The sequence below is a fragment of the Borostomias antarcticus genome (genome assembly GCF_949987555.1).
Source record: "Borostomias antarcticus genome assembly, chromosome: 4".
In the NCBI taxonomy this organism is placed as follows: Eukaryota; Metazoa; Chordata; class Actinopteri; order Stomiiformes; family Stomiidae; genus Borostomias; species Borostomias antarcticus.
The window spans coordinates 5,308,129-5,369,076 of NC_140237.1; the positions used below are offsets into that span (position 1 = coordinate 5,308,129).

At 46.1% G+C, this 60,948-nt stretch overlaps 1 protein-coding gene and 1 long non-coding RNA gene across 2 annotated transcripts; one reads left to right on the forward strand and one right to left on the reverse strand.

Moving 5' to 3' along the window:
* Positions 1-2,533: 2,533 nt before the first annotated feature.
* Positions 2,534-3,636, reverse strand: LOC311308276. The gene is made up of 4 exons (XR_014630426.1): positions 3,589-3,636; positions 3,355-3,467; positions 3,157-3,227; positions 2,534-2,626 (listed from the first exon to the last, which is right to left on the reverse strand). It is a non-coding gene; the product is annotated as an uncharacterized lncRNA (long non-coding RNA).
* Positions 3,637-36,215: 32,579 nt separating this feature from the next.
* LOC311308229 (uncharacterized protein) lies at positions 36,216-44,657 on the forward strand. Its single transcript, XM_084437168.1, has 11 exons — positions 36,216-39,971; positions 40,068-40,180; positions 40,269-40,391; positions 40,490-40,558; positions 40,704-41,319; positions 41,619-42,717; positions 42,863-42,955; positions 43,051-43,265; positions 43,353-43,498; positions 43,596-43,690; positions 43,817-44,657. The coding sequence occupies exons 6-9, from the start codon at positions 42,678-42,680 to the stop codon at positions 43,467-43,469; spliced, it is 465 nt and encodes a 154-aa protein (XP_084293294.1). The 5' UTR covers positions 36,216-39,971; positions 40,068-40,180; positions 40,269-40,391; positions 40,490-40,558; positions 40,704-41,319; positions 41,619-42,677; the 3' UTR covers positions 43,470-43,498; positions 43,596-43,690; positions 43,817-44,657.
* Positions 44,658-60,948: the final 16,291 nt, after the last annotated feature.

Consider the following 60,948-nt stretch of genomic DNA (forward strand, 5'->3'; position numbering starts at 1 on the left):
AAAACAGTAACACGCAGCAGAAGGGAAGGACTCTGGATGATTGGTGCAAGGAGAATCTCACGATAATAATTATATCCAAAATCTACATCCGGCGAGTCAGACTAGTCTCTTATTATTATTACAGGGTTGAGTTGGACATAGTCTAACTCAACAGATGTAGGTCTTGAAGATGAACCCTACATCCGGCGAGTCAGACTAGTCTCTTATTATTATTACAGGGTTGAGTTGGACATAGTCTAACTCAACAGATGTAGGTCTTGAAGATGAGCCATGTCATTGGCGATCAGCGGCCACCACTGCAGGCCTGCTTGGTTCTTTCGGTAGATGATTTTAAGGACAGGCGATAGAAAGAATATGTTTACAAAATTTGCTGCCTGACAGCTTGGCGTCTGCATCAATCATCAACTATCAGACGCTAAAGAAATGAATCCGTTGTAATTAATGACAGCGGCGTGGTGTTCGATGCCTGCGTCCGACGTTCATTTCTTGATTTTTGATGGACACAATGGGGCCAAGGGGTAATAGGGACGTTCCTACATGTTTGTCTACTTCTTATGGAAGAATTGTTATATTTCAAGCATGGTCTATTGTCTGCATTGAGCTGACAACTGTCATTGCATCCAGGGCTTAGCTCCACCCTAGACGATTGTGATTGGTTTAAAGCATGCCCCCCACCCTCCCATCTCAGATGGTAATAGTAATGAGTGCAGTGTGACTTACTGATAAGGGTAGACTATCCAACAAGTTGAACCAACAAGTTGCTCTGTGAAGAGAGATTAACAATTAGTAAATACACAATATGTAGCCCAGAGGTTTTCAAAGTGTAAGGCTATATAAATTACTAGACATTAGATCAATAAACTGGTGAAGTCTGATGTCATTATGTGTTTAACAGAAACTTCCAGACTGCAGTTAAAAGTTAAAACACATCATTAAAGCCATCTAGAAAAATGCATTTCCAAAATGACGACATCACCTCACCACTCTCCAGGTCCTACCCACAACTATATAATCAAAATATATCTCACACAATGGTTGACTTACCTGAGTCACTATCAAATCTATGGAGAAAAAGAAAAGAGGGAACAAAAAAGTACACCAGTTAGTACGATTAGTACATTGAAATGCCAAATCTAATCCATGAATATCTTATTTTATAATTAGGTAGTGTTTTATTCTGTCCACGAGGAGGCGCTAGCCTTTATGTTCATTGTGGTTCTATGGGAAGCTATAATAAACTTCATAGTTTAGCCCTAATGTGCATGCATATAGGACTGCACGTGTATCGACCCACACTGTCTCACACATGCATGCACGCACACACACACACACACACACACAGGTCACACTAATCCCAAATAGCTAGGATAAATTCAACGTGCATACCAAACAGCAGTTTGAGTTTGGGCCTCATTCAGGAGGCTAGACCGTTAACTAGCTAACAGAGCAAACTGACGGTGCCAAGATTATCAAGATAGCTAATCCTGTCCAATTTAGGTGTTCGCCAACGTCTCTTGCTTCATGAATATGGAGGTTTACAATAACATTTCGTGATTTATTCTTGTTAAACCTGTCGCTATGTCAATAAACATCAAATGTTGGACTTAAATATTCTCATTCACCCTACAGCTCGCTAGCTAACGTTCGTGCTATCATTTGCTTTAGCATTACTAGCTAGCGTTCAAACACTGGTCGACAAAAACATTTTTAACTTAAGCAGAATTAACTGGAAAAAGTGCGTTAACTGTATTTTAGTAATACTTTGCATAGTAATAACATTGACATGGTTTAGCTATGATATATTAGCTAGCCAACTGTCTTAACATTGCTAACGTCAACTTACCTTCGATTCAAAGGTGACGGAATGAGCTGTTGCCAGGGCCCCTTGACAACACAGCGTGCACACGCGCGTCTCTGTACTTCATTCAAATCTGGTCTAAACAAGGTTAGTCCACATTTTATATTCAACTGTTGCAGCAGTAGACACCTGGATATGTATATTGAACTTGATGTCTTCCGTTCTCCGTTATGGTGAATGGTGCACAGCATATGAAATTGTGCATTGTGCACAATATGTAACTACAGTATAGCATGGTGCAAAGACACCATTATGCACAGGCAATATTGACCTCAGGCTATTGCAAACCCTGCATGAGATGGATTCAGACGGTGAAGATCCTGGTCTTGAAATGCTTAGTGTAAAGTGATTTTGAAAACTCACGTCTTTATTCTCTCCCAAAACGTTTTTGCCATTAACAAATGAGAACATATAGATAGATAGGAATCCTGTGTGGGGAAATTGGGTGTTTTAGCAGCAGAAAAGTACAGCAGCAGTGCAGGGGGAAAATGTGTCAAAATCAAACTAGGCTACTGTACTTGAAGAGGACATCACAGCTGAATAATGCCAAAGACAACTCAAACACAAGTCTCAATAGGTTTGTAACTTTAATGCGCACTGGCACACACACAGCCCAGGGCCGCAATCATCTCCATGGCGTAAGACAGGACCATGTGACTGGAGCTGACTGGAGCACCGGCCGGTCTGCTTCCTCCCTTATGTGCAGGTCTGGTTTGACCGGGACCAGCCTTCAGCCACACACTGGGTCTATGGAGACCTCCTCATAGACTGGAGGGAGGGAGGAAGGTGAGAGACAGAAAAATATTTTGAAATAAGAACACAAACACACAGACATACAAAATACACACACTAACACAAAGACAACCCCTTCCAAACACTCTAATAAGGCTGTCGTATGCCAAGCTCATACTACAGGATATTTGGGCTGATTCATCCCCGATTCACCACTGCCGACAATCGGAGGAGAAATCTGGTCAGGAACGTTGGTCATTACTGATGTTCGACACAGATTATCTTGTGAAATGTGAGGGGTTTATAGGCCAAATCTTAAACCTCCCGATCGGCTCACAGACCCAGATGTGTGATTATATGCCTTATTCACAAATCTTGTGGTGGGTGCATGTTTGAGATTCACAAGAAGAATATCTGTTAAGATTTCCTTGTGTAATGCAACCCGATTTAGAAATTGATTTTTAAAATCCTGTAGTGTGAGCCCAGGATTACTGTGATGAATCGAGAGTCAGACATGCAGATCAGACCATCATGGACGTAATGAGGATATGCCAGCCAGGACCTACATGCACACATGGCATCTTCAGATCCCTCTCTCAGTTCAGCTGCAGGTACAGTAAGACTCCAGATCAAAATACTGCAGGTGAAGAGGGAGAGAGAAAGAGCGGGCATTAAAGGAAGAAGTGTGACTTGTTCTGTGTATGAGTGAATGTGGGTTGTGCGCCTTTACATGTATGTGTATTTGTACATTTCACTGTTCTCACCTGTATGTATCTGCAGTCATGCCCTTGTCTCAGCAGCTGCATGTCTGAATGTGATTTGGACATTTCAGGGACTTTGATGGCCGTCTCTTCCAAACCATCCTCACCATTCAGTCCTGAGAGAGAGAGAGAGAGAGAGAGAGAAGACCACCAAGCTTGTACACCTATCTCATATCAACCCTAGCCCACCTCGGCTCACACCTTGTTTGTGTGTGTGTGCCAGCATGACTCACTCACTCTGATACAGTGATCAGAAATCAGCAGTCTCTTTTTAATCAAAACCGGTAGAACAGGTCTCACTAACAGCCTATAGACAAGCTGCAACACGAACAGATGAGCCTTCAGAGAGACAGAGAAAGAGAGAAAGAAAGAAAGAAAGAAAGAAAGAAAGAAAGAAAGAAAGAAAGAAAGAAAGAAAGAAAGAAAGAAAGAAAGAAAGAAAGAAAGAAAGAGGTTAATCTAGGCATTTAACCTGCATTATAAACACTAGTGTGGCGGTGTGTGGGATATTCACACAGCAGCAGTAAGCCGTTAAGTGCTGAATTTCACATATTGCTATAATCACAGCAAAACATAAACGCATCATATAGCAGAGTGGGAGGTGTGTCTCTTTGGGGTGACGGGTCCACAGCTCCTCCTTCACAGACTACACAGCCACCCTTCAAGAAGAGTGTGTGTGTGTGTGTGTGTGTGTGTGCATACGGGTCCTCCCCCTCATAATGTGCAGGTATATTTATTATTAAAGATTTTGAGTCGCTTTCTGAACTCACCCTCGTCGTCGTCGTCATCATCCTCTTCATCTTCCTCTTCCGACTCTTCCATGGCTTGACCATTCCTGCCCTGTAGCTGAAGGGGCATGCACTGTCCAGCTCTTCTTCTGAGTCTGTAAAGCACAGCAGTTGCAGAGTAAGGTATAAAGAGTAACGCTCTGCTTCTCTGTCCCTCTGCTACTCACTTTCTCAGAGTGACAGTCTCAATCATCAAACTCTGATAGGCAGAGGCCTGACAGCAGGCTGTTAGTTCATGCAGTAGTCCTCTCTCCTCCTCTACGCTTGAGCTATAGGACAGGCTTGAGTAACAGAAGGAGGCTGAGAGTCACAGGTTCGACCTCAAGGTCTGTCTCACCTCTCCCCCATTTGCTGTCCTGGCTTACCTGTGTGGTTGAGACTGTGTGTGTGGAGTTACCTGCATGCGGTTCATGGACTCTCTGAGCTGGTCCAGCTGGTGGGCAGAGCCAAGCGCCTTAAAGCGGATGTTGTCAGCTTCATGTCCTTCTCCCTGAGCTCATTGGTCTCTGCTTTCTTATCCAAACAGTCTGACAGCCTGTGTAGACAGACAGACAGACACACACAAAGTTAGAACATACTCATCATGTAGATACACTATCAAACATGAATACACCAGCTTTTAGAGGGAGAGTGAATGAAAAGAGCTGTGAATTGCAAGTCAGTCACTAAGAGAGAAGCACAGGTTGTGTTTGAGAGATGACAAATTCCTGGTATGTGTAAACCATATACCTGGCTAATAAACTGATCTTGTATCTTGAAGATTCAGTCACGTTGTAAAAGGCAGCAGGTGAAAACAACACTACTGGAGAAGTAGAGCAATACAGAGTGAAAATAGTGAAGAGGAGAGGAAGCAGAAGAGAAAATAAATGAAAAGGAACCACCTGCGGAACCGAACCGAGGGATCTGCATGGGAGCCTTTTGTGTCTGCAGAGGTTTTACGACTGTACACCGATCTGTGGTGATAACGTAGTATATATATATTAAGTATAGTAATAGTAACAAAACAAAAAAAATATTAAGATTTTAATATTTTAAAATGTTTGATCCAGAGTGAAGCGTCCAATGAAAGTCAAGTTTGCTTGATGAAAAGGTATATAAGGCACTGACACAGTGAACTGTCATCGTTTCCCTTGAAGAGAAGTGCCATAACTAGCTAGTTAACATTCTTCTGTTAAGTATCTAGTTACAAACCATATGACATCTTAATGTCTGGGCCCAAAACATATGACAATCAAATACACTATATGGACGAAGGTATTGGGGCCACCTAGACATTACACCTACAGGAGATTTTATGACATCCCATTCTAAATTCATAAGCATTAATATGGAGTTGGTCCCCCCTTTGCAGCTATAACAGCTTCCACTCTTTTTAAAGTGCGTCTGGGAATTTTTGCCCATTCATCCAGAAGAGCATTTGTGACGTCAGACACTGATGTTGAACGAGAGGGCCTAGCTCGCAATCTCCATTCTAGTTCATCCCAAAGGTGTTCGATGGGGTTGAAGTCAGGGCTCTGAACGGGCCAGTCAAGTTCTTCTGCACCAACCTCACCTAACCAAGCCTTTATGGACCTTGCTTTGTGTCCATATTATTGTCTATGAATTTAGAATGGGATGTCATAAAGGCACCTCTAGGTCTAATGTATAGGTGTCCCAACTTTTGTCAATATAGTGTACATTCTGTGAACTATGAGAATACCAGAACTTGCCATTGGAGACTCTGCTTGCCAGGGATATGAGACATCCCCTTCGTTGCCTTGAGCCAGATGCACCGCGAACCGAGGGATCTACATAGGAGCCACTTCTGTCCACAGGACAGAGGTTTTAGGGTTGCACACCTCATTGAAAAATACAAATCACATTACCAATATTTTCAGCACACCCGCTTCATACCCATACACACAGGTTTTAGGGTTGTACACCGCACATGGATCTGAGGAGGTCAAAGGGTATGCTTTCAGTATTGTGGGTTTGACATTGAAATATCACACCATTCAGAGAGATCCAATTACCTGCACACCAAATGGAGTGTCCGATAACTTCAAAGCTATATAGCCAAATAACCATCAACAGTACATCAGCCCATTCCCAGCAGCCCTTCTCACCCTGCCAACACGTTGATTTTGCCGCCCACCACCGCCACACCTGGCTGGATGTGGTGCTCCTTCATGGTTGTAAACTAGCCTGCAGAACCGAACCGAGGGATCTGCATGGGAGCCTTTTGTGTCTACACAGAGGTTTTGCGGCTGTACACCGATCTGTGGTGATAGCACCATTGTCATACTGTATACGACCTGGATCAGCTGTAGTCACAAGGAGATCAAATGGGGCCCTTATCCTCCCTTCCCTATGTGGGAATTCAGAGATACATCATTCAGGAACTCCACCTTCGGTGCACAGACTTTTGTCCTGATCCCCTTGCAGGCAGGGTCCTGACACCACTGAAGAGAGAAGTCTGCCATGCTGGGACCGGGCGCTGCAGGGGTCGAAGAGAGCATCCATTCAGTAAGGTGGCCCATTAATAACCAGGCTCCTGTGGCCCCCCAGGTCATCCTGTTGGATGGATGGATCACACACACACACACACACACACACACACACACAGACACACACACACACACACACACACACACACACACACACGGTCAACATCCTTCTAACTATGATCAGCCAAGGTGATGAGGCTTCAGTAAGTAACTTTTTTTTAACCTTTATTGAATAAAGCAGATTGTTAGCTTGTTATTCCAGCCAGCCAACCAGTTAGTCAGTCAGTCAGTCAAGTCAGCCAACAAACTGATGTACAGTAGGATCAGTATTTGTGATCCTACACACCACACATTTACATTATGCTCATTAGCTAGGCAACCTCTGATGGCCACAGGATTGCCAAAGGTGAAACAAATAAATAATAAGTACACAATATTTTACGTATAGTAATAGTAAGAGTTAACGTTACTTAACTTTTGGTATAATTACAGCAACTATATATGCAATTATTAGTGTGAGGGAGATTATTATTACTTGATCTGCGTCGAAACTAATTTATACGAGTATTTCACGGTAACGTTGGCTAACTAGCTTCTCGTTAGCTAACCTGAAGTGAAGCTACACAGCGCGGCTGGCTAGCTAATCTTTGAACAGACTAACACATAACCAAATGAACGACTTCATAATGCGTTTGAATGTCAAAATTAACGGGCACTTATTTATAGTCAATTAAACCTTCTTCACCACGAGACAAAGCTGCAATTTACTTGTTACTGTGCGGCCAACGTCTTACAGAGGAAAGTGGTAATCCAGAGCACCAAGTCCCTCCCCTTCCTGTGGAAAGAATTACAAATATAATAATCCAAACCGAGAACGTAATTTGCAGTTGGTTTGTATACTTAATCTACAAACATAATATAATCAAATAATGATATGTATCTCACCTAAATCCCTTATCCTTCCGGTTTACCTCATGGGACCTTATTCTGAAAAAAAAAAAAGTCAATGTCGAAATATATGATTATTTGATCCAGGTTGAATTGTGCCAAATCATAAATATGTGATGTGGGTCAATTAAAAATATAATTATGCAAGCCAAAAAAGTCGTAGTTTGTCAACTGTTTAAGTAAGCTAGAATTGTTGGTTTACAGTTCATCATACAAAAATACATACAAATCATACAAGCACCCCCCTAGACATGGTAAAGGCTAGTTGCCACACAGTCACAAAGGTGACACTGATGGAGGAACACCGGGGGAAGATGGAGGTTTTTACTCTTTCATTATCATACCCATTTGTAACTTACAGTATGTAAATGTTTGAATTTAAATATGATACGCATTTGCTCTTCAGCACAGCCACTGATATCTGTAGAAATCGGTGTCTTTGTCATGTGAATAGATTTGCTATTGTAGACTATTCTGGTTTGCTTTATGCATAACTCTTACCTCATAGCTCTTACCTCTTTTTTCCATGTGTATTCCTTGCATGTCATTAGGCAGGGAGGACCTACATCCTGAAAAATTATGGCCTGTCAGATGGAAGGGAGGGGACCTGAAGATGCCTGATTATTAGAAGGGAGACGCTGGTATTTCGAACTACCCCTATCCAGGTGCCCCCTCATGTGGCACAGGAGGCTGCCCACATAATCAATCCTCCATCACCCACCCTGGACATCAAAAGTCGAGAGACTGGACGGCTCATGTCCTTGGAGGGGCGAGTAGTCGAGGTTAGTTCAAATTCTGAGTTTGAGGGGTGGGACTCAATACTTGTTGCACACTTGGACATTTAAGAATGGAGTTCCAGGCATGCATGGATTGTTATGTCTTCTTTATCTCTGCAAAATACAAAACGTGGCACACATCATTCACGCAGCAGTCTCGCATTCTCTACGCTGCATCTGGGAGAACTGAACGTCCGCTCGTGCGCGATACAGAAATATTGCTGAACATACCCAACCTAGAATGTTCACTAAACAATATAATGTCACATCTAGAGCACGGACTTCACAGTATCCGCTAAATAATCAAAGGGATTCTCTACACACACACACACTGATAACATTCTACACACATTCATCATTGATCCATTACTGGCTAACGTGACATTAACCACTCAGCTAGCTAACGTTACATTGCTAATCTGTATTGCTAGGCGGAGCTCCGTACTTTTATGCAACTAGCAAAACTCCGGTAGATTACAACATAACGAACGTCTACATTGCAGATCCTCCATACATTACATATTCATCATACAGGGGCGTTGCATACATTTTGTCACATTATCTCACCTGCAAAATACAAAACGTGGCACACATCATTCACGCAGCAGTCTCGCATTCTCTACGCTGCCTCTGGGAGAACTGAACGTCCGCACGCACTGACGTCCTGACCTGTACCCAAGGCCCACTGCTGCCCTCTACTGTGCCCTTGGGAGCATAACTCGTTCTAGCCATAATTAATCTATTGAAATCACAAGTGATGAATGCACATGAATATCTCAATTGCAAGTGAATAAAACAATACAGTATCGCAGTACATAAACAATGCAAAAACAAAACAAGTTGATGGGGGGTGCCTCAGAATGTCCCTAACTTGACTATAGTCCCACATACTTCATAAATGGCTTTTCAAATTCTGACCCAAAGACATGAATATACAAACACTTCATTCTGGCTTACTAGAAGTCTCTACAACTACTGGTAATAGACCAGTTGGAGTAGGCGGGATGGTATATATGCTAATAAGATACAATTTGTAATATTTTTGTCCATGCCTGAATATAGACCTGTGTATTTAACACTGGTTAATTTATTTTAGGCCCAATCTTAATGCATTATATATTTTCCTGCTATTGTTGTAGATCTCTTCCATCCGGAAGTGTTGTGAGAGATCGGGAGACTAGGTGACTATGTTTTTAGAACAAAATCTGACTTTATTATATGTAGACTACTGCATGTGCACAGCATGAACAACAGCAAGAAGAGCCACTACTATAAATATCTGTCTATTTTGAAGTGGCGTGAGGGCGAGAATCTGCCCCCTCGGGTCAGAGCCGGTCGTGGACAGTGTAGGCCGCACCGGGTGACCCACCTGCCTTCACCAGTGAAGGCCGTGTGTCTCTAGCCACCTCAGAGGCTGTGTTGTGAGGTCGGTGGCGTGGTGGCGAGACTCCGCCCCCTCGGGTCAGAGCCGGTTGGGGGCAGTGCAATGATATCCGGGCAATCGCCATGCACCCACCTGTGAAGATCATGTGTCTCTAGCCCACTCAAGGGCTGAGTTGTGGTGTCCGTGGCGTGGTGGCGAGACTCTGCCCCCTCGAGTCAGAGACAGTTGTGGACACTGTAGGCCATGCCGGGCTACCCAGCTGCCTTCACCAGTGAAGACCGTGTGTCTCTAGCCACCAAAGAGGCTGTGTTGTGAGGTCCGTGGCGTGATGGCGAGACTCCACCCCCTCGGGTCAGAGCCAGTCGAGTGCAGTGCACTGAAATCCAGGCAATCTCCCTGCACCCACCAGTGAAGACCGTGTGTCTGTAGCTCACTCAGGGTCTTAGTTGTGGTGTCTGTGGCGTGGATAGTGGCGTGGTGGCGAGACTCTGCCCCCTCGGGTCAGAGCCGGTTGTGGACAGTGTAGGCCGCACCGGGCTACCCACCTGCCTTCACCAGTGAAGACCGTGTGTCTCTAGCCACCTCAGAGGCTGTGTTGTGAGGTCCGAGGCTTGGTAGTGGCGTGGTGGCGAGACTCTGCCCCCTCGGGTCAGAGCCGGTCGGGGACAGTGCACTGAAATCCGGGCAATCTCTCTGCACCCACCAGTGAAGACTGTCTGTCTGTAGCTCACTCAGGGGCTGAGATGTGGGGACAGTGGCGTGGATAGTGGCGTGGTGGCGAGACTCCGCCCCCTTGGGTCATAGCCGGTCTTGGACAGTGTGGGCCGTGCAATTTTCTAGTTATTATTATTATTCCACTTCCGTACGTTTTTTGGCTCTCTGTAGCTCCTTCATACTTTGAGCTACAGAAACCATTCAACTATCAAAATGTTCAGCTTGTTAAGGTCTTTATGGCATATATTTCAGATTCATGAAACTTCAACCTGAAGACCGTGTGTCTCTAGCCACCTCAGAGGCTGTGTTGTGAGGTCCGAGGCGTGGTAGTGGCGTGGTGGCGAGACTCCGCCCCCTCGGGTCAGAGCCGGTTGTGGACAGTGTAGACCGCACCGGGTTACCCACCTGCCTTCACCAGTGAAGACCGTGTGTCTCTAGCTGCCTCAGAGGCTGTGTTGTGAGGTGCGTGGCGTATTAGTGGCATGATGGCGAGACTCCGCCCCCTTGGGTCCGAGCCGGTCTTGGACAGTGTACGCTGCTCTGGGCCTCCCACCTGCCCCCACCGGCAATGACCCTGTGTCCTTAGCCCACTCAGAGTCTTAGGTGTGGTGTCTGTGGCGTGGATAGTGGCGTGGTGGCGAGACTCCGCCCCCTTGGGTCATAGCTGGTCGTGGACAGTGTAGGACGTGCCGGGCTACCCACCTGCCTTCACCAGGGAAGACCGTGTGTCTCTAGTCACCTCAGAGGCTGTGTTGTGAGGTCGGTGGCGTGATGGCGAGACTCCGCCCCCTCCGGACAGAGCAGGTCGGGGGCAGTGCACTGACATCCGGGCAATCTCCATGCACCCTACAGTGAAGACCGTGTGTCTGTAGCTCACTCAGGGGCTGAGATGTGGGGACAGTGGCGTGGATAGTGGCATGGTGACGAGACTCCGCCCCATCGGGTCAGAGCCGGTCGAGGACAGTCTACTGCTCCCCGGGCCACACACATGCACCCAACTGTGAAAACTGCGTCTTTAGCCAACTCAGGGTCTGAGACGTGGGGACGGTGGCGTAGATAGTGGGGTGGTGGCGAGACTCCGCCCCCTCAGGTCAGAGGTTGTGGGGGGCAGGTCAGTGATTGCCAGGCCATCCCCATGCACCCCTCATTGGAGACCATGTGTCTATAGCCCACTCCGGGGCCGAGCAGTAGCTGTAGAGGTGTTGTATGGAAGTTGAGGTTAGAAGAAGTAGCAGTGAAAAGCAGTAGGTGTTTGTTATAAGTACTGCTAGTACTACACTCAAAAATAGATTAGACCACTCATCATAACTCATAGTTTTATTGAGTTCAATAGCTGAAAGAGGAGAAAATATATGAATATGAGTTTGCAGCCTGAAAAAGAGTGTAATTCTAAATATGTCTTTGAATATAAGGAAGGAAGGAAGGAAGGAAGGATGGATGGATGGAAGAAAGGAAGGATGGAAGGAAGGAAGGATGGAAGGAAGGAATATGAATGCTACCACAGTAGTCATAAAAGGGTGCCTGTACAGAGAGCCTGCGCGTGTCCCCAAATTCAAATCTCAACTGACACTGAGCATCCTCTCATTCACTTCAATGGAAAGGTATGCCGGCTTCAGACAGCTCTCTCTCAAAAAGTATAAAGGCTGCAGCTTAGCTATTGACACCGTGGGAATCCTGAGAACTTGGTGAACATTTCTATGTATAATTGTCCGTGTATCTTAAAAACTGTAGGCATGGCGACGAGTTAGAAAAAGGGTAAAATTGCAAAATGAGCAGCTCAAAAGTCAGAGTGTGGGCCCATACGTTTCAATGGAGAGCGCAGTTGCCAAACAAATCGTCATACAGCGAAAACTATAAGTCACACGGCTCAGATACTTACATTGTACGAATCAGCACAGTTGTGTGAACGTTTTGATGTATAAAATGTGTATGAGCTGTTAAAACTGTAGGTGCGACAGCAGTTTACAAAACGTGTAGATGTTTTCAAAACACAGGCTGCCACACTCTAAATACTGAACATTCCACACATCCACTTCAATGTTAAAAAAGGTCCAAAACAAACTTAAATTACATAAAAACTATAAGGAATTTTAAAAATCTGTTGAATGCGTTAAATGTGCTAAAGGTCCTGAACATTTTAAACTTCGAAGGAGGTTTCTAGCACAAAAAATGAAGGAGGAGATAGGTTTCAAAGCTGACAAGAGGTTTAAAGGTCTGCCATAGACTTCCATTGTAATTTTTTTTTGAGAAAAGCTGAATATTTTGAAAAGTATAAAATATATAAATAATCGGAAAGATATCCCATAAAGACCTTAACAAGCTGAACATTTTGATAGTTGAATGGTTTCTGTAGCTCAAAGTATGAAGGAGTTGAAGGCTGAAGAAGGTTTCAAAACTCCCCCATAGACTTCCATTCAAAAAAATTGTTGAAAAAGTTGAATATTTTAAAAAGTATAAAAGGTATAAAAAATCTGAAAGTATTCCGCGCATGTCCTTAACAAGCTGAACATTTTGATACTTGAATGGTTTAAGTGGCTCAAAGTATGAAGGAGCTACAGAGAGCCAAAAAACGTACGGAAGAAGAAGTAAAAAAAATAAAGAACTGGATAACAATAGTGTGAATGCTCTAAAGCATTCACACTAATAATGAAACCATAGGGTGTTTTGAACTCAGCATGAGCCAGGGAATCCATTGCTACCATAATTTTGAAGATTAGACATACAGTTCAAAAGTTACTGGCATAAACGCAACTCCAACTTTGACACGCTGGTGGCGCTAGAGTGCACTAGATGTCAACATGAGGCTTGGTGACAGATGTCATGGATATGTCCCGGATGAGTGTGCCAAATGTGGTTTTGATGGATTAAAACATTACTGAGATATGATCCCTGTTCCTGTTTTGCAGCTTTTCTGCCAATTTTGATTGGCTGTCACGAGCGAACGCAATGGATAATCAAAAATCCCTGTACATCCTTTGTAGACATTGGTGTATAGATGACATCCACCGATGTCCGTGCAGATTGGTGAAAGTTCCTAGGAGGAGATACATTTTAAGGGTTTTGCACATCATTCAAAATGGCGGAGGAGCCAAGATGGCCACAATGACGTCTTAGAGTGCGTTGAATCCGGCTTGAGCCAAGGAATTGAAGGACACCTGAAGTTTGAAAATTGGACTTGCTGAAGAAAAGCTGCATGCATAAATGCACCTCCAACTTTGACACGTTGGTGGCGCTAGAGAGGGTGAGGTGTGGACATGAGACTTGGTGAGGAGGGTCAGGGCACTGTCCCGAATGAGTGTGCCATTTTTCATAACTTTCTACCATAAGCTTCTATGGGCTGCCATAGACTACAATGGCAGAGGAATAATAATAAATATAGCTGCAAGCAGCGATGTGGGGGCCAAGCGGGACGCACGACCAGCGCATCAAAGACAACAAGCAAAACATGTCAAAAGCCAGACATGGCTGAACAGGATTCGATCTCTGTACCTGCTGCTTGCAAGGCCGACACGCTAACCACTGTGCTACGCAGGATGTTGCGAAAGTGAACCACCCTAGTCCACAAGGCATGTGAGCCTTCCCTAACCCCGTGAGTCTGAGTCCTGAGCACTTAATTAATATCACCTGGCAGGGTTGCTTCCTCTCGGTAGAGTGAGAGGGGGGGGTGTCGTTGTTTAAATTGGCACACAGCGAAAAGTATACATAGCATAGCTCAACTATTTACTTCTTCAGAATCCAGACAATCACGCGAACATTTCCATGTATAAAATGTCCTTCGGTCTTCAGCAGTGTAGGAGAGGTGAAGAGTTAGAAACAGTTAGAGATTCTAGAGCGAAGAGAGATTTTCTAGAGCGTGGCTCCATTGATTTCAATGGAGGGGGGGAGTCATTATTCGAACTGTCCCAGAGTGAAAAATATACATCGAAGAGCTTAGCTTTTTTGATTTTATGAATCCCAAGAGTCGTGTGAACGTTTTGATATATAAAATGTGTATGAGCTGTGAGAATTAGAAGAGGGATGGCAGTTTAGAAAATGTGTGACTTTTTCCAAAAACCTCTGAAACTGGTGAAATTGTGCAGAGGACAAAAAGTGTTTCTTTCATTCTGCAATCAAACAAATTAAGTAATAATGAAACCATGGGGTGTTTTGAACTCGGCATGAGCCAGGGAATCCATTGCTTCCATCATTTTGAAGATTGGACATACAGTTCAAAAGTTACTGTCATAAACGCAACTCCAACTTTGACACGCTGGTGGCGCTAGAGTGCATGAGATGTCAACGTAAGGCTTGGTGACAGATGTCATGGGTGTGTCCCGGATGAGTGTGCCAAATGTGGTTTTGATAGATTAAAACATTACTGAGATATGACCCCAGTTCCTGTTTTGCAGCTTTTCGGCCAATTTTGATTGGCTGTCACGAGAGAACGCAATGGACAATCAAAAATCCCTGTAAGACTTTTGTGGACATCGGTCTATAGATTGTGCATACTGCGTGTGGTGCAGATTGGTGAAAAAACCTAGGAGGAGATACATTTTGAGTGTTTTACACTAAATCCAATATGGCGGGAAATCCAATATGGTGGAAAATGATGTCATAGGGTGCGTTGAACTTGGCTTGAGTAAAGGAATCCAACGCTGCCTCGTTTTTGAAAATCAGGCTTACAGGTCAAAAGTTGCATGCACAAATGCACCTCCAACTTTGACAGGTTGGTGGCGCTAGAGCGTTCAAGCTGTGGACATGGGTCTTGGTGAGAAGACTTTGGGGACTGTCATGAATGAGTGTGCCAATTTTCCCAACTTTTTACCATACGGTTCTATGGGCTGCCATAGACTCCAATGGCAGAAGAATAAATAATAATAATAATAAATAATAAGAAAAGGTACAAGAACAATGGGTGCCAGCGCTTAGCGCTTCGCTGCTTGGCCCCCAATAACTAGGGCTGCGAGCAGCAGTGAGCGGGCCCTCGCACCCCACGCGGGTCGGGGTGTGGCGCCGTTAAAGGGTGTGCTATTTCGGTGTCCAGTACTGACAGAAACTTCCTGTCACCAGTAGGTGGCGCTCTAAGCGTGACTCAATACCGACGCATAGATGTGTTCAGGACAGTACCTTGATAAAGCGTGAGAAATGTTGTGTAAATCGGACAAAGTATGTAGGAGTTATGAGGACTTCCTGTAAGCAGTAGGTGGTGCTGTAGGTATGACGCAATACAAACCTACAGATGTGTTCAAGATGCGACCTTCATCAAGCATGAGCAATTTGGAGTAAATCGGATAATGTATGTAGGAGTTATGAGTACTTCCTGTTTCACCAGTAGGTGGCGCTGTAAGTGTAACTCAATACCGACGCATAGATGTGTTCAGAAGGTGACCTTCATGAAGCGTCAGCAATTTGGTGCAAATCGGATGATGTATGCAGGAGTTATGAGGACTTCCTGTTTCACCAATAGGTGGCGCTATAAGTATGACGCAATACTGACACATAGATGTGTTCAGGACAGAACCGTCATGAAGCGTGAGATATATCGGACAAATTGGATAATGTATGGAGGAGTAATGAGGACTTCCTGTTTCACCAATAGGTGGCGCTATAAGTATGACGCAATACTGACACATAGATGTGTTCAGGACAGAACCGTCATGAAGCGTGAGATATATCGGACAAATTGGATAATGTATGGAGGAGTAATGAGGACTTCCTGTTTCACCAATAGGTGGCGCTATAAGTATGACGCAATACTGACACATAGATGTGTTCAGGACAGAACCGTCATGAAGCGTGAGATATATCGGACAAATTGGATAATGTATGGAGGAGTTATGAGGACTTCCTGTTTCACCAATAGGTGGCGCTATAAGTATGACGCAATACTGACACATAGATGTGTTCAGGACAGAACCGTCATGAAGCGTGATATATATCGGACAAATTGGATAATGTATGGAGGAGTTATGAGGACTTCCTGTTTCACCAATAGGTGGCGCTATAAGTATGACGCAATACTGACACATAGATGTGTTCAGGACAGAACCATCATGAAGCGTGAGATATATCGGACAAATCGGATAATGTATGGAGGAGTTATGAGGACTTCCTGTTTCACCAATAGGTGGCGCTATAAGTATGACGCAATACTGACACATAGATGTGTTCAGGACAGAACCGTCATGAAGCGTGAGATATATCGGACAAATTGGATAATGTATGGAGGAGTTATGAGGACTTCGTGTTTTATGGCGAAATGTCAAACTTTGGCGGGGCGCCACGGCAAGGGTGTTTGGTAAAAACTCAATTTTTTTGATAACTTTTGATCACAAAGGTCTTAAGATGAAGCTGACCCGATATGAAGTTGATCGGATGAAATCTGTAGGAGGAGTTCGTCGAAGTACGAGGCATGGAAATGGTCAAAACAAGGACAAAATGGCACATTAAAAGCAAAATGGCGGCCTTCCTGTTGCATGTTGGGTATAGCTCCAAGAGACATTTTAGTGCGTCTCGATGAACTACATATGCCCTCCGAATTTCGTTCGCCTACATCAAACTGAAAGGTGGGGCTCGCCATTTTAGATTTTCCAGGGGGCGCTCTTGAGCCGTTTTGCCACGCCCATTTCCGTCACCCATGAATTATCAAATTTTTCACCGGGACTGACGTATCTGCAAAGTTTCATCCGTTTTCATCGATGTTTAGGCCGCCAAAAAGGCATTTGTTTTGGAAGAAGGAGAAGGTAGAATAATAATAATAACTAGGGCTGCGAGCAGCAGTGAGCGGGCCCTCGCACCCCACGCGTGTCGGGGTGTGGCGCCGTTAAAGGCTGTGCTATTTCGGTGTGCAGTACTGCGAGAAACTTCCTGTCACCAGTAGGTGGCGCTCTAGGCGTGACTCAATACCGAAGCATAGATGTGTTCAGGACGGTACCTTGATGAAGCGTGAGAAATGTTGAGTAAATCGGATAACGTATGTAGGAGTTATGAGGACTTCCTGTTTCACCAGTAGGTGGCGCTGTAAGTGTGACTCAATACCGACACATAGATGGGTTCAGAAGGCCACCTTCATGAAGCGTCAGCAATTTGGTGCAAATCGGATGATGTATGCAGGAGTTATGAGGACTTCCTGTTTCACCAATAGGTGGCGCTATACGTATGACGCAATACTGACACATAGATGTGTTCAGGACAGAACCGTCATGAAGCGTGAGCTATATCGGACAAATTGGATAATGTATGGAGGAGTTATGGGGACTTCCTGTTTCACCAATAGGTGGCGCTATAAGTATGACGCAATACTGACACATAGATGTGTTCAGGACAGAACCGTCATGAAGCGTGAGATATATCGGACGAATTGGATAATGTATGGAGGAGTTATGAGGACTTCCTGTTTCACCAATAGGTGGCGCTATAAGTATGACGCAATACTGACACATAGATGTGTTCAGGACAGAACCGTCATGAAGCGTGAGATATATCGGACAAATCGGATAATGTATGGAGGAGTTATGAGGACTTCCTGTTTCACCAATAGGTGGCGCTATAAGTATGACGCAATACTGACACATAGATGTGTTCAGGACAGAACCGTCATGAAGCGTGAGATATATCGGACAAATCGGATAATGTATGGAGGAGTTATGAGGACTTCCTGTTTCACCAATAGGTGGCGCTATAAGTATGACGCAATACTGACACATAGATGTGTTCAGGACAGAACCGTCATGAAGCGTGAGATATATCGGACAAATCGGATAATGTATGGAGGAGTTATGAGGACTTCCTGTTTCACCAATAGGTGGCGCTATAAGTATGATGCAATACTGACACATAGATGTGTTCAGGACAGAACTGTCATGAAGCGTGAGACATATCGGACAAATCGGATAATGTATGGAGGAGTTATGAGGACGTACTGTTTCACCAATAGGTGGCGCTATAAGTATGACGCAATACTGACACATAGATGTGTTCAGGACAGAACTGTCATGAAGCGTTAGATATATCGGACAAATTGGATAATGTATGGAGGAGTTATGAGGACGTACTGTTTCACCAATAGGTGACGCTATAAGTATGACGCAATACTGACATATAGATGTGTTCAGGACAGAACTGTCATGAAGCGTGAGACATATCGGACAAATCGGATAATGTATGGAGGAGTTATGAGGACGTACTGTTTCACCAATAGGTGGCGCTATAAGTATGACGCAATACTGACACATAGATGTGTTCAGGACAGAACCGTCATGAAGCGTGAGATATATCGGACAAATCCGATAATGTATGGAGGAGTTATGAGGACATCGTGTTTTATGGCGAAATGTCAAACTTTGGCGGGGCGCCACGGCAAGGGTGTTTGGTGAAAACTCAATTTTTTTGATAACTTTTGATCACAAAGGTCTTAAGATGAAGCTGACCCGATATGAAGTTGATCGGATGAAATCTGTAGGAGGAGTTCGTCGAAGTACGAGGCATGGAAATGGTCAAAACAAGGACAAAATGGCACATTAAGAGCAAAATGGCGGACTTCCTGTTGCATGTTGGGTATAGCTCCAAGAGACATTTAAGTGTGGCTCGATGAAATACATATGCCCTCCGAATTTCGTTCGCCTACATCAAACTGAAAGGTGGGGCTCGCCATTTTAAATTTTCCAGGGGGCGCTCTTGAGCCGTTTTGCCACGCCTATTTCCGGCACCCATGAATTATCAAATTTTTCACCGGGACTGACGTATCTGCAAAGTTTCATCCGTTTTCATCGATGTTTAGGCCGCCAAAAAGGCATTTGTTTGGGGAGAAGAACAAGAATAATAATAATCCTTCGAAATACAATAGGGCCTCGCACCGCCAGTGCTCGGGCCCTAATAATAATCCTTCGAATTTCAATAGGGCCTCGCACCGCCAGTGCTCGGGCCCTAACTAGTGCTGCGAGCAGCAGTGAGCGGGCCCTCGCACCCCACGCGGGTCGGGGTGTGGCACCGTTAAAGGGTGTGCTATTTCGGTGTCCAGTACTGACAGAAACTTCCTGTCACCAGTAGGTGGCGCTCTAAGCGTGACTCAATACCGACGCATAGATGTGTTCAGGACAGTACCTTGATGAAGCGTGAGAAATGTTGTGTAAATCGGACAATGTATGTAGGAGTTATGATGACTTCCTGTAAGCAGTAGGTGGCGCTATTTGTATGACCCAATGCTCACGCAGAGATGTGTTCAGGATGCGACCTTCATCAAGCGTGAGCAATTTGGAGTAAATCGGATAACGTATGTAGGAGTTATGAGTACTTCCTGTTTCACCAGTAGGTGGCGCTGTAAGAGTGACTCAATCCGGACGCATAGATGTGTTCAGAATGCGACCTTCATGAATCGTCAGCAATTTGGTGCAAATCGGATAATGTATGTAGGAGTTATGAGGACTTCCTTTTTCACCAATAGGTGGCGCTATAAGTATGACGCAGTACTGACACATAGATGTGTTCAGGACTGAACCGTCATGAAGCGTGAGATATATCGGACAGATTGGATAATGTATGTAGGAGTTATGAGGACTTCCTGTTTCACAGATAGGTGGCGCTATAAGTATGACGCAATACTGACACATAGATGTGTTCAGGACGCAAACATGATGAAGCGTGAGATATATCGGACAAATCGGATAATGTATGGAGGAGTTATGAGGACTTCGTGTTTTATGGCGAAATGTCAAACTTTGGCGGGGCGCCACGGCAAGGGTGTTTGGTGAAAACTAAATTTTTTTGATAACTTTTGATCACAAAGGTCTTAAGATGAAGCTGACCCGATATGAAGTTGATCGGATGAAATCTGTAGGAGGAGTTCGTCGAAGTACGAGGCATGGAAATGGTCAAAACAAGGACAAAATGGCACATTAAGAGCAAAATGGCGGCCTTCCTGTTGCATGTTGGGTATAGCTCCAAGAGACATTTTAGTGCGACTCGATGAACTACATATGCCCTCCGAATTTCGTTCGCCTACATCAAACTGAAAGGTGGGGCTCGCCATTTTAGATTTTCCAGGGGGCGCTCTTGAGCCGTTTTGCCACGCCCATTTCCGTCACCCATGAATTATCAAATTTTTCACCGGGACTGACGTATCTGCAAAGTTTCATCCGTTTTCATCGATGTTTAGGCCGCCTAAAAGGCATTTGTTTGGAGTAAAGAAGGAGAAGGTAGAAGGTAGAAGGTAGAACTAGTGCTGCGAGCAGCAGTGAGCGGGCCCTCGCACCCCACGCGTGTTGGGGTGCTGCACCGTTAAAGGCTGTGCTATTTCGGTGTGCAGTACTGAGTGAAACTTCCTGTCACCAGTAGGTGGCGCTCTAGGTGTGACTCAATACCGAAGCAGAGATGTGTTCAGGACGGTACCTTGATGAAGCGTGAGAAATGTTGAGTAAATCGGATAACGTATGTAGGAGTTATGAGGACTTCCTGTTTCACCAGTAGGTGGCGCTGTAAGTGTGACTCAATACCGACACATAGATGGGTTCAGAAGGCCACCTTCATGAAGCGTCATCAATTTGGTGCAAATCGGATGATGTATGCAGGAGTTATGAGGACTTCCTGTTTCACCAATAGGTGGCGCTATACGTATGACGCAATACTGACACATAGATGTGTTCAGGACAGAACCGTCATGAAGCGTGAGATATATCGGACAAATCGGATAATGTATGGAGGAGTTATGGGGACTTCCTGTTTCACCAATAGGTGGCGCTATAAGTATGACGCAATACTGACACATAGATGTGTTCAGGACAGAACCGTCATGAAGCGTGAGATATATCGGACAAATCGGATAATGTATGGAGGAGTTATGAGGACTTCCTGTTTCACCAATAGGTGGCGCTATAAGTATGACGCAATACTGACACATAGATGTGTTCAGGACAGAACCGTCATGAAGCGTGAGATATATCGGACAAATCGGATAATGTATGGAGGAGTTATGGGGACTTCCTGTTTCACCAATAGGTGGCGCTATAAGTATGACGCAATACTGACACATAGATGTGTTCAGGACAGAACCGTCATGAAGCGTGAGATATATCGGACAAATTGGATAATGTATGGAGGAGTTATGAGGACTTCCTGTTTCACCAATAGGTGGCGCTATAAGTATGACGCAATACTGACACATAGATGTGTTCAGGACAGAACCGTCATGAAGCGTGAGATATATCGGACAAATTGGATAATGTATGGAGGAGTTATGAGGACTTCCTGTTTCACCAATAGGTGGCGCTATAAGTATGACGCAATACTGACACATAGATGTGTTCAGGACAGAACCGTCATGAAGCGTGAGATATATCGGACAAATTGGATAATGTATGGAGGAGTTATGAGGACTTCCTGTTTCACCAATAGGTGGCGCTATAAGTATGACGCAATACTGACACATAGATGTGTTCAGGACAGAACCGTCATGAAGCGTGAGATATATCGGACAAATTGGATAATGTATGGAGTAGTTATGAGGACTTCGTGTTTTATGGCGAAATGTCAAACTTTGGCAGGGCGCCACGGCAAGGGTGTTTGGTGAAAACTCAATTTTTTTGATAACTTTTGATCACAAAGGTCTTAAGATGAAGCTGACCCGATATGAAGTTGATCGGATGAAATCTGTAGGAGGAGTTCGTCGAAGTACGAGGCATGGAAATGGTCAAAACAAGGACAAAATGGCACATTAAGAGCAAAATGGCGGACTTCCTGTTGCATGTTGGGTATAGCTCCAAGAGACATTTAAGTGTGGCTCGATGAAATACATATGCCCACCGAATTTCGTTAGCCTACATCAAACTGAAAGGTGGGGCTCGCCATTTTAAACTTTCCAGGGGGCGCTCTTGAGCCGTTTTTCCACGCCCATTTCCGTCACCCATGAATTATCAAATTTTTCACCGGGACTGACGTATCTGCAAAGTTTCATCCGTTTTCATCGATGTTCAGGCCGCCTAAAAGGCATTTGTTTGGAGTAAAGGAGAAGAAGGAGAAGGAGAACTAGGGCTGCGAGCAGCAGTGAGCGGGCCCTCGCACCCCATGCGTGTCGGGGTGTGGCGCCGTTAAAGGGTGTGCTATTTCGGTGTCCTGTGCTGAGAGAAACTGAAACTTCCTGTCACCAGTAGGTGGTGCTCTAGGCGTGACTCAATACCGAAGCATAGATGTGTTCAGGACGGTACCTTGATAAAACGTGAGACATGTTGAGTAAATCGGATAATGTATGTAGGAGTTATGATGACTTTCTGCTTGACCTGTAGGCGGCGCTATAAGTATGACTTAATACTGACCTACAGATGTGTTTAGGACATGACCTTCATCAAGCATGAGCAATTTGGTGTAAATCGGATAACGTATGTAGGAGTTATGAGTACTTCCTGTTTCACCAGTAGGTGGCGCTGTAAGTGTGACTCAATACCGAAGCATAGATGTGTTCAGAATGCGACCTTCATGAAGCATCAGCAATTTGGTGCAAATCGGATAATGTATGTAGGAGTTATGAGGACATACTGTTTCACCAATAGGTGGCGCTATAAGTATGACGCAATACTGACACATAGATGTGTTCAGGACAGAACCGTCATGAAGCGTGAGATATATCGGACAAATTGGATAATGTATGGAGGAGTTATGAGGACTTCCTGTTTCACCAATAGGTGGCGCTATAAGTATGACGCAATACTGACACATAGATGTGTTCAGGACAGAACCGTCATGAAGCGTGAGATATATCGGACAAATTGGATAATGTATGGAGGAGTTATGAGGACTTCCTGTTTCACCAATAGGTGGCGCTATAAGTATGACGCAATACTGACACATAGATGTGTTCAGGACAGAACCGTCATGAAGCGTGAGATATATCGGACAAATTGGATAATGTATGGAGGAGTTATGAGGACTTCCTGTTTCACCAATAGGTGGCGCTATAAGTATGACGCAATACTGACACATAGATGTGTTCAGGACAGAACCGTCATGAAGCGTGAGATATATCGGACAAATTGGATAATGTATGTAGTAGTTATGAGGACTTCCTGTTTCACCAATAGGTGGCGCTATAAGTATGACGCAATACTGACACATAGATGTGTTCAGGACAGAACCGTCATGAAGCGTGAGATATATCGGACAAATTGGATAATGTATGGAGGAGTTATGAGTACTTCCTGTTTCACCAATAGGTGGCGCTATAAGTATGACGCAATACTGACACATAGATGTGTTCAGGACAGAACCGTCATGAAGCGTGAGATATATCGGACAAATTGGATAATGTATGGAGGAGTTATGAGGACTTCCTGTTTCACCAATAGGTGGCGCTATAAGTATGACGCAATACTGACACATAGATGTGTTCAGGACAGAACCGTCATGAAGCGTGAGATATATCGGACAAATTGGATAATGTATGGAGGAGTTATGAGGACTTCCTGTTTCACCAATAGGTGGCGCTATAAGTATGACGCAATACTGACACATAGATGTGTTCAGGACAGAACCGTCATGAAGCGTGAGATATATCGGACAAATTGGATAATGTATGGAGGAGTTATGAGGACTTCCTGTTTCACCAATAGGTGGCGCTATAAGTATGACGCAATACTGACACATAGATGTGTTCAGGACAGAACCGTCATGAAGCGTGAGATATATCGGACAAATTGGATAATGTATGGAGGAGTTATGAGGACTTCCTGTTTCACCAATAGGTGGCGCTATAAGTATGACGCAATACTGACACATAGATGTGTTCAGGACAGAACCGTCATGAAGCGTGAGATATATCGGACAAATTGGATAATGTATGGAGGAGTTATGAGGACTTCCTGTTTCACCAATAGGTGGCGCTATAAGTATGACGCAATACTGACACATAGATGTGTTCAGGACAGAACCGTCATGAAGCGTGAGATATATCGGACAAATTGGATAATGTATGGAGGAGTTATGAGTACTTCCTGTTTCACCAATAGGTGGCGCTATAAGTATGACGCAATACTGACACATAGATGTGTTCAGGACAGAACCGTCATGAAGCGTGAGATATATCGGACAAATTGGATAATGTATGGAGGAGTTATGAGGACTTCCTGTTTCACCAATAGGTGGCGCTATAAGTATGACGCAATACTGACACATAGATGTGTTCAGGACAGAACCGTCATGAAGCGTGAGATATATCGGACAAATTGGATAATGTATGGAGGAGTTATGAGGACTTCCTGTTTCACCAATAGGTGGCGCTATAAGTATGACGCAATACTGACACATAGATGTGTTCAGGACAGAACCGTCATGAAGCGTGAGATATATCGGACAAATTGGATAATGTATGGAGGAGTTATGAGGACTTCGTGTTTTATGGCGAAATGTCAAACTTTGGCAGGGCGCCACGGCAAGGGTGTTTGGTGAAAACTCAATTTTTTTGATAACTTTTGATCACAAAGGTCTTAAGATGAAGCTGACCCGATATGAAGTTGATCGGATGAAATCTGTAGGAGGAGTTCGTCGAAGTACGAGGCATGGAAATGGTCAAAACAAGGACAAAATGGCACATTAAGAGCAAAATGGCGGACTTCCTGTTGCATGTTGGGTATAGCTCCAAGAGACATTTAAGTGTGGCTCGATGAAATACATATGCCCACCGAATTTCGTTAGCCTACATCAAACTGAAAGGTGGGGCTCGCCATTTTAAACTTTCCAGGGGGCGCTCTTGAGCCGTTTTGCCACGCCCATTTCCGTCACCCATGAATTATCAAATTTTTCACCGGGACTGACGTATCTGCAAAGTTTCATCCGTTTTCATCGATGTTCAGGCCGCCTAAAAGGCATTTGTTTGGAGTAAAGGAGAAGAAGAAGGAGAAGAAGGAGAAGAATAATAATCCTTCGAGTTTCAATAGGGCCTCGCACCGCCAGTGCTCGGGCCCTAATAATAATCCTTCGAGTTTCAATAGGGCCTCGCACCGCCAGTGCTCGGGCCCTAATAATAATCCTTCGAAATACAATAGGGCCTCGCACCGCCAGTGCTCGGGCCCTAATAATAATAATCCTTCGAAATTCAATAGGGCCTCGCACCGCCAGTGCTCGGGCCCTAATAATACAAATTTAAAAAAACGACAGAAGAGGAAGAGAAAGAAGAGATGAGGAAGGAGAAATAGGAAAGAAACAATGGGAGGACAAGAGGGAGGGGTGCAGATCTAGGCTAGATGGTTCTTACATCTAGTTACAGAAAATCTCTCTACGGTTCGCACGTGGTCCGCGGATAGGTTTATAAAAAATAATAAAACAAAAAAGGATGTACAGTAGGCGACGTGGTCACGTAGGGCGCATGTTCAATCCACACTAGTCAGGTGCTGCCAGCGATAGACATGGCTAGCAGAGGAGCTGAAGAGCTTGAAAAACCTCCTGCTCAACAACCGCTCATCACCACGGCATTTAAGCAGCCCTTAGCTAAAGAATCCGACCGGGCTAAAGCTTTTACAAAAGGTATTATTGGGGTGTTTATAGCCGCAGACATTAGGCCATATTCCATTGTGCAAAATGAGGGGTTTAAACATATGCTGGATGTGCTTGAGCCACGTTACGAGATCCCGTCGCGCACCCACTTTGCTGAGAAGATCGTGCCAAATCTTTATGAGCAGGAAAAGGCAAAAGTTGTCAGTGAATTATCCCAGGCATCCTCTGTTGCACTCACAGGTGGGTGGAACTCCAGGGCAATGGAAAGCTACGTGACTAGTGTGGATTGAACATGTGCCCTACGTGACCAGTTGCTGGTTAGCTATGAGAGGCAGTATCCCAGCCGACCGTTGCATCCCCCCAACCCGCAACGGAGGGTTATCAGCTGGGCTAGGACTCCGCCTCTCATCGCTAACCAGCAACTGAGCCAATTGAGCTAAAGGTGGTTAGCTAGCTCCATCGTAAATTACTCAAACTGAATAAATATGACACCGATAAGCTTGATATAACTAAGACATCTGACCAGTCCAGAACAGTGAGTTTAGCCTACAGTTTTACCGAGCCAGTCCCAAGGTTACCGCATGACCAAAAAATACTGCGGTTACCGTAATACCGCGGTTACCGTTGCATGCTTAGCGTTTTGCTTTGCTTAGATATCGGCACTCGAGAGCGTTAACTTTGCTTCCTGGAGCGGTGGGCTAAGGCCTAGTAGTAGCCTAAAGACTGATTAGTGTTGCTTTTATGGCTTTGTGTGCTACTAACCCTGTTCTGCCGTCCCTCTCCCTAGTGCCTCTCTCTCTCCCTCCTATCTTCTAACCAGGTCCAGTGGATGCCCTACTGTCACCAGCAGACCTCTCTGAGTCCGATAGATACCCCTGTGTCTGCTGTGGATGTCGTAGAATTTAGTTAAGACACACGCACATACACACAGACTTACACCAGCCCACTTCCGGCTTTAGGCCTGGGCCATAGCAAACACACACCAGTATTTGCCATGTCTCTCCTATGTTGTTTTTAGCTTCTCTTACTCTGAAAATGTAATTTAATGTAATTTATTGCTTTATAAATGTTCTTAGCTGGTAGACAAACATACTCCAGGAGCTTGCTCGATCGCCTTGTTGAGAGGGGTCAGGGAAGAATTTTTACAGCTCACTTATCTGGCCCCCGGGTGATTACTGTTTTTTTGCTTCCCTCTGGAATATGTAGGGGTGGGTCGTATACCCACCTCCCTTGTTCTCTGTAAAGCACATTGTGTTGCCTCTGGGTATGAAATGCGCTATACAAATAAAGCTTTGATTGATTGATTGATTGATTGATTGATTGATTAGTGAGGGAGTAGGCTATTGAGTGCTGTGCCCTAAGGGGGTGTATTTTATCGTTCTGTCATTCCTCTTTGTGGTGCTTGGCTATTGTTGTCATATAATGGCTCTGTAGTTTATTTAGTGTGTCCCTAAAAGCTTGGTTGTTTCGGCCTAAATATTGCCCTCTTATTCACTCGCTGTGAAATTATTGGCCTTTGTTGACGTGTTAAAAACATCAGTAGCCTAGGCTACTGTAGTTTTCTTAGATGTTTTCTTACATATAAAAATGCCACTGCTCAGCGCCCTTCTGGTGCTGTGAAACCTCCCATCAGGGCATGCTTTGAAAGCGCATCCCCCCCAAAATTGTGCACGTTGCGCACGTGCTTCGCTGGTCCTGACTTACCCGGTTTGGGAAAACTTGTTTATTTGTTTGCACAACAGGGATGCCCTTTTACATGCACTTTGAATCACTTATGATGGACTTCATATGTTTAGAGTTATTTTTTATTTAATAAGGTTTTATAAAAATGTTTTTGCAAACAGTAGGGCAGTGGCTAGTTTTCAGTGCGAAACTAGAATGGAGAAGTAAGATGCCTCCTTCCCTCCACTAGTCTGGGTGTCCACCTTGGGCAAGTGGTAGTACCCCCTAGCCCCCCTACCTGGGGTTACAGGCAACAACCCCGATGAAACAAGATCAAAGACGAAGAGAGACCCTGCCCGGAGGAAGCCCGTGGCCCTCGTCTGGAGCCAGGCCCAGACGGAGGGCCCAGTCGGAGGGCCCGCCTGCGAGCGCCTGGTGGCCGGGCTTACCACGGAGCCCGGTCGGGCCCAGCCCAAATAAGCAACGTGGCAACACCATCTCATCCTCCGTCCCGTGGACCCACCACTCGCGGGAGGAATTGTCGGGGTCGGGTGCACTGCCAACTAGGTGGCGGTGAAGGCGGCGGGCACCGACGGACCGGACCCGGGCAGCAAAGGCTGGCTCTGGGGACATGGAACGGTACCTCGCTGGGGGGGAAGGAGCCGGAGCTTGTGAGGGAGGTGGAGCGATACCAATTACACTTGGTGGGGCTAACCTCCACGCACAGCATAGGGGGTTCTTCTCCAGAGTTGCACACGGTATGAGGCGTAAGGCAGGTGTGGCTATACTAGCTAGCCCCCAGCTGAGCGCCTCTGTGCTGGAGTTCACCCCAGTGGACGAGAGGGTCGCCTCCCTGCGCCTTAGGACTGTGGGGGGGGGACTCTGACTGTGGTTTGTGCTTATGCACCGAACAGCAGTTCGGAGTACTCTGCCTTCCTGCAGACCCTAAGTGGAGTCCTATTTGGGGCTCCTGCAGTATTGGGAGACTTCAATGCAGACGTGGGCAATGATGGAGAAACTTGGAGGGGCGTGATTGGGAGGCATGGCCACCACGATCTGAACCCGAGTGGTTTTTTGTTGTTGGACTTCTTTGCTAGTCACGGTTTGTCCATAACAAACACCATGTTCGAACACAAGGATGCCCACAAGTACACCTGGCATCAGAACACCTTAGGCCGAAGGTCGATGATCGATTTTGTTATTGTATCTGATCTGAGGCCATGTGTTTTGGACACTCAGGTAAAGAGAGGGGCAGAGCTGTCCACTGATCACCATCTGGTGGTGAGCTGGTTTTCGATGGCGGGGGAAGCTTCTAGGCAGACCTGGAAAACCCAAGTGTGTAGTGAGGGTGAAGTGGGAACATCTGGAGGAAGAGCGTGTCCGGAGAGATTTCAATTGCCACCTCCGGCAAAGCTTCTCAGGCATCCCTGTGGAGGTTGGGGACATCAAGCATGAGTGGTCGATGTTCAAAGCCTCCATTGCTGAAGCTGCGGCTGGGAGCTGTGGCCTGAGGGCCATAGGTACCTCAAGGGGCGGTAACCCTCGGACACCGTGGTGGACAACGGTGGTCAGGGAAGCCGTCCGACTGAAGAAGGAGGCCTTCTGGGATATGTTAGCCCGGGGGACTCGAGAAGCAGTTGCAGGGTATCGACTGGCCCGGAGGGCTGCGTCCTTCGGCCGTGACCAAGGCAAAGCAGCGGGTGTGGGAGGAGTTCGGAGAAACCATGGAGAAGGACTTTCAGTCGGCACCAAAGTGTTTCTGGAAGACCATCAGACACCTCAGGAAGGGAAAGCGGGGGACCATCCAAGCTGTATACAGCAAGGAAGGGATACTGCTGACCTCAACTGAGGAACTCAGTTGAGGACTAATCCACCCTCTACGATCGAGGCAGAGCCGTAAGATGATGGGGGGCCATCGTCAATTTCTCTGGAGGAGGTCACTGAGGTAGTCAAACAACTCCACAGTGGCAAAGCCCCAAGGACTGATGAGATCCATTCAGAAATGCGGAAGGTGCCGGGTGTTGAGGGGCTGTCTTGGTTGACACGCCTCTTTAACATTGCATGGAAGTCCGGGTCAGTGCCAAAGGAGTGGCAGACTGGGGTGGTGGTCCCAATATTCAAAAAAGGGGACCTGAGGGTGTGTGCCAATTAAAGAGGCATCACATTACTCAGCCTCCCAGGGAAAGTGTACTCCAAGGTGCTGGAAAGGAGGGTCCGGCCGATAGTTGAACCTCACATCGAAGAGGAACAATGCGGATTTCGTCCTGGTCGTGGAACCACCGACCAGCTCTTCACTCTCGCAAGGATCTTGGAGGGAGCTTGGGAGTTTGCCCAACCTGTCTACATGTGTTTTGTGGACTTGGAGAAGGCTTATGACCAGGTCCCTCGAGAGGTCTTGTGGAGGGTTATGCGGGAGTATGGGGTGAGGGGGTCCCTACTTAGGGCCATCCAATCCCTGTACACCCAGAGCGAGAGCTGTGTCCATGTCCTCGGCAGTAAGTCGTCTTCCTTTCCGGTGGGGGTTGGCCTCCGCCAGGGCTGCGCTTTGTCACCAATCCTGTATGTGATTTTCATGGACAGGATATCGAGGCGTAGCCGTGGAGAGGTGGGTTTGCAGTTCGGTGAGCTGGGGATCACGTCGCTGCTATTTGCAGATGATGTGGTCCTGATGGCATCATCTGCCTGCGACCTCCAGCACTCTCTGGATAGGTTCGCAACTCAGTGTGAAGCGGCTGGGATGAGAATCAGCACTTCTAAATCTGAGGCCATGGTTCTCAGCAGGAAACCGGTGGTCTGTCCGCTCCGATTAGGAAATTAGTCCTTACCCCAAGTAAAGGAGTTCAAGTATCTGGGGGTCTTGTTCACGAGTGAGGGAACCATGGAGAGGGAGTTTGGCCGGAGAATCAGAGCAGCTGGTGCGGTTCTGCAGTCACTTTACCGCACTGTTGTGACGAAAAGAGAGCTGAGCCAAAAGGTAAAGCTCTTGATCTACCGGTCTATCTTCGTCCCCACCCTCACCTATGGTCATGAAGGATGGGTCATGACTGAAAGAACAAGATCATGGATACAAGCGGCCAAAATGAGTTTTCTCCGGAGGGTGGCTGGGGTCTCCCTGAGAGATCAGGTGAGAAGTTCAGTCATCCGGGAGAGACTCTAAGTAGAGCCGCTGCTCCTTTGCGTCGAAAGGAGCCAGTTGAGGTGGTTTGGGCATCTAGTGAGGATGCCTCCTGGGCGCCTTCCTAGGGAGGTGTTCCAGGCATGTCCGGCTGGGAGGAGGTTGTGGGGTAGACCAAGGACCAGGTTGTGGGACTACATCTCCGCACTGGCCTGTGAGCGACTAAAGATTCCCCAGGCAGAGCTGGTTGATGCTGCTAGGGAAAGGGATGTCTGGGGCCCCCTGCTGGAACTGCTGCCTCCGCGACCCGACCCCGGATAAGCAGATGACGATGGATGGATGGTTTTTGCATATTCTCCATTTAACAACAATCAACTTATTTTGTCAGTTTTTATGAATTCAGAGCAGTGAGGAGATATTCCAAATATATAGTAATGGTAAGGTAGATAGATAGATAGATAGATAGATAGATAGATAGATAGATAGACAGACAGACAGACAGACAGACAGACAGACAGACAGACAGACAGACAGACAGACAGACAGATAGATAGATAGATAGATAAATAGATAAATAGATAAATAGATAAATAGATATGGACTGACTGTATGTCAAAATCACAGAGGTAGTTGTCAGTGAGAACTTAGAATAACAATGAGGAATGAGATATCCCCCTAAATCTGGCTGAAAAACGACTAAAAACAGGCTTAAAAGCACCCAAACATATTGAATGCCCTCCCCCCCCCCCTAACATATTGAATGCCCCCCCCCTGGCATTTCGTTCTGGAAACAGGTCTGCCTGCCCTTTCCCCATCCAGAGTGCCCGAGTGATGACAGCTAACCAGCCACGTAACACATAAACGAAACAAGTGTATTTGTTAAGCCTCAGTTGCCAAACTATAACTTGCATTTATTTGTCCGACTGCCCACCTGCTTGAAGAAGTAGTAAAGGGAAAAATCATGTTTAGCCCTGTTTTAAGGTTACTTGTCTTTGAAATTGAGTTTAACATGTTTTTTGAATGATTTTTCACAGTGCCCACCCACACCCATTGTATGACCAAAACGGTGGTAGAGCAATTATCAGACTTTCTCAAAAGTGCTAGTTTTGTCAACTTTTTGATCTGAACCATTGTATATGATCATAAGTAACCTTAAAACAGGGCTAAACATGATTTTTCCCTTTACTACATCAATCTGTCTTTATGAATCGCTAGTTGTGCTTACATAGAGCGTAGGCCTGTTGTGGTTTTTCACATGCCTCTGTAATATGATCTTTAGAAACATCTTTAGACACGAAATAGCTTCCTCATTGCGCATGCGCACAGCGTGCTGGAGCAACGATTGCGCGCTGTGCGCATGCGTGCTGGAGCAAGTGGGGAAGCTATTTCGTTTCGAAAGACGTTTCTAAAGATCATATTACAGAGGCATGTGAAAAACCACAACAGGCCTATGCTCTATGTAAGCACAACTAGCGATTCATAAAGACAGATTGATGAAAACAACCGTTTCGCGGCAGAAAATAGATTTTTAGAAACTGCATTCTCGGTGCCCCAACCACCGCCATTACATGGATATACTGGCTCGCGCTGGATTTTAAATTTCTTCTACATGACTCCGAACTACACCAAAGTGATCTCGGTGAGTCAAACGTCTTATAATATGTCGTCAATAAGGTCCAGGTTGTCAAAAACGAGCATTGTCCTTTAAAGACACAAGTGGAGACGGTCAGCTATGGGCCAGACTCACACTTGCAAGGCTGTGACGGGCGACCAGGCGCCTGTTCCGGCATGTTCTCCAACCAGGTAAGAGATGCCAGTAGAAACTAGATGTAGAGATGTGCTTGGAAAGGTCTGGGACTTGATGGCAAGTTGGGCTGCCTCAGTAAGTTGTATCACAATCTGAGCTGGGGAGGGAACTTAAAGGAGTAGTTCCACCATCGGTTTCCTAAAAGCACAGTAAGCAATATTAGCAAAATTCCACTTGAAGTTGCTCAAGAACCCCAATGTGTATTTCATAATGTCGGGATTTCTCAAGAGGGGTCTAAGATGAGTGGAGAAAATAGTGAAACAGTCAATAGTAAATTTCAAATGTTTACCATACTGACTGTTTATAAAACCACAAGACAGTTGGTTACTGTCTGTCAGAAAAGGGGAATGGTGATTTCAGAACTGTTGCTCTTACTCGTAGACTAGTGTGTCAATGTTCTATTATTACAGTGTGGCGACTAACCCTTTGGCTCCACTGCAATTGTCAGCATCAACCATCAGCCATCGGACGCTGAGCGGAGGAATCCATTGTACTTAATGACAGCTGCTACATGTAGCCACTGCATCACATTTCACGCCAGCGTCAAAGTTAGAGAAGCGCAGAGGTTCATTTCTTGATTGTTGACGGTAGAATGTTGACGGCTGACGCTGACGGCTGCACTGGAGCCGTGCTGTTAGGCAGCTGAACTTCTTGATTGTCTTGTCTTTCTTGCAGATCAAATTCGGTGGTGAGAAAACCCCAGCAGTAAGTTAAAGAACTGTCAGGACAGTCCATCTCATGAAATGCCTCAGAATCTGCAAACTATTCCTTTTTGCTAGGCCAGTGTAGCCTACTATGTGTGACCTAGAGGTGTGCGGTGACTGGGGGTTGGATGTAGCCTATTTGGGGCTATGGTGGTCTTGCCCCATGACTGTGTGCCCTCCATGTCCTCCCTGCTGAATAGCCTGCGCTAGCAAGGCAAGATTTTATGAACTAATTTCTGACTGTCCCAATAAAGTCTGCATATTTTTCTATCTATATGTTGGTGTCCCTTACTTGTGACATTTAACCACTACCCTGATTACCGGTGACCCACTTATATATTACAGTATTTTGTCTGTAAAGCCCATCATTTTTAAGTTCATTGTTCAAGGTTACATTCTTGGATGTTTACAAGATAATGGACTACAGTAGCTAATTTGCTTTTTGATTAAATTAAGTTTAAATTCAGTTCCCATGACCCAATTTTTCTTTGTATACAGGGACATGTTATGGGGAAATGTTGTATTTTGCCTTTATTAGATTTTCAGCCTGCACCAGAATGTTGACATGTTAAAATCGCAAACATGTTCTTCTGGGGGAGGATGCCCCCAGACCCCCCTACAGGGGTTGGGTTTACAGATAGATTGTAATACTCAGCTCCACCTACACCACTTTCACTAGCCGCTACTGCCAGCCCCATAACCAACTGAGGTACAGTATGGGCTTGTGCTGAGAATAGTAGAGGCAATTGTGACAGAAAAAAGCGTATCACCCTAGTGCGTGCCCTAGGCCAGTTACGCCTCTGGCTGTGTGAGTATAAAGGGGTGAACTGGAAGGGGCCAGACTCTTCATTGCATCAGAATGGACTGGACTCTGCAGCTCGCTCTACTGTTCTTGCAGGCTGGCCTGCTCAACACTTTAGTCCTTCCCTCTCCAAACAGAGGGACTGACACTTTACAAGAGAAGAGAAACCCACCAAATACAGACATGGTAAGATCCATTATGGACTTCCTATTCAGAATTCAGTTGTGTTCCGTTCAGAAGTACATGCCTGATTCAATTAATGTAAAACATTACGGGGGACAGTTATTTGAATCATGTAAGGGACTGATGTGATACTGTGTACTCATTCTGATATTAGATGGCTGTGGAGCAGCTGAGGGCAAAGACACAAGTGGAGACGGTCAGCTATGGGCCAGACTCACACTTGCAAGGCTGTGACGGGCGACCAGGCGCCTGTTCCGGCATGTTCTCCAACCAGGTAAGAGATGCCAGTAGAAACTAGATGTAGAGATGTGCTTGGAAAGGTCTGGGACGTGATGGCAAGTTGGGCTGCCTCAGTTAGTTGTATCACGATCTGAGCTGGGGAGGGAACTTAAAGGAGTAGTTCCACCATCTGTTTCCTAAAAGCACAGTAAGCAATATTAGCAAAATTCCACTTGAAGTTGCTCAAGAACCCCAATGTGTATTTCATAATGTCGGGATTTCTCAAGAGGGGTCTAAGATGAGTGGAGAAAATAGTGAAACAGTCAATAGTAAATTTAAAATGTTTACCATACTGACTGTTTATAAAACCACAAGACAGTTGGTTACTGTCTGTCAGAAAAGGGGAATGGTGATTTCAGAACTGTTGCTCTTACTCGTAGACTAGTGTGTCAATGTTCTATTATTACAGTGTGGCGACTAACCCTTTGGCTCCACTGCAATTGTCAGCATCAACCATCAGCCATCGGACGCTGAGCGGAGGAATCCATTGTACTTAATGACAGCTGCTCCACTGTAGCCACTGCATCACATTTCACGCCAGCGTCAAAGTTAGAGAAGCGCAGAGGTTCATTTCTTGATTGTTGACGGTAGAATGTTGACAGCTGACGCTGACGGCTGCACTCGAGCCGTGCTGTTAGGCAGCTGAACTTGGTGATTGTCTTGTCTTTCTTGCAGATCAAATTCGGTGGTGAGAAAACCCCAGCAGTAAGTTAAAGAACTGTCAGGACAGTCCATCTCATGAAATGCCTCAGAATCTCTGACATTGATTAAATTGATAACTGACCTGTGTTTGTCTCCACTCGTTGTTTTTCTCTCAGAGTTCCAGGACCAAGAGGCAGGAGCCCAAATCCAAACGCAAACCCGAGCATCCATCCTTCCATCCAGGAGCCTTCCACTTCCTTGTTCACGCCAAATCACGGAACGTGACAGTCCTGCAACCTGAAGAGTAAACATGGTTGAATAAATCACCTCACGTGTGCCTCGTGTGCCTGCTTTAGTCCTGTTGTAAAGCAGAACTTGGATATATAATCTGTCACCCCTTTGCAGCCTGTGTGTTGCCTCATGAACATATGCTAATTTGGGTAAGGCTATACGGTCATCTTTACATTTCCATTAACCGTTGTCATCTTTCGGGCATCCTGTCTTCTCCCATAATTTTACCTCTTCTTCTCCTGCCCTCTTCTGAAGCATCAATAAGTCATCTATCGTGAACAGGGGACTTACAACTTGTAATTCTACAAACACCTCATTCATCCAGGGTGGAAAGTCAGCATTTAAAGCAACATCTTTTGCATACCGATCTGCCAAACTCTACCCTTCTGCTACGGCCGAATCCAGCTTGGAATGTCCATTAAATTTAACTTGAGCTCACTTCTGTAGGTAACATCAGAGCTTCTGATAAAGATTTGACAGATCCTGCGTGTTGAATTGGTTTTCCAGCTGACGTTATAAAACCCAGATCCTCACATATTTTACTAGTCATGTGCTACTGAAAAAGTATATTTTGAATCAGTATACATGTTACGGTCAATGTGAGAAAACGGGGAATGTGAGCTTTTCCCGGTTATTGCACACATTCCCCGACCTCGCGGGGAATGTAGGAGAAACGTGCGTTTCTCACATCTCCCGGGTAATGTGCACATTCCCCGACCTTGCGGGAGATGTGAGAAATTGGTTAGTATTTCTCACATCTCCCGCAAGGTCGGGGATTGTGCACATTAACCGGGAAATGCTTACAATTCCCGACCTTGCGGTAAATCTAGCAAAGTCCAACCGTATGCAAAACCTCTGCGCAGCCGGGTGGTGGGAGAGGGCTTGTGCGCTTAGAACGAGAGGCGCTTGACATTTTGCCCATGGTTTTCGAATACATATCATCAATTGCATTAATGGAACCATTAAATTGGGTCTAATTATACATGTGTTGAAAGTTAAGATAATTAGCCTACAAGCCGCGAGGCTACGCAACACAATAAGCAAAACAATCTCACTTTTTCACTCGTCCCACTCCTGTTTCACTCGCCCCGCACGGCAGGGACAAGAGAAACAATGCACATCTTCTGTTCTCGGCCGTCTTGAATTGAACTGTTACACCACAGAACGAAATTTACAACTAATAGGTTAGTAAAGGACATGTACAAGTTGTTTGTCATCAAAAAATGTAATCTCCATCTTTATTAATTTCTGTGTAAATCTGATCAAACCAAAAAGTGTTTCATTCGTCCCGGTCCTCCCCTACAGTTAATAATAACAGTCTGTGGTCTACTTTGAACAGTAATATAGCCTATGCTGCACACAGTGTAAGTAGTATTAGGAGGATACTGGTGATCAAGTTAACAAACGCAAAAGGAACATTGAAACAACAGGAAGGTGGGAACCTCCAAAGGAACCCTACACGTTAGCTAGCCGAAAGACAGACGAAAAATCTCTCCCAGGTGTGCGCCAGTAACGTTAGCCCAACTACCGTGGGTGCCTCTTATGGTGCACGCCCTCTGAGGCGTCACATAAGCCCTCTCCCACCACCCGGCTGCGCAGAAGTTTTGCATACGGTTGAGCTTCCCTAGATTTACCGCAAGGTCGGGAATTGTAAGCATTTCCCGGTTAATGTGCACAATCTCCGACCGTACGGGAGATGTGAGAAATACTAACCAATTTCTCACATCTCCCGCAAGGTCGGGGAATGTGCACATTACCCGGGAGATGTGAGAAACGCACGTTTCTCCTACATTCCCCGCGAGGTCGGGGAATGTGCGCAATAACCGGGAAAAGCTCACATTCCCCGTTTTCTCACATTGACCGTAACATACATAGTAACTGATTTGTGTGCAGCATATATACATGCTCTAGTTATTGCTATTAATTCTGCTGCCTGTGCTGATGAAACTGATTTCACACAAATATGGTTTTGGTCTACTGTACACTGTAGCGTAACCGGCCAGGGGCCTCGTTTATCATTGAGATACGCCTTTTTTTACACCTCTTTTTCTGCGATTTCAGGCGTACGCCCCCCCCCCCCCGCAGCGCAATCTATCAAGCAAAAAGGGCGGATATTTAGTTGCCTTTTTACACGCTTTTCTACGACACAATACCGATATGGCATACCGATTTAGACAGGTTTTTACACCCATTTTGAACACAGGGGGAACTGGCGACGCAGGTGGTGCGTCGGTGAATTACAATGTTTGATGGAGAGAGGAAGAGCGAGAGTTTATAAACACACAATCATGTAGGCTAATAGCCCAATTCAGCACAAACATATACTGTATCTCAATGCAAGATCGTGTTCTCTAACTGGCTCATTAATGGTCCGATATGGATTTGTTCCCCAAACTTAACCTATGCGCTGTCCCAAACCTTTCAGCGCAATATGTCCTCACATATGTCCTAATGCAGGCACTCCATCAAACGGCAATAATTGACCAATTAGATTGTCATTAATATGTGATCATGTGGACCTGTTTGCTGTTTGTTAAGCATATAAAAGACAGTCCTCCTGTGTGTAATCGAGGCAAAATGAATCCGGCGCTACTCGCCCTACTAACACAGTGGGTTGCAGCAACGTTGCACATAAGTTGTACTTAGGTAAGTTGCAACGTTACCATCAGGCGATGTTGTGACAACGTCCATCTATGGTCGAAAATAACTTTACCCTCCTAAGTCTAATTAGACTTTACTGCAACGTTGCAGAAACATTGGCAACATGGGTCCCTGCAACGTTGTATTACAGTCCTATTAGGCTAGCAATCGGGCTATCCCGTGACGTCACTGCTTGCTGGTTCACAGTTAAAGTAGGCAGGATTCTTTGCCAAACTGCTCTTTTTTCTTTTTTTAAAATAATTATAGCTTATATCCTTCATATTGTACTGTATGTTGAGGTTAATAACTCATCTTAGAAATGTTATTGATAGTATATTTCCTTGTTTGTTATAAATTGAATGCTTTTCCATTAATTAAAAAAAAATCTACTAACTTTTCGGTGTCGACCAAGATTTGATCAAGACCAAGATAATTTTTCAAAAGACGTGTCTATGAGAAATCCCATTCTCTCTGCATTATGGAACGCTACCACTAGGGGGCGATGAGATTACTTTCCCTCCCTATAGATGGGTTCGCCGCCTACGTCACAGCAGAGCGAGCACGCAGCCTCCAGGTAAAAAGGCAAACGAACTCGCCACAGTAGCCAGGAGCTCCGTTTCATGTAGCTAATTATGCCTCAAAGCTGCTGTGCTGTGAACTGTACAAACAGAAAAGGACAAGATGATGGCCTCAGATTCTTCAGCATCCCCTTGAGATGTCACCCTTTTCAGAGGAACCGCCGAAAGCTGTGGTTTAAAGCCATAAAGAGAACAGATTGGGGACCAACAAACACTTTTTTGTGTGGTGCGCACTTCATCTCTGGTAAGTTATCTAGCTAACGTCACCTCTGGGGGTTTTTTTCTCATCAAATTACATTCATTTGACTGTTGGTTTAGCTATTTATTTGTTTACTTACCGGTAATATAAGATTTAAGTAAACAGAAGTAACTCATAACCTGCACGCTAAACTAAGTTAAGGAATTGGAAGCCTAATGATAGCTAGCTAACGTTAGCTAATGCTAGCTAGCACGCTACTAGTGTTAGCTAGCTAAGTCAAGGCCCGAACTTGGCTAACGTTTAGACAATATTGCAAATACTCCGACAAACTATTGCAAACCTTTTTTCTGTTACTGCTGGCTTTGTGTTCGCCGCGAACATTTGCAGAAACATAAGCGAACGGTCTGAGCTGGTAGTTTGTGTTAGTTAACGTTACTCTAAAATGGCCGCTGGACTGAGGGAAATGTGAATTGTTTGTTTGACTCTGCTGAATTTGAGACTCACATTGGGAGCTCGCTCGTGTCAGGCTTTCTAAGGACATCACGAATCTTAGGCTAATTTTACATGGGCAACAGTAAAGGCGAAGCCAAGATAATGCTTTATATATTTTCCATTTGTCTGGAAAGTGGGAGACTGAGAACGATGCCACCCACGAGGTAAGCGGGGTACCATGGACAATAACGTTTGCTCGAAACAAAGATGGAGGCAGCTTTGTTTGCCACATTAGTAGTATTGGTGTGTATTGTTGGAGTTCACGAGTCAAAAACAGGCGTTCCTGTTAAAACTGCGAGTAGTAACGCGTGATTCACGGGCCTTATACATTTAATCTGTGCACTGCAGTGGCTAATGCCTAAACTAGCTCATGTTTCCCACACTGATGATTGACCGCCATTGACCGCATCTGTCCTGGGCAGATGCCGGCAGAGAATTAAAAAAAAAAAGAATAGTATAGAATAGTGGGGTGTCACTAATTACTAATCGGCTGTAATGACTTGTTGAATTGTACAGTTTTAGTTGCTTCTTCCCCTCTGCCTACTTTCCCATAGGGTCCTTATGTGTTTATAACCTTAATATTTTTTGTTTATTGGGCAGACTGTATTGCAGCGTGGAGTTTCTGGGGGAGGACACTGTCGGTTGTCCCAGTATCCTGGCTCTCCAAAAAGGATGGGGTAAGAAAGAACATGTTTGTGTGAACAATGTTTCTGATTGGTGTGCTACTTTTCAATTGTACAGGGAAGCGGGTACTAACATGGTTTCACTCACAGTTGCAGATGTGTTCCTGGCCAATGAACAAATTCAGCCAACGGATAAAGAGCTGTGTGGAACCTAACCCTGGCTGGGCGCTCCACAGAGTCTGGGTTTTCCCAAAGTGACGAAGGTAATATACTAAAGTGCATTCAACAGTCCCAAACGAGTAGTACTTTTGAAATCGAGTAATCTGAGCTAATTTACTGATATTCCACTAGATATTCCAAGCCCCGGGCAGCCATTGGTCCCCACAATGCAGGCCAAAGACAGTATGCCAGGTGCCGGAGTTGAAAGGCCTCTGCCGGCTGTCCAGAACAATCCACGTGTGCTGTACAATCCAGGTATGCATGTTTGTGTTGAAATGAAATGTCTATGCCTGCTGCACACTGATAGTTGGACTTTTTAATTTATTTTGAATACCATTTTACTCATCTTGCAGATTTTCTAAGCTCGTCCCATGTGAGTGAGCGGGGCCCAGACCCCAGGTATAGCACTCCAGCCAGACCAGGTAAGAGTGGCATGTGATGTTGTGGTGTCTACCTGTTTCATGTCTTAATTTAGTTTCCTTCCAAATGCCTGCTAATCCCTTTAGGTTTTCAGTTAGCTCTGTGATTGGCTTTTTTAGATTGAATACCATTTTACTCATCTTGCAGATTTTCCGAGCTCATCCCCTGTGAGCGAAAACCATATGTGACAGCGGCTGGTGATTTGGTCCGCAACTCGGCAAATCCCGAAATGCGCTAGAGGGCAAAATAAATCAAAAAACGTGTTTGTTTTTTTTTGTTTTTTTTTATTACCAAAGTTGAAGTTGTGAAGAACCCACTTACTATAACAGACAACAGTTTTAGGTTCACGAAATACCTATAATTAGTCCGCAAACTAAGCTCGTTTTTAGCTGATTTCGAGTCGGGTTTGGGGGCGGGCAGATCGATTAGCATGATTTGTTTTCATTGGCTATTGCTTCCGGGTTCTCCGCCCCCCACCCTTCCCCAACACGCCGGCTTTGTTTACATTCAGTCCCAAGTTCAACCATGGATGCTACAGCTTTTGCTAAAGAGAAGACGGGGATGGCATCCAGGGCATGGAAAGAGTTTTAAGAGCAGCTAAAACTCCAGCAGAGCAGGACTCGTTCGTACACGGAGTTTTATTCTTGATGACCTGTGATACAGAGATGACTGTATCAGCAAAGCAAGTTGCTACCAAGCGCAGAGTTGCGTCGAACGAGGTACCAGATTCACACCACCGCCAAGCATTCTGCTTTGCTTTGGGGTAAGCTGATCTTTATACTATCTGTGCTGTTTACATAACATTAACGTTAGTCGTTTAGCAGAAGCTCCTTTCTAAACAAGTGACTAAGTCTAGCTAGCATAACAAAGGCACTAGCACTAACTAACAAAGGCTAGCTAGCTAACGTTAGCTAACATGCTAGTTAGCTGAGCTAGCCCTTTGTTCCTAAACTAGCCAGCTAGTCTATTTAATCAACACATTCTGGTACTATTTTATCTATATGGAGTGCCAGTACTGTGGGCAATAGTTGAATGTACTTTCTTCCTTCTATTCTATTGCAGTTTTGATGCAGAGAGACCTGGCATGGTTGTGGCCAGAGAACACCGTGATGCACCGGCAGTCGAGTTTCAGCTGCTGCGCAAGCCTGATGTCCTGCCCCCCAGAGAAGGTCTTCTTGTGCAAGCCCCACCCGGACTGGACATGGCCAGACAGACGTATCTCTTTGACAAGATCAGAGAGTTCTGTTCTGATGGGGGACGAGACGTCACATGTCCCCCGCCAAACTCCACAGCAGCTCAGAACAAGACTGTCCGCTTGTAGATTCACTGCAGATCATCAGGACGGACAGCACTGCAGGAGAAAGGCCACAGCCTTTCCTGTTTGTATACTGTAGCGTTGCTTGTTCTCTTGCACAGACTTGCCCACACTTGCACAGACTGCATTGTTAGAATATTGAATACTGAGCTGAGTACTGTTGTTATTACCTTGAGTATTGAGCTGGGGACTGTTATTACTTTGTTGTACACTTGATCACAATGAACACTATGCACCTTGTCTATAAAACAGACAACTGACTGTACACTTTAACACTTAGACTGTTGCCTTTTTTTGTACACTTTACTACTTATGCTTGTACTTTATATCATGTATGTGACAATAAAGAACGTTAAATTTGAACTTCATCTTATATTGTGTTGTGAATGCAGTTAAGAACAAGATTAATACTGACTCAAAGAGTGTGGGGTCATCAGTGAGAGAGCACCTCACTTGGCAGCCACTCTTAGGTAATACCCCAAGTTGACAGCCACTCTGACAGATAATGACAGATCGTCCAGTGGGGGAGTGGCTGGGGGTGCGGTTACCAGGCTATTGTTCACGCCCATTACCTGGCAGTCAGAGGTGTGAAAATGTTGGAGAACTTTGGAGGAGGAATTCTCAGCTAAGTTCATTTGGCAGTACTAGCATTCAAATAAGCATATCTTCTTCAACTATGTTCAGATTTCAATGTATGATGTATGAGACCTCATTTGAAAGCTTACAATCTGCACTTTTATAATCTGTTAAAAACTGAAAAATGACCTTTGCCTAGTTGAGGACCAAATTACCAGCGGCGGTCACATATGAGCCCAGGCCTCATGTATAGCACCCCAGCCAGACCAGGTAAGAGTGGCATGTACTGCTGTGGTGTTGTGATGTCTACCTGTTAATGTCTTAATTTATTTTCCTTCAAATGCCAGAAGCCCAAGCATGCCAACACCATAAAGTTTCCTGCTAATCCCTTTCCTTTATCCCTTTTGGTTTTCAGTTAGGTCTGTGATGCCGTTGCCCAAGAAAACGGCTCCAGCAGCATTGACTCCATGTACCCCTCTACCCAATCGATGCTGCTCTGCCGATGCGGGTATGGGACTACTTCATGTTGCATGCAGGGATATATTTTGAGTTTCATTTAGTTTTATGTCAATGTACTTATAGCCAACATCTGTGTTTATCTAGATTTCCAGAGGCCTGTGCATCAGCAGTTTTCGGACTTGCGGGAGCAACTCCGTGAGCTTGCGCAGAGTGTGAGGGAACTGGCCCAGAGCATGCGGCCTGGGGAGTCCGGAGGTGCCCAGGGAGAAGTTCTGGATGCACTGGACCCTGCCCAAACGGAGGAGGAGCTGCAGGTCTTTGAGGCCAGGTTGAAGGACCGGGAACATCAGAGGAAGATGGTGAGTGTCTGCAGGGCAGAACTGTCTTATTTTTGCAGGGAAGGGTACAGTAAATGACTGTCTTTGTTTTGCACACACAATACCTAGGTGCCATTGGTGGCAGAGACTTGGCTGACACAGTCCGGCGGGTGCTGTCAGCTGTTGCCACACATGCGGTGTGGAGCGCCTACAGTGTGCACGGGAAGAAGGGGAAGAAGCCACTGAGAGTATGACACTCTTCAATGTTCTAACACGTAAGAAATGGTTCATATTTTTAATATTTTTTAATACATCGTCTTTGTTCCATGACCGATGTGAATTGAAACCATTACCTTTCTTGATAACTTAAAGGTGCAGTTATGTTCTCCATGCCGAAGGCTACGATGGCGGAGGTGGCCGCCCAGCTGCAGGAGACATTAAAACATGCCCCTGCTAAATGCAGAAGGGTAAGTGATGTCTTTTTTTTTTGGTTTCTCCTACCCAGTGACACTGCATGGTTCCAAAGATTGTGTACCACTTTTTTGTGCATGTATGTCCGTTGTGTATTTACGGCCATTTCATTATGTCTTTAGGTATCTGCAGAAGTCCGCCTGAGCACAGCCCATCCAAGAACAGTCCATTACATTACATTACATTACAGTCATTTAGCAGACGCTTTTATCCAAAGCGACTAACAATAATTGCATTTAACGTAGGAAGAGCCAATGTACTACTACTTGCCAGAACTCACAAGTGCATCTTCTTTCTAAAACAAACAAGTGACTAAGAGCATAATCTAGTGCTGAAGGCAAAGTGCAAGAATCACAATCTAAAGTACAGTGCAATATAATATAATAAGTGCTTAGGTGGGAGGATTGTTGTAGTACTTCTTGAAGAGATGAGTTTTGAGCCTGCGACGAAAGATGGGCAGCGACTCTGCTGTCCTGACATCAGTGGGCAGCTCGTTCCACCACTGCGGGGCCAGGACAGAGAAGAGCCGTGACCGTGTCGATCGACCGCAGGAGCCTCAGAGTGACGGGGCAACCAGTCGCCCTGAGGTAGCAGAGCGTAGTGGTCGGGAGGGGATGTAGGGTTTGACCATGGCCTGGAGGTAGGAGGGGGCTGTTCCTTTCATTGCCCTGTAGGTTAGCGCCAGAGTTTTAAACTGGATGCGAGCCGCTACAGGGAGCCAGTGTATCTGAGCCAGTCCATCTGAGCACTCCCCAGCATTCTGATGAGGAAGACTTCCCTTCCTAGCTGCCCCCCAGCCCATCTGACGCCCATCCGCAGCCCATCTGAGCACAGCCCCCCCCCCCAGCCTATCTGAGCACAGCCTGTCATTTTTTTTGTAAATAACTGTTTTGTTTTTTGTTTTGTTTTTTAAATCCTTTTTGTTTTTAAAACTTGTTTATCATGTTGCAGGCCAGACATTGTGTGTACTTTTTTAATAAAATAAATTGTTCTTAACTGTTAATGGTGTTGTGTCATAACTTTTGTACCATAATTTTGCTTGCTGCATTGACTATGACATTAATAGGCTCTTTGCACAAGCTCCACTACTTCCTGACACTACAGGCATATTTCTTTCCTGTCCTATACTAGTGGATGGAAGTGATTGATCAGGTGTGCTGCACACCGGATTCATCGCTATTGCTATCCAATAGTATAGGAGGGTAAAGAAATATGCCTGTAGAGTTTCAGGAAGTAGTGGAGCTTGTGCAAGGAGCTGATTTGTTTTGTAATGCAAATTATAAATGTAGCCAACGGAAGTGTAGACCACGTTGCAGCAACGTAACAAAGTATAAAATATATAAACGTGTATACAACGTTGCAGCCATATACATCGAAATCATCACGGAAATCACAACGTTTTGTGCACATTGCAGGCACGTTGTGGGCACGTTGGACCTGCACGTTGCAGCAACTTGTGTGCAGATACCGCGTTTGCGTTGCATGCACGTTTAACTTGACGTTGAGTGGACCATACAAAAGTCTAAATTGCACGTTTCTGCAACATTGCTGCAACCTGATTGTGTTAGTAGGGTCGGCCTGCTGGCTGAGATAGAACTCCAGGTGACGGCGATGGCGACTGCACCCACATATTGATAAGGGCACCATCAGTGAATGAATACGTCTATGTGAATCGCAAAAATGTGCACACTTTAAAAACCCAAATCATATGTGACGGCGACATGCTCATCACAAGTGTAGTGGCACGGTGGCCTGGCTCCACGCATGACTCATCCATCCTGGCGCACAGCAGGGTAGGGGCTAGACTGGAGGCAGGCGCTGCGCATGACAGCTGGCTTGTTGGTGTGTGCATAGCCAAGACACATATTCTTTGTTTGTTAAACTTGAATCTTTATTTGCATTTTCCATCCATACAACGACAATACAATAAAATAAAAAATTAACAATAACAGCTTATGGGTACTTCCATCAAGTCACAATGCAGCTCTTTTCTCTTACTCAAATATTACAATTTCAATATTAGTGGTATCATCACACTTCCTTCTATAATCCATCAATTTTTCCCATCTCCATATTCATTTGATATGTTTTTCTGTTGGCAGCCAAATTGTGATTTACCGGGTGATTTTAATTTCCCAGAGGGGAACATGTTTAATGTGGTCCAACATTATGGTCCAACATTATGAAGTGGTCATCTGTGTTATCGTTCCCTGTTTTTGGTTCTAAATCAATCATAGCCTACCACAGAATGTTTGCTTTCCTCACAGCCACATAATACAGCATGTCCGTGTAGCCTACGCCAAATACAGGATGCACGAAATGTACAGTAGGCTACCTAAACTGTATGAGCAATCAGACAAAGGTAGGCTAGTACAAATACCTTACGAAGATGATTCTTTTCCTCGCGTGGACCTCACCAACAAGCACATGCACCTCCGTCTCCAAAAAGTTTCTCTTCTTTCCGCGCTTTTCCATAAATGTAATTGTCTTGCCTTTGCTCCACGTTACCTTTTCAGTTCCTTCCGGTGAACCATGTTGTACATTGTCATGGTTTTCACCATATATGGTTGAATTTGGGCATGTAGAGGGCGGAACATGGGGCGCGTTCACGTCCGCACTCTTCTAGGACGAAATCGGCGCAGCAGCGTGTACGCCATGTTTGATAGATCCGAAAAGCGTGTAAATATTCTCGTCGTACGCCGCAGTCCGCCCTTTTCTCGTTTTCGGCGTACGCCATCTTTTACACTTGAATTTACACGCTTTTTGATAAATGAGGCCCCAGACTGGTAGTACCAATTGGTCTCATGGCCGACCCATCACAGTACAAGATCAGTTAACTGTAATGGAGTTTGTTATAAGTCTGTCCGCACACTAGATGAAGCATTAATGATCTTCATACAGTCATGTTTTACTTCTTCATCCTTCCCCCTCCTGATCATATCTTCCTCCATGTAATAATATTTTTAAGTGTAGTGCTTCAATTCATGTGTAGTCATTACATTTTGAGTGACTTAAAATATGTTCGTAATTGCTGCCTCTTTGACTAGTTGTGTTGTGTTTGATGAAATTACATTTACCATAAGTATGTAGCACCATGGGATGGTTTAACACAGGGGTGTCAAACTCAAATACACAGTGGGCCAAAATTTTAAACTTGAACAAAGTCGCGGGCCAACATTGAACAAATGAAAATTTTAATATGGACCCAAACAAGTTTTGCTTTAACATTGAATATGCACTTATCACTCTCGCTTTTGGTGCGCATCAATGGTGTGCACTAACATATGTGAATACACCCTCAGACACAAGTGTTGGTGCTCCATCTGCTCAGTAGAGAAGCTTGTAAAACCCTGACTGTCCTACAGCCGGCATGCAGACAGACAGACAGGCAGACAGGCCGGCAAGAAGGCAGACAGGATTGAATGAACAGGAACAGAGCAAACACAGCGGCCGGCTAGGTCAACACAGGTGTCTCTATCACAGTGAGACGTTACATAACGTAAAGCTTCTGTTTTCTGCCTTTCTTTTCGCCATTTTTAAGAAGGGGTGACACGGTTACAGTTGTAGCATGAGATTGCTATGACTACTGTCACAGAAGAGAGGGCGTTTCTGGGTCCTGTCTTGATTGACGCGCCAAACCAACAGCAGAGCATTATGGGATTTGTAGTATTAGCGGTGAATGCGCTGTATAATACTGGCGGGCCAGCTCTAGTAGTCATTTGGTATTGCCTCGCGGGCCAAATATAATTACACTGCGGGCCAAATTTGGCCCGCGGGCCAGAGTTTGACACCCCTGGTTTAACACAAAAACCATTATTGCTGCTGCAACTGCCTGCAAACATCTACCTTCTGATCTGCCTTCACAAGAGCAAAAATATTCCTGAACTCATGTTCCATTAAATCTGACATATCTTACCTGCTCCTGCGTGAGTTTCTCTAAGTCTCCCTTAAGCTTTCAGCTGTATCAGATGCTTTACTGCTGTTCACTAACCATGATTTACAACATGCATCACACCATTTCATAAGAGAAAATGTTTCTTTTTCTACCACTGGAAAGATGTAGGTTGCTGGTACTTTTGCTACGTATTCCTCACTATCACATTCCTCACTATCATAGGTGTATCATGAAAAAATGGGCCCCTGTGCCAGGACGTGTAGAGGGGCCCCCCTCTCTACCAGCTCCCCCCACCCCATACATCCTCCGCCTCCCTACCAGCCCCCCCCCCACCCCCCTACAGCCTCCCCCTCCCTACCAGCTCCCTCCCCCCCCCCACCCCCTACAGCCTCCGCCTCCCTACCAGCTCCCCCCACCCCCCTACAGCCATCCCCTCCCTACAGCCCCCCCCCCCCGCCCCCTACAGCCTCCCCCTCCCTACCAGCCCCCCCCACCCCCCTACAGCCTCCCCCTCCCTACCAGCTCCCTCCCCCCCCCACCCCCCTACAGCCTCCCCCTCCCTACCAGCCCCCCCCCCACCCCCCTACAGCCTCCCCCTCCCTACCAGCCCCCCCCACCCCCCTACAGCCTCCCCCTCCCTACCAGCTCCTCCCCCCTACAGCCTCCCCCTCCCTACCAGCTCCTCCCCCACCCCCCTACAGCCTCCCCCTCCCTACCAGCCCCCCCCCCCCCCCTACAGCCTCCCCCTCCCTACCAGCTCCCTCCCCCCCCCACCCCCCTACAGCCTCCCCCTCCCTACCAGCCCCCCCCCACCCCCCTACAGCCTCCCCCTCCCTACCAGCCCCCCCCACCCCCCTACAGCCTCCCCCTCCCTACCAGCTCCTCCCCCCTACAGCCTTCCCCTCCCTACCAGCTCCTCCCCCCTACAGCCTCCCCCTCCCTACCAGCTCCTCCCCCCCCTACAGCCTCCCCCTCCCTACCAGCCCCCCCCACCCCCCTACAGCCTCCCCCTCCCTACCAGCTCCTCCCCCACCCCCCTTCAGCCTTCCCCTCCCTACCAGCCCCCCCCCCGCCCCCTACAGCCTCCCCCTCCCTACCAGCCCCCCCCACCCCCCTACAGCCTCCCCCTCCCTACCAGCCCCCCCCCACCCCCCTACAGCCTCCCCCTCCCTACCAGCTCCTCCCCCACCCCCCTTCAGCCTCCCCCTCCCTACCAGCTCCCCCCCCCCCCTACAGCCTCCCCCTCCCTACCAGCCCCCCCCCACCCCCCTACAGCCTCCCCCTCCCTACCAGCCCCCCCCACCCCCCTACAGCCTCCCCCTCCCTACCAGCTCCTCCCCCCCTACAGCCTCCCCCTCCCTACCAGCTCTCCCCCCCCCCTACAGCCTCCCCCTCCCTACCAGCCCCCCCCACCCCCCTACAGCCTCCCCCTCCCTACCAGCTCCCCCCCCCCCCCCTACAGCCTCCCCCTCCCTACCAGCTCCCCCCCCCCTACAGCCTCCCCCTCCCTACCAGCTCTCCCCCCCCCCTACAGCCTCCCCCTCACTACCAGCCCCCCCCACCCCCCTACAGCCTCCCCCTCCCTACCAGCTCCCCCCCCCCCCTACAGCCTCCCCCTCCCTACCAGCTCCTCCCCCCCCCTACAGCCTCCCCCTCCCTACCAGCTCCCCCCCCCTACAGCCTCCCCCTCCCTACCAGCTCCCCCCCCCCCCTACAGCCTCCCCCTCCCTACCAGCTCCTCCCCCCCCCTACAGCCTCCCCCTCCCTACCAGCTCCTCCCCCCCCCTACAGCCTCCACTGCAACACTGTTGTTCTCAGTTTGTTTTCTTTAAACAACTGGAAATGTGAGGAACCTGCTGTAAAGCATCTGACTGCCTTGACTCTTTTTCTTTCCGGATCGTTCATTTTGCTGCTCTGCTTAATATGTGACGGTGATCCATTTTACATGTATGGTTCTTTGTCAAGATCAAACAGACTGAACCAATTTACCTTGTGACCTGCACCTGTGTGATCTGTCTCGAGTTCACAAACTTGAATAGTTCCCTCTATAGACTAGTTTAATAGCTACTCGTTTATCTATGGAAAGGTAGCCTACATTCCCACCCATTAGATTAAAGAGTAGGCTATAGAAAATATGTAGCCCACACAAGCTTCTCTCTTAAAAAGATGTGGGCCCCTATAAACTGTTCAAAATATTCATGTTTTTGTAATGTTTGTTTAAAGAATCTCACCCTAAATTTCTATCGGTGTCCCTGCAACAAGAAATGCAAAGGGCCCCTTGAGGTCTTGGGCCCGGTAGGCCTGTTCAGTAATATGTATTTGCTCACTATGGTGGCTTGCGGAGTTTGAGCCTAAAAATAACCACACATACTCCAGGTCACTGTCATCCAGGTCACTCATCCCTCTCACATTCCTGGTAGGCTGGCAGGTCATTGGCCCTGATTGCTTCGGACAGCTGTGGCTCCTGTCTCTGCTTAATCTCTTCTATTATGCTGCCATTCTGACTCAGTCCTGTAAGCTGTGGAAACATCTCTCCACATCCCAATGGATTATTACTGTTTGGCCACTGTTTACTCATCAACCACCATACATGGAAAACGCCGCACATTCAATCCATGTCCCAACTGGGATTGGTTCAACACATTTATGAACAATGGTTTCTTTACAAAAAAACTTGTGATCTGTCATTGTTAGATCTATTGTCTATTTGTTTGTCATGGCCTTCTTTTCTTTACAAGGAAGATCACGTTCAGATTTGAACTAAATGGTCATATGCATACCCTTGGCGCGACTGGTCTGACCCACGATGATAACAACACTATTCAGCTACTGTATATGTCATGCAATTATTGTAGGTAAGTACAGTACTCTTTTATTTTGGGACTTGCACCCCAAGATATATAGTGTGGTGCTACTCAACATTGGCAATGCACACAGGTAAGAATGGTAACAGAGACGTGGTTTCAAGTTCATCAAAACTAAATTAATTTTGTTAAATCTATAAATGGAGGGAATAAATGAAACAATTTTATTTGTACATTTATCTCCATACGTAGAGAAACAATGATTATTTTGTTAAAATGGACCTCTAACATGCAGAGCAACCAGGGAGCTGATGGGGCAGGAGGCTGACTAGGCCCAGCACAGAACTAGGGCCAGCACAGGACTAGGGACAGCACAGGACTAGGGCCAGCACAGGACTAGGGCCAGCACAGGACTAGGGAGAGCACAGGTCAGTGATAGAGGACTAGGGACAGCACAGAACTAGGGCCAGCACAGGACTAGGGACAGCACAGGACTAGGGCCAGCACAGGACTAGGGCCAGCACAGGACTAGGGCCAGCACAGGACTAGGGACAGCACAGGACTAGGGCCAGCACAGGACTAGAGACAGCACAGGACTAGGGAGAGCACAGGTCAGTGATAGAGGACTAGGGACAGCACAGGTCAGTGATAGAGGACTAGGGAGAGCACAGGTCAGTGATAGAGGACTAGGGAGAGCACAGGTCAGTGATAGAGGACTAGAGACAGCACAGGTCAGTGATAGAGGACTAGGGAGAGCACAGGTCAGTGATAGAGGACTAGGGACAGCACAGGTCAGTGATAGAGGACTAGGGAAAGCACAGGTCAGTGATAGAGGACTAGGGAGAGCACAGGTCAGTGATAAAGGGCTAGAGACAGCACAGGACTAGGGCCAGCACAGGACTAGAGACAGCACAGGACTAGAGACTGCACAGGACTAGGGACCCAAGATATATAGTGTGGTGCTACTCAACATTGGCAATGCACACAGGTAAGAATGGTAACAGAGACGTGGTTTCAAGTTCATCAAAACTAAATTAATTTTGTTAAATCTATAAATGGAGGGAATAAATGAAACAATTTTATTTGTACATTTATCTCCATACGTAGAGAAACAATGATTATTTTGTTAAAATGGACCTCTAACATGCAGAGCAACCAGGGAGCTGATGGGGCAGGAGGCTGACTAGGCCCAGCACAGAACTAGGGCCAGCACAGGACTAGGGACAGCACAGGACTAGGGCCAGCACAGGACTAGGGCCAGCACAGGACTAGGGCCAGCACAGGACTAGAGACAGCACAGGACTAGGGCCAGCACAGGTCAGTGATAGAGGACTAGGGCCAGCACAGGTCAGTGATAGAGGACTAGGGACAGCACAGGTCAGTGATAGAGGACTAGAGACAGCACAGGACTAGGGCCAGCACAGGACTAGGGCCAGCACAGGACTAGGGACAGCACAGGTCAGTGATAGAGGACTAGGGAGAGCACAGGTCAGTGATAGAGGACTAGGGACAGCACAGGTCAGTGATAGAGGACTAGGGACAGCACAGGTCAGTGATAGAGGACTAGAGACAGCACAGGACTAGGGCCAGCACAGGACTAGGGACAGCACAGAACTAGGGCCAGCACAGGACTAGGGCCAGCACAGGACTAGGGACAGCACAGGTCAGGGATAGAGGACTAGGGACAGCACAGGTCAGTGATAGAGGACTAGGGACAGCACAGGACTAGGGCCAGCACAGGACTAGGGACAGCACAGGACTAGGGCCAGCACAGGACTAGGGACAGCACAGGACTAGGGCCAGCACAGGACTAGAGACAGCATAGGACTAGGGACAGCACAGGACTAGGGACAGCACAGGACTAGAGACTGCACAGGACTAGAGACAGCACAGGTCAGTGATAGAGGACTAGGGAGAGCACAGGTCAGTGATAGAGGACTAGGGAGAGCACAGGTCAGTGATAGAGGACTAGGGAGAGCACAGGTCAGTGATAGAGGACTAGGGAGAGCACAGGTCAGTGATAGAGGACTAGGGACAGCACAGGTCAGTGATAGAGGACTAGGGACAGCACAGGTCAGTGATAGAGGACTAGGGACAGCACAGGTCAGTGATAGAGGACTAGGGAGAGCACAGGTCAGTGATAGAGGACTAGAGACAGCACAGGTCAGTGATAGAGGACTAGGGAGAGCACAGGTCAGTGATAAAGGGCTAGAGACAGCACAGGACTAGGGCCAGCACAGGACTAGAGACAGCACAGGACTAGAGACTGCACAGGACTAGGGACAGCACAGGACTAGAGACAGCACAGGTCAGTGATAGAGGACTAGGGACAGCACAGGTCAGTGATAGAGGACTAGGGAGAGCACAGGTCAGTGATAGAGGACTAGGGACAGCACAGGTCAGTGATAGAGGACTAGGGACAGCACAGGTCAGTGATAGAGGACTAGGGACAGCACAGGTCAGTGATAGAGGACTAGGGAGAGCACAGGTCAGTGATAGAGGACTAGGGACAGCACAGGTCAGTGATAGAGGACTAGGGACAGCACAGGTCAGTGATAGAGGACTAGGGAGAGCACAGGTCAGTGATAGAGGACTAGGGAGAGCACAGGTCAGTGATAGAGGACTAGGGACAGCACAGGTCAGTGATAGAGGACTAGGGAGAGCACAGGTCAGTGATAGAGGACTAGGGAGAGCACAGGTCAGTGATAGAGGACTAGAGACAGCACAGGTCAGTGATAGAGGACTAGGGAGAGCACAGGTCAGTGATAGAGGACTAGGGACAGCACAGGTCAGTGATAGAGCACTAGGGAGAGCACAGGTCAGTGATAGAGGACTACAAATAAAGACATAAGCCTAGTCTGGGACTTCTTGAAAGCCCAGGAAAAAAATGATAATGATGATAGCTAATGATGATGATGATGATGATGATAGCTAAACGGTTGACTGATTTTGTTCAGCCGGTGTTCTGAAAAGTTGTCATAGAGCCTACCTCCTCAGGATGACCTACACTCATTATGTTATGTTCAATTCATGAGTAGCGCATCCTGTCAGGTAGGAAATGTTGATAGGCATTTCGAAATAATCATCATCATCATAACCTTTAGTTTCTCGGGAATACAATTCAGGGGCAGGCCATCATTTTCAATGTAGCCGAGATTACCAAACAAGCAGCAACAATAAAAACAATGTTGTACAATAAGATGTGTTGACTTTCGTTGTCTTTTATCATTGTCCTGGCGTTGTTTTGATTTCAATAAAAGACGGCCCCCAATCTCACACAATACCACACAGTCCAGTGTCCCTTTGTTCTGATGTATTCCAAATGAATCTCCAACAAGGGATTTGAGCGACAATCAAAAGCTGTTTTATTACAGAAGGTTATAGCATACAAAAGACGATGGCATCTAGTCTAATGTTCAGCTGACCTGTCTGTAATGGCTGTCTGGCCCAAATCCAAGCATCTAAGCTCGAGCACGATTCTTATGGTTCGGGGGCGTTCCACCCCCCTTCTGGCCTGATCAGACTGGTCTGGACTGGTCTGGTCTCTCCTGCAGCTCTGGCCTTGTAGTGAGAACCTACACCGCCTCGGCGCCCAAGCCTCTTATCTCTAACCACAACAATTGCTGTTGTCCACAGAATGTACCAACCGTGGAATGTCATCTTTATCTCATAAGTCTATGGAAGGGAGACAGTTTCTTACAGAAAACCTGAGCAGACAGCCACACTCTGGGGTCAATCATCATAATTAGAAATAGCTAACAGGATCAGATTAAACCACGACATTTCTCTGAAAACAGTCATTTTCATCAGATGTCATCACAAATAACAATATAATTTAAAATTAAACACAATAAACCAGTACAGATAAAGAATATAAAATAGAACAACTTGTGACATTATCAGTCAGTCAGTCAGTCATTAAAAACCGCTACAAACAGAGGCAGGAATGTGCAGAACCAGGGCTTTAAACTGCCCCTACGAGGGCAGAGAACTAAATTTCATTGCTTTTTGAAGCGCATTCCATGAAGTTGGGGCACTAAAAGAAAGGTTGATTTCCCAAGTTCTGTCTGGGCATGAGGGATTTTAAGAAGCAGCAGGTCACCTGAGCGGGACAGATAGGGACTAGAATTCCACTCCAACAATGAGGAAATATAGGGAGGGAGTTTCCCAATTATTGCCTTAAAAATAAACAGGTACTGTACCAGTGTCTTTCATGTCTCTCAGCCAAAGAGGACAGGCCTGCCTTGTCATGAAGTACACAGTGATGAGGATCATAACTGTCACCAGTGATAAATCTAAGGGCAGAATGATTGACTGTGTCCAGGCGCTTAAGAGTGGATGGAGCAGCAACTCTATAAATAATATCTCCATAATCTAAAACTGAGAGAAAAACAGCTTCAACAATGAAAGAAAAAAGGGAAACATGACCTGTTTATAAAAAGGAAGCCATTTTTTTGCCTCAACTTGGAGATGAGGTCTTCAATATGGTATTTGAGAATTTTTCATCTAGCCAGATGCCGAGATATTTATACTCAGAGACGCTCTCAATGTTAGAACCATCTACAGTACATATACACAGACTATCATAATCAATGGTTTTGGCTCCGGAAAACAACATAAATTTAGTTTTTTTTTTTTTAAAAGAAGGAAATGATAACCATAGGTTAAAAAGTCCAGGTCCAGGCACTACGGTGGGTTTAAAAACACCAGGGTCATCCTGAAGAAGGCGTGACTGCCGATACGCGTTGGTGTTTTTAAACTCTAGCCCACCTCAATAAAGGCCTTTTATATTTAAACCCACCTGACTAACTGGACCTGGACTTTTTAACCTATGGTTATCATTTCCTTCTTTTTTGGGGGCTTATTTTCCTTCCATGAGCACCGGTGCTTGAAGGGATTACAGCAGCACTCCTGCCACCTTTATCTCTCTCATAAATGTAGTTTTATTGACATTTAGTACCAGTTTAAGCCCAACTAAAGCATCCTGAAGAACATTTAACCGGGAGGAATGCAGATTGTGTGGACCCGGACTTCACGCACTGAAGTCTCCCAAATAAATAACTTTGGAACCAGTCACAGGCCCTGTTATCAAAACCCGCACTGTACAAACATTGTAAAAGTAAGTCATGATCGACCGTGTTGAAGGCTTTAGTTACTTTAAGTCAATAAAAAAGTGCCGCACAGTGTTTCTTACTGTCCAGAGCAGACATGATGTGCAACCAGAGTAACAGCTGATACACTATGATTGGCTCTAAATCCAGACTGATGTGGACTTAAAATCAAATATTTTGAAAGAAATTCACCAGAGATTGCAGAATTTTAGCGAGGCATGGTAATTAAGAAATTGGTCTATACTTGTTTAATTTTTTTCTATCACCAGCTTTATGTAAAGGAAGTACATGAGCCATTTTCCAGATACTGGGGAAAGTGCTAGATGAGATAGATAGATAAAAAATATGCATTAGCTGATCTGCAACTAAAGGTGCAGCCAGTTTTAGAGAGAAAGGAGGCAACTCATCCTCCCTGTAGAACTCCTGGATCATTGGCTTGCAAGGCTGCTAAAACAACACTAGCACAGAAAGGCTCCAGGCAAAAACAAGAGACCTGCTTCAGTTCAGGGTACAAACATAATCAAGATTATTAATAAGGAGTCCTGAGTACTCATTATCAAACAGATGCCCCGCATCAGCAAAATGCCTATTGAAAGCTAGGCATATTTCATTTAAATCTGATATCATATAATTACCACAATCTATGTGAGAAGGAAGTGAACTAGCAAGACTGTTTTTTAAAGGAGTTCACTGCTTTCCAAAATGTACTTGGATTTGCATAGGAGCAAGTGATTAAATGTTAAAAAAATAAAAATAAATAGATTTAGCAGTTCTCACTGAAGAAGTGCATGCATTTCTTAGTTGTTAAGGCAGCCCAGTGTGAGCGGTCTCCAGAAAGTCTGGCCTGAGACCAGGCTTTTTCTGTTCCTAAGCAGAGCAGCTAACTGCTGAGAAAACCAGGGGGTTACTCTATCTTTTCATCTAAACCTTTTAAATGGAGCATGACCATCAACACTGTCCTATTGGGAGACTTCAATGCACACATGGGCAATGATGGAGAAACTTGGAGGGGCGTGGTTGGGAGGCATGGCCACCACGATCTGAACACGAGTGGTGTTTTGTTGTTGGACTTCTGTGCTAGTCATGGTTTGTCCATAACAAACACCATGTTCGAACACAAGGATGCCCACAAGTTCACCTGGCATCAGAACACCTTAGATAATCGATTCTGAGGCCATGTGTTTTGGACACTCGGGTAAAGAGAGGGGCAGAGCTGTCCAATGATCACCATCTGATGGTGAGCTGGTTTCGATGGCGGGGGAAGCTTCTGGACAGACCTGGAAAACCCAAGTGTGTAGTGAGGGTGAACTGGGAACGTCTGGAGGAAGAGCCTGTCCGGAGAGATTTCAATTGCCACCTCCGGCGGAGCTTCTCAGGCATCCCTGTGGAGGTTGGGGACATCGAGCATGAGTGGTCGGTGTTCAAAGCCTCCATTGCTGAAGCTGCGGCTGGGAGCTGTGGCCTAAGGGCCATAGGTACCTCAAGGGGCGGTAACCCTAGGACACCGTGCTGGACAGCGGTGGTCAGGGAAGCCGTCCGACTGAAGAAGGAGGCCTTCCGGGATAAGTTAGCCCGGGGGACTCCAGAAGCAGTTGCAGGGTATCGACTGGCCCGGAGGGCTGCGGCTTCGGCCGTGACCAAGGCAAAGCAGCGGGTATGGGAGGAGTTCAGAGAAACCATGGAGAAGGAAGACCATCAGACACCTCAGGAAGGGAAAGCGGGGGACCATCCAAGCTGTATACAGCAAGGAGGGGACACTGCTGACCTCAACTGAGGAGGTTGTTGAGCGTTGGAAGGAGCACTTTGAGGAACTCCTGAACCTGACTAATCCACATTCTACGATCAAGGCAGAGCAGGAAGATGATGGGGGGCCATCGTTAATTTCCCTGGAGGAGGTCACTGAGGTAGTCAAACAACTCCACAGTGGCAAAGCCCCAGGGACTGATGAGATCCGTCCAGAAATGCTGAAGGTGCTGGGTGTTGAGGGGCTGTCTTGGTTGACACGCCTCTTTAACATTGTGTGGAAGTCCGGGTCAGTGCCAAAGGAGTGTCAGACTGGGGTGGTGGTCCCAATATTCAAAAAAGTGGACCAGAGGGTGTGTGCCAATTATAGAGTCATCACATTACTCACCCTCCCAGGGAAAGTGTACTCCAAGGTGCTGGAAAGGAGGGTCCGGCCGAAAGTCGAACCTCAGATTGAAGAGGAACAATGCGGATTTCATCCTGGTCGTGGAACTACCGACCAGCTCTTCACTCGCAAGGATCTTGGAGGGGGCTTGGGAATTTGCCCAACCTGTCTACATGTGTTTTGTGGACTTGGAGAAGACTTATGACCAGGTCCATCGAGAGGTCTTGTGGAGGGTTATGCGGGAGTATGGGGTGAGGGGGTCCCTACTTAGGGCCATCCAATCCCTGTACACCCAGAGCGAGAGCTGTGTCCGTGTCCTCGGCAGTAAGTCGTCTTCCTTTCCAGTGTGGGTTGGCCTCCACCAGGGCTGCGCTTTGCCACCAATCCTGTTTGTGATTTTCATGGACAGGATATCGAGGCGTAGCCGTGGAGAGGTGGGTTTGCAGTTCGGTGAGCTGGGGATCGCATCGCTGCTATTTGCAGATGATGTGGTCTTGATGGCATCATTTGCCTGTGACCTCCAGCACTCTCTGGATAGGTTCGCAACTGTGTGTGAAGCGGCTGGGATGAGAATCAGCACTTCTAAATCTGAGGCCATGGTTCTCAGCAGGAAACCGGTGATCTGTCCGCTCCGATTAGGAAATTAGTCCTTACCCCAAGTAAAGGAGTTTTGTTCACGAGTGAGGGAACCATGGAGAGGGAGATTGGCCGGAGAATTGGAGCAGCTGGTGCGGTTCTGCAGTCGCTTTACCGCACTGTTGTGATGAAAAGAGAGCTGAGCCAAAAGGCAACGCCTTCGATCTACTGGTCTATCTTCATCCCTACCCTCACCTATGGTCATGAAGGATGGGTCATGACTGAAAGAACAAGATCAAGGATACAAGCGGCCGAAATGAGTTTTCTCCGGAGGGTGGCTGGGGTCTCCCTGAGAGATTAGGTGAGAAGTTAAGTCATCTGGGAGAGACTCGGAGTAGAGCCACTGCTCCTTTGTGTCGAAAGGAGCCAGTTGAGGTGGCTCGGGCATCTAGTGAGGATGCCTCCTGGGTGCCTCCCTAGGGAGGTGTTCCAGGCATGTCCGGCTGGGAGGAGGCCAGTTAGACCCAGGACCAGGTGGCGGGACTACATGCTGCTAGGGAAAGAGATGTCTGGGGACCCCTGCTGGAACTGCTGCCTCCGCGACCCGACCCTGGATAAGCGGATGACGATGGATGGATGGAGGGGGGGTTGGGGGCTTGCTCTCCTTGACCGAGTGTCTCTAACACAGGCGATCGCTAATGTCCAACTCGAAGACACCACAAGCAGAAATGTCATCAGTCCTATTGGAGAAGATAGTTTAGATCTAGGTAGATCTTTGAGATTTGGTCTAGTGGGTTCTAAAATAATTTGGAATAGATTGAGGCTACCACTAACATCTTTAAGATGATCAGAAGCACAATTCAACCAATTGAGATTGAGGTCCCCCAAGACAATCGTTTCAGATTCTGAATATTGTGACAGGAGAGTTCCAATTTTGTCAAAAGAATCAAGCAGAGCGGATGGGGGTCTATAGATGCCTACTATGATCACAGAAGTAGGTCCTAACTGGACCTTCAGTGCTAGGAATTCAAAACATTTAGGAATGGAAACAGCATGCAAAGTCATAACAGAGAAACCAGATTTTACATAAATATTCTGTTCTATCCATTCTATATAAGTAATAATCCAATAGAGCAACATCTGAATCTTTAACACTCTTTTTGAGCCATGTTTCCCCCAGGACCAGGATGTCAGGTTTCTGATTGACAAGCAGATCAACATTGTTTGCCAAACTTCTGACATTCCAGTGAATTATCCCTAGACCACTTCTGTCTCTAAAAGTGAGAATGGAGAATCAGTAAGCGGGACTGAGATAGATGCAGGAGGCTGCAAGGGGATTACAATTAAATTAGAAGCAACATTACGAGCTTGGTTGTAAGCAGGAGCCCCATTGGTAACATGGACAGGAATTATTCCAGGGGTTAAGTGAGGCCAGCAGGGGGCGTCAGACAGAAGAGCAAAGACATGGCAACATTTGCCCTGGTGTTAATGTTAATAGCCTACCACTAGAAGCACCACTAGAAGCACTAGAATCACTAAAAACGGAAAGTCTAAAACTACTAAAGCTGGTATACCTTAGCCTTAGAAGGCTCTGGGAAACGATGCGTCACCTAGAGGGACAGTTTACAATGTATTTTAGGATGAACGTACTGTACCGCTACGATGGCTCTGGGAAACACGGGCCAGGTCTCTGGTACCATACAGACAGTATGTTGCTGTCAGACAAAGGCCACCTCCATCTATACCACCCAATATCAAACCTTGGTGACTTTATGCTATATAATACAATACAACTTGACAAGTTGTCAACAAACAACAAAATATCATGTGATGTATGTTATCTTGTTTACATGTTGCGGCCATCTCTGTTTTGTATGATGTAGCAAATTAATGAATAGAGTTACTCTCTTTAAAGGACAATGCTCGTTTTTGACAACCTGGACCTTATTTACGACATATTATAAGATGTTTGACTCACCGAGATAACTTTGGTGTAGTTCGGAGGCATGTAGAAGAAATGTAAAATCCAGCGCGAGCCAGTATATCCATGTAATGGCGGTGGTCGGGGCACTTAGAATGCAGTTTCTAAAAATCTATTTTCTGCCGCGAAACGGTTGTTTTCATCAATCTGTCTTGATGAATCGCTAGTTGTGCTTACATAGAGCATATAGGCCTGTTGTGGTTTTTCACATGCCTCTGTAATATTATCTTTAGAAACGTCTTTAGACACGAAATAGCTTCCTCACTTGCTCCAGCACGCATGCGCACAGCGTGCTGGAGCAACGATTGCGCGCTGTGCGCATTAGTGCTGGAGCAAGTGAGGAAGCTATTTCGTTTCGAAAGACGTTTCTAAAGATCATGGCATGTGAAAACCACAACAGGCATGCTCTATGTAAACACAACTAGCGATTCATCAAGACAGATTGATGAAAACAACCGTTTCGCGGCAGAAAATAGATTTTTAGAAACTGCATTCTAAGTGCCCCGACAACCGCCATTACATGGATATACTGGCTCGCGCTGGATTTTAAATTTCTTCTACATGCCTCCGAATTACACCAAAGTTATCTCGGTGAGTCAAACGTCTTATAATATGTCGTAAATAAGGTCCAGGTTGTCAAAAACGAGCATTGTCCTTTAAAGAGAGTAACTCTATTCATTAATTTGCTACATCATACAAAACAGAGATGGCCGCCACATGTAAACAAGATAACATACATCACATGATATTTTGTTGTTT

Bases quoted from the DNA above. Each gene is read 5' to 3' on its own strand.
- LOC311308229 (XM_084437168.1), top strand. From the start codon at position 42,678: ATGAGCCCAGGCCTCATGTATAGCACCCCAGCCAGACCAG. The intron at 42,956-43,050 runs GTATGGGACTAC...GTGTTTATCTAG, and splicing joins ATGCTGCTCTGCCGATGCGG to ATTTCCAGAGGCCTGTGCAT. The intron at 43,266-43,352 runs GTGAGTGTCTGC...CACAATACCTAG, and splicing joins GGGAACATCAGAGGAAGATG to GTGCCATTGGTGGCAGAGAC.